Genomic DNA, 68,643 nt, shown 5'->3' with positions numbered 1-68,643 from the left:
CCGCGGCGGGGCGAAGCGCGCGGCCGGGCTCAGCGCCGCGACGCCCCCATGGGCTCCCGTCGCGGGCGGCCGATCACTCCCTGCCCGCCGCCGCCGCCATGTTCTTCTTCCTCCTCCTCCTCCTCCTCCTCCCGCTGCTGCCGGGGCTGTGGCGGCGGCTCGATCGCTCGCCCGCCCGCGGCGCGGCCGCGCTCCCGGTGCTGCTCTGCGCGCTCGGGCCGCCGCTCGGGCGCGGAGCCCTGGCGAGGGGGCGGGCGGGCGGCGCGGCCCGTCCAGCCCGGTCCCAGCGCCTCCGTCTCCGCCTCACTCACTGCGCGGCCGCCATCTTGCTCTCACCTCTCACTGGAGGCGCGGGGTCTCCCAGCCAGCGGGGCACGGGCCGCCGGGCTGCGCTTAAAGGGACAGCGGCCCCGCGTGGGGGGGACACAAGGCCACGCGTGGCGACCCCGCGTGTCTGTTCTGTTGTGCGCAACCGGCTCAGCCCATCCGCATTTTTCTTTTAATTGTGTGTTTTTTTTTTCCTTGGGCACACTGCAGAGTGACCCCAAAGTTAAACAGCGTTTGGGGGTGCCTCTCAGCTCCAGTAGTCCCAAAGAGGAGCTGCTGCGTGCCCGCCTGCGCCACTGCTGCCAGCACCTTAGCGCGTGTTTGACTCCTTTCCCTTGCGAGGGGCATCAAAATTAAAAACAAACAAACAAAAAACACACAAAGACAACAAAACCCACGCGGAAACAGACCCACACAGCAACATCAGTGTGTCTTGGACCCCACAGACATGTCACCACCCCGATGAGCCCGTGTCTGGGGGTGCCCCAGGCATGCTTGGTATGTGGGGGCTCGCTGCCGTTTATACACCTCGATCAATTCATTTATCAACGTGTTTGATATTTGTTTATCAAAGCGAGTTCTGCTGCGGCCGACTGGGCGAACACCACAAACTACGAAGTTCACCCCAGAGATAATGTCATGCCATGAGGAAGCGCCCAGCCTGCCCTCTTGCCTCTTACATATGGTTTTTATTCTTTTATACCATCTTCATATTGGACCTGTGCCGCTGGGAAGGCAGGGACCGCTGCACAGCCGCTTTGCAGATTGCTCAGCACCGGCCTCCCACCGGAGCCTCTGCTCTGCGGTCTGGCTGCCTGTCCCTCGGCTGGGGATTGCTACAAACACCTTCCATCGCGTTGGCCACGCGTGGACGGCGGAGCTGAACGGCCACCGCACGCCACTGTCCTCGGGGCGGTGTCCTTGGCCCGTGTCGTTAATGCCTTGGAAGGACATGGTTTCCTGGGAGCGCGGGCCTGGGTCTGTGACGGCCCTGAGGGGACAAGCGCCTGGTTCAGGGGCCCCTCTTGGTCCCGTCTGGAGGTGCCTTCTTGGCCAATGTCACCTAGAGGAACCTCAGCGGGACAGTTGTGCTCATTTACAGACTGTGGCCGTGGGAGTAACAATACAGTTCACTGTGGTTTTGGTTAGTTTTATCTCATTTTGTTTGTGAATTCAGAAAGAGTTTAACCAGATTTTAGTTCACATTGAAAGTTAGCTTCATGCACAGTTTGGCTGCAGCTTTTCTTAATGGCCTTTAAATTATTTTAATATCAGTCTGAAAAATGCTCGGTCTCACAGGAGCATCACAAAACTTGACCCTGTTTTATCCCAGTTCTCACAGTACCCACCCTGGTGAGGCCAGAAGCAGGGTTGGGCACTGAGGGCCTCCTCCTGTGATGGAAAGCGGATACCAAAGAAGATGACACTCCATTACATTTCTCAGAGCCATGGTTTGGAAGACAAAACTTGCCATTTCATTCCTTCTCTCCATTTCCAGAGGTATGAAGAGTGTGTCCCCAAGGAATTATCTTCAGAGATTCTCTCAGTTTGAGAGGTCCCCGTAACTGAGCAGAAAGGTTAGGCTCGCTTAGTTCCTGCAGGTAGCCCTGGCAGTGGTTTTGGCTCACCAGGAACTGAGTAATAAATAAGGAAGTGGAGTACTGAACATGGTTTAAAACTTGGTATGTCCATAATGAATAAGGATCAATATACTAATGAATAAAGCCTAGAAAAGCTTTGCTGACAAGGACCTCCTTCACAACTGTCCAAACTAATGAACAGGATGACTTTTCTTCAATATCTGCTCCCAACTTGAGGACAGAAAATTACACTGTTAGGAGGAACCCCAGTCATATATCTAGAAGCTACACACCAAAGCATAAGAGTTATTAGAGCTCCTAGGAACATAGGCAATGATTTTCCAGCCAAAAGAAAAGAAAAAAAAACATATTAGAGAAATTAACAATTTCAGACTTGATTATGACAAAGATGAAATAGTTACTAAAAGCCTGTGCTTGCCTAATTTTGATATGGCTATGTTCAGTATGTGAAAATAATGTTAAAATTCATATTCTACATATACGCACAGGGAACTGACTACATATAGAAGATTTATGTCCCCCCAAAGAAAGTTGTAGAAAAATCTACTTATCAAAGTAGGAGTGTCTGAAAAGAAATTAAGCAAGACATAAGTCAGGATTTTATCATTAAGAAAGATGGCAAATCTAGAAAAATGCATTTCTAGAAGTGAGAAGTGAATGCAGCAGTTAAATAAATACATGCAACAAGCAGAAAAAAAAGGCAAATAATAGCAATCAGTGCAAATAAAGCCACAAAGTATGGAAAAATGGTTGAGGACATCAGAATGTGCATGGTTGGTTGTTTCAGGAACAGCTCAGGTTTTCTAATTCTTACCAGTATCTCAGGCCTATTATATTGCTTTTTTGACATTGATAGAAAAAGTAGAACTGTTTTTTTTTTTTTTCTATCCTTGGAAAGAATGTGTGGTATGTTTATATCATGTGAAGATGACTAAGTGCCTTCCTGCTCATTACTAAAGGCTACTAAACAACTTATCTCAGAGATAAACATTTTAAAATACACGAGTCCTAAAAATCTTGAACTTGGGAGTCCTAGGGCAGTTTGCATATGTGATCTCAGGAGGTATGAAAACATGCTAAATTTTTTGCAGCTGAGTGTATTGTGGAAATTCTGCAAGACATGAAGAATAGCGCTTTGAAGGAATTAAAACAGGACAAGATAAGATTTAGCTGACAATAAATACCGACATACAATAAAGAATTAGAATAAGGCGATAGCAGTTGGTGTGGCTTTGTGGGGGAAGAAAGGACTTTCAAACTTTAGTATCTTGTTAGATAACAAAGTTGCAGGGATAATGGTGCAGATATAAAATACTTGGATAATTCCAGGTCTCTGTCTGGAAAGCTGGCACTGTGTGCTCTCCCCAAAGAGGCTGGGGTGCAGGGTGACCAAACTATCTCAAAGAAATTATTGTTCAGTGGAGGACACTCCAGATAATTGTGCAGAATTCAAGAGCAAGAACAGCATTGATGATGTTCAGGATTTATAGTGAGAGTTAGAAAGTCAGTATAAAGTCTCTGAATAAGAAATTGTATATGACGGAGAGAGATGGGCAGAGGTATAAATATTGCTGAGGACAGAGTGGTCAGGAGCAGCCTGGTTTGCTTACTGCAAGCTCTGACTGACGTGGGGGGCTGGCTTAGCCTGGGACATCTGCAAAGGTTACAGGCAGCTGCTTCTGTCTTACATTGGCTGTATAAAAGTCTGGGAGCTCATGAGGCACCTCCCATATTGTAACAGCATTTTTAAGGCAAACAATGACACTTTACCTTAGAACTCTGAGCTATAAACTCAGATTGAAGAGCTGGTGGTTGAGCAGCGCAGACATCCAGAGGGATTGGCAGGGAGGTCAGATAAGGCTCTCCTGGTTGTACTCTGACTTAAGACTTCTTAATTTGGGACTATTTGGATATAGCCCAATATAAGACAACACCTACGGGAAAAAAATTAAGGCACCTCTGAGAAAAGTTGGGCTGTGGAGTGAACAAGCAATTCTATACAGACTTACCTGATGCTTTGTCTAAAAGGCCGTATACCTTTTGGGTGTATTGTAAGCCAAAAAGCTGTGTGAGAATTTAACATCAGGACTAAATAAGTTTTAATGCAATGTTTTAGAATTCTGGTGTCATCATTGCTAAAAGATTTTGAGAAATTGAAATGAGGCAGAAAGCACCTCCCCCCTTAACTAACTGTACTTTTTTTGTAGACCAAGGGCTAGCTCACTTCATTATCTCAGATTCCTGCTGCATGCACCATTTTGCAGACATACCCTATGAATCATGTCTCCGATGCTGCTGTTCAGTTTTCACATCCTGCCACAGATCCCCCAGAAACAGTACCCCTGTTTTTGTACTTGAACCACAAACCTGAACCTCTATATGTCAGCAGTTAAAATTCTGTGACTCTTCCTCCTACGTAATGTGCGTATGGATCCCCTACACAGAAAGGGCATCTCTTTTCTTTCAATCCATTTGTTGCCTTATTCTCACAGTGCTGGAAAATCCCTGGCCTTCGTATTGAGAAATCTGTGCAGCTGCGTAGTCATGCAAAGGCTGCATTTGTTTTGAATTCCTGCATGCCTCCGAAAATACCTCATTTTATCCAAATATGTAGGCCTCATCATCATCCTCCTAGAGAAATCCAGGAAGGGTTTCAGTGCTGTGCTGAAGCTGTTGGGTGTAAAGGGCATATTGGGTCATTTATTAATTCAATACCAAAGTTCCCCTTTTTCTGAGAAGAGGAATCTTGTCTGAACTATGCTAGCTGCCCCTACAGAATGCATACTGGTATGTGTTACATTTATTACTGTGCATGTCTGCTGTGTTTCTGTAATTGGTTAGTAAGATCTCATTGCATACTTTATTCCTTTCCTTGTGACAGATACATATTGCTAGCTTTTGCTCTCATGAATCTTTTTGTCTGTCCTTGTACAAGGTTTCCAGTACTTGAGCTGTAAATCAGACTGCAACAGGCATCTCTTTGACCCATGCAGCTGGTTTTCCTTGAGAAAGTAGAAGATAGAGAGGCAGGAGGTAAGAGATTCTCCTTTCTAAAAGCTTTGAAAGTCCACCAGATGTAAAGCAGGGAAGATCCTGTCACTTATTCCCCATTAGGTATCTACCCCATTACTTAAAACCCCACATTAATAACTGGGGCCATAGTCTCTTATTTACAATAACTCCCTTATTACCTCAGGCTTATCCTGGGAAAAGAGTGGAAACTCTAGAAGCTGTTTCCATGTTGTGCTAATGTGAAATGTATAGTTGTGTTTGGATGAAAAGGAGGAAAGACCCAAATGGGAGGAGAAGGGGCATTGTCAGAGTCAGAGCAAGACAGAGGTACACAGATGCAGACAGAGAAGCACTCGCTCTCCCCTGCATCCATATACACACAAGCTGTTAGTAGTCGACACCTATTAGAGCAGTCCCTTGGGACTGAACTGGATCTGGGAAAACTTGTGTGAACTTCTGTGTTGAGGCCCAGTCAAAAGCTTAAGGTAGAAATGCCCAAGTTCCTGGATGAAAGCAGGTAAACCCAACAGTACTTTTGTAAGCAAAAGTGATAAAATCAAAAAACCTTAAAAATGTTCTGGAAAAAGAAAATTTAGATGAGCTTTCTGAAGAAGCATTTTAAGATCAGTCATTGTACTGACAGCAACTCAAATGTGGGCTTATTTCTTTCTGTTTTAAAACTTATGAGTCACTTTAGTGTTCGTGACAATTGTGGCCTTAAAAATGCAAGTAATTTAAGACTTGCACAGAGCAGGAGCAACTGTGATATAAGTTATGACTAGGTAACGTGAATAGCAGGAACACCCAAGCAATTCAAGAGATCACTTTAGTGCTTATCTAAGTCTGCTCTGCTCTCTTACATTTTGCACACCTAGTCCCAAACAGAGGTGAGAACTTGACATGGAGGCTCTGCAGGTCGGCTCCGCAGTGACAGGGTAGGCAGCCGGGGAGGGCAGGGCCTTCCCTCCTCCCATGGCTTCTCTGCTCTGGCCAAGGACAAGCTGGAGCAGACAAAATGCGAAATCAAGGACTGTTCTTCTGTCGTCATTTGTACCTGGAAATACCATGCCAAATCATGTTGGAATGGGTGTGCCTAAAGAGTCACACTGAAATGCTCCTGACTGTACATTCCCACTCTGATTTTCCATACTGCTCATTTCCTAAGAGCACCTTTAAACTGAGAGATCATATTTAGCTGCGCTGAGAGTGCAGTATTTGTTCAGTTCAAGAAGAACAGAGTAAAACTGGAAGAGATTCATAAAATGTTAACTCGGATGATTAAAAGCCAGGAAATGACTTCCACACAATGGATGACCAAGAAGTAAGATGGGATTCTTGAGCCTGAAGTAGAGGTGACTAAGACAGAATATAGTAGGCATTTATAACATCTTGAATGGCATGAAGAAAGTCAGCAAGAATTAGTTGTTTACTGTATTTTCCAGTATAAGAACTGAGGAGCCAGAGGTCCAGCTAATGGGTGGCACGGTCAAAACAAACATAGGTCTTTCTTGTCCTTTGTTGAAGGAAGGGACAGCACACAGTGCTGCAAGGTGACATGGATCCTGAAGTCCATCCTGGTGGTTAGGATATGCCGTCCTGCAGTCACCAGAAAGGTTTTAACACCTGAAGCACATCCATGTGGCCTTTGCTTCAGAGGGGACAGTAACATGCTTTGTTCTGCCATGGGTATGTAGGAGCAGTTACAGCATAAGCAGGTGCCACAAATACTTCTCTCTGGTGGCCTAAAAAGGGCGCTGGATTGTACTAGCTGCCCTTCTGAGTAGAGCTTGTTCCATTCTCCCCTAAAGCCTGTGCAGACTTTCAGTTGGCCAATCTCCACTCAAGGAAAGTGGACTTTCAAACATAGATGCAGCAGATACTTGGCGCACCTAGTTGCGGTACCCATGAAGCAGCTTCTGTGGTTGTTGAGAAGTTGCCAAATAAGAGATGTTTCTTGCTGGTGAAACGGTCATGGGGCTCTGCCCAAGCCTGCTTTATAGACAGGAAGCCAGATGATGCAGGGTTTACTGGGCCTGGCAATGGCCCATCCATAACCACGGGAAAAAAATAGGCTTTAGGCAGCCTGCCATGTGGGTTAGCTACAAGTTCCCTGATGTTAAGGAGTAAAAATGCCCTCACGTGCGAGCAGAGCCCTGTGTAGGGCATGAAGGTGGCCTCTGAGCAGCTCTCCTCGTGGGAGATCTCCTGTGCATAAGTGGCCAGGGCAGGGAGGTACGGGGCGTTCCCAGGAGCCGCAGCAGGAGGAAGCGGGGCACGGTGTGGATGGCAAGGCCCGCGCAGCTGAGGTTCCACAGGGTGCACAGCTGCCGCGTGGCCCCAGAGCCACCGCAGGACCCCAGAGCCAGCGCACGGCCTCAGAGCCAGCGCACGGCCCCAGAGCCGCCGCATGGTCCCGAGAGCCACCACATGGCCCCAGAGCCGCTGCATGGCCCTAGAGCCACCACACGGCCCTAGAGCCACCGCACAGCCCCAGAGCCACCGCACGGCCTCAGAGCCACCACACAGCCCCAGAGCCACCACATGGCCTCAGAGCCACCGCACGGCCCTAGAGCCACTGCACAGCCTCAGAGCCACCACATGGCCTCAGAGCCACCGCACGGCCCCAGAGCCACCGCACAGCCCCAGAGCCACCACATGGCCTCAGAGCCACCACATGGCCTCAGAGCCACCGCATGGCCTCAGAGCCACCGCATGGCCTCAGAGCCAGCGCACGGCCCCAGAGCCGCCGCATGGCCCTAGAGCCACCACATGGCCCCAGAGCCGCTGCATGGCCCTAGAGCCACCACACGGCCCTAGAGCCACCGCACAGCCTCAGAGCCACCGCATGGCCTCAGAGCCACCGCACGGCCCCAGAGCCACCGCACAGCCCCAGAGCCACCACATGGCCTCAGAGCCACCGCACAGCCCCAGAGCCACCACACGGCCCCAGAGCCACCGCACAGCCCCAGAGCCACCACATGGCCTCAGAGCCACCGCACGGCCCCAGAGCCACCACATGGCCTCAGAGCCACCGCACAGCCCCAGAGCCACCACAAGGGTATTGCCACCAGAACCTGAATGGATGTAGCCAGTGCCACTGCCAGGGCACATGACTTCAGTAATCACCCCTGCAGTTCATCCCTTCTAATTTCATAGAAATTAGCAGTTATTAAATATGCACTGACAATTGTCTAAATTAGCACAAATAAATAAATACAATTAAATAAATGAATAAAAATCACAATTGTTTAAATTAAGTATCATGAAGGCTTTATTTTGCACTTTAACAGTTTCATAGGCAATTGTCTGAGAAAATACTCATAAAAGAATCCATAAGACTAGCAGTATACCTTAGTTCTAGCTGTTTAATTGTGCTTAATATTGACTACAAATAATGTGAGAAAAGAAATCTTCGTATTTTCTAAAATCTTTTTAACAAAGAATCCTAACTAAGCTAATTAAGACTGCTCCCCCACAGAGGCCGAAGTGGCAGCAGCAGTACTGGAACTTTCTGATGGTGACACTTTGTTGAATCGTCCACATTTACGTTTCACTTCCTCCCATATGTTTACTTGATACAGTTGTACAAGAAACGCCACAAAGATAATGCTTCCTATGAATAAAGCTGTTAATGCACTTATGAGAAACGATCCTGGAAAGGCCAGCGGAGCCTCATCTACATAAATCTGAAATAGAAAAAGTTTAAAATATCTGTTATTGATTATTCAGTTTTCTTACTACAATTCTATAACAAAGTTGTAATTCTTCCAATTTATTATTTTAATACAAAATAAACTGTTCTCAGCACAGAGGTAGAAGAAAATGGTCTTTTTCTGTTGGAGCAAACAGTCCTTGGGCTCAGCAGAAATTCTGTCATTGCTTAAACCATGGCTAGAAATTGCAAGGTAGGAGCTGGATGGGCACCACAGGAAAGCAATTTCAGTGATGGAATATCAAGAAAGGTGCTTTTAGGTAGTAGATATTAATTGTGTTATGGCAACATGGGAGCTATATTTTGTAAATAAAAAGTTTATCTAGAATTATATATATTTCAACCTGACTCTGCCTTTTATGTATTTTCCTTGACTACAGGTATTTTGGGCTAAGGGCTATTTTTTCAATAAAAAGCAGAAGCCTGAAACCCTAAATTCCAGTCAAGGTCTTTGTGTGTTATCAATTTCCAACTGAAAAAAGAAAGATAAGATAATGACAGTAACCTTTCTAAAGCACATTCTGGATAGAAAGTACTGCATATTCCGTGTTCTATTTTATCAATAAATACCACCTTAATGAATTAGATGTGCTGCTGAGGAGCCCAGGCCTGTGAATCTCTGCAGGATCACAAGGCTGCACCTTTCACCAGTAACTTCTTTGCAGGCAGGCAAAGGGCTGGAGACCAACTGGAAGTTAATGTGCACACTGGCAGCTGGGATAAGCGCAGTATGACTGGCTGACTCCTGTTGACTGAGTTTGAATTTGGTCAAAAAGGCTTCCACCTACTGTGTTTAGAAAAATATAATGCAATATTTGGGAAAAAAAATGATGCTACAGGTGGCCAAATATGTGACTAAGTACCTGTTCAATAAAAGAGTCCAAGCTGGACTTGGGCAAGTGAAGTTTTTGATACAGTTCATTTGTTTTTCATATGAAAGGCTATGATTAAATGTTAAATTATTAAGTATTAGATCATTATAAGTAAGGACTATTTATGGTACCTGAAATTCATCAGATAAGTTACAGTGGGAAACTCCAGGAACAGTTGATACCTTGAAATGGAAAAGCTCAGATCCCTATTAAAAGAAATCATCATCATTATCATCAACTTTTTGGGTTTCCAGGAAAAAAAAAAAAAACATTTAAACAAAATGTTGGTTTTGCTGAGCAGAAGCACTTTGACATTTTTCTCAACTGCTGCCATGAGAATCAGTACCTAATTTTTAAGACAAAATCAAGCAAAAGTAAAGCTGGAAGGAACCTAACTCTACTGTTCTTAAAAGCAATCAAGCAAGATTTAAATGGTCTCTACCAGCTCACTAACAATTTTGTGTGGTAGTTGCCCCTTTTTTTGCATTCTTTGTTCCCTTAGCTCTTGACAGCCTGGCAAGGCTATCAATAAAAGCCAAAAGGTAGATCACTATTTTATCTACATATTTGATTTCTCCTTGAATGATAAGAAAGGTTTCCTTTTGAGTGCATTTTCCTAGATCTGGTAGCGGGTCAGCATTAGGTTGCCCTAAATACAGTTCCCTCTCTAGCCTGGCTAGAAACAGATAAAAAAGAAGCTGAGTCCAATGATGTATGGCCTATACTATAACTATAAGGCAGTGCATTTGGAAAAGGCAGTTTCCTGGCAGGCCTTTTAAGGGTTTCAAAATAACAGTATTGGTCAAGGCATTCAGTTAAGGTGTACTTATCCTTCCCCAAATCTGAATGTCAGACATAGTCACACTCAGTCACATTTCTAAGGGGGAACATCTAGATTACCATGTATAAAATAGACTGGTTAGTCAGAAAAGGTAAGATTTTTATTAAGATGTAAAAAATAACTAATTCAAAAGCTTTGTGTATGGAAAAACTCTGCAAGTTATCTTCATTATCTTAGACCAGTACCTTTAAAGATTACATGAAGCATGTGTACAACATAAAGACTCCAATCTACTCCAGCTAGAAATAGGCCCAAATTATAAATGTGTGGGTGCACATATCTTTTACACAGAAAAGATGTTTACATTAATATCAAAACTGCCTCAAAAGTATATGGTGTTCAGTTCTAGAACTGTAGCTTCTACCCATTTCTGTTCATAATGTTTTAATTTGAAATGCTAACTTACATATAGGCTTAAGATCAGAGAATCTGGACTATACACGGTAGTCTTCAGTTTTTTAGTTAAATGGAATCTTATTTTTAATATGCCTGATGTTTCATTGATACCTGTAAAATAAAAAAAAAAAAAATTCAATAATATTTCCATGTTTTTTCTCTTTTCCCAGATGTATTCCCAAATCCACCTAGTATAACTTCTGGCTCTCGACAGACAGAGAGGGAATGAGAATTAGTTCATTCCTTTTCTTCTAACTCATTTCCATGAGATACTGAGCACCCCTGAGCTGCCTGAACACGTTCACCACTGCCAGAGTTGTTTGGGGTTGCTTGGAATCCTGTCTCCAACACAGTGATCAGTTGCTCATGCTTGAGTGTTACAGAGGAAAGGATAACAGGGATTTTTTTTATACATTTTTTTTATGAGGTTCTATTTCCATGAATGTTTTCTATGCCCACAAGATTAAAGAGCATATTATTTCAAAAGAACAAAATGGCGTGTCTGTACTGGATTGCTGAGGTGTGTGAAGGAGGCTATTTTGGAGCTGATGTATTATGAGCACTATGTCCCCTGAAAGACAGCACAAGAGCTAGCCAAAGACTGTCCAAATACATGAAATAAATCTTCACAAGATCTGATAGGCCAGGCCAGGTCCAGACCTCAGTCATCATGAGGTTAAACTCACATCTGGTCTGCCATCACGAGTGCTGAACAGACTGAGACCTGCTACACAACAAGTCCAAATTCCTTGCAGGCAGCTATATGTCCTGCCCTTGCTGAATGAGACCTCTCTGTAGCCCTGGGCATTTCTTTAGAGCAGAAGCTGGCTTGGGATGCCAAGAAAGCGGTGTGGGGTCATGCTGTAGGGAGCCCAGGACTGGAGGGTGAGCTGGATAAACAAACTAAACCCTCTCCCCTGTGGCAAATGGAATGTGTAAACAGCACAGGAGGTGCTAGACACAGTCTTCATATTTTTGCAGCAGCACATGGAAAATTTGTGGGCTTGATTTTATCTGTACTTCTATTTGTTGCAAATGGGGATTTCAGATTTTCATTATGCTCAGTAAATGTTTGAGGCTTACTGATTTCAAGACATTCTCTAGCATTTCAAATATGTTTTACCACAGTCTTTCAGATTAACGCATGTGTACGGGGCCAGGAGAATTGCCTGCTGAATTGCAAATGGGCATTTGTTGGGACCCACTGAAGCTGGAGACACTGCTGTCCTAGAGCCTGATCACCCAAGGATCCCTGAAGGCTTCAGAGGCCTCGAGGGCACTCAGAGATAAAGGGAAACGGGCCTAATTCCAGTCTGTACAGCTGCTGTCTCGATCTCTTCCTGCTTTCCCCTGCGCCTCTCACCTCTCATAATCCCTGTGAGTTGGGATGATAAATTATGCTTTCCTGTTATGTTTTATACGTCACATGGAATAGGATTATCGCCCTTGCAATCTTCTCTCCTAGGATACTATGGATCCTGTCCTGGTCATTGCCCTCCTTCACTCATGGAAGCTCCTGCTTTCTAACTTCTGTCTTTTTACTTTCAGCACAGCCAAATGACTTGTGCATTGATTATGCCATCACCCGCCATTCTGCTTGTACCCATCACTTATTTTGAATCCCTGCTTTACCATCAAACCTGCCTGTTTTAGGACTCATCTCCACATTTGTTAGGCCCTACGCAACTTGATTCTCACTTCTATTGCCTTTTCTGAAGAGCCAGACGCAGAGGTCTTGCTGCCCAGGGAGGCTGTGGAGTCTCCTTCTCTGGAGATCTTCCAAACCTGCCTGGATGCCGCCCTGTGCCCCGTGCTCTGCGTGTCCCTGCTGGAGCAGGGGGTTGGACTAGATGATCTCTGGAGGTCCCTTCCAGCCTCAACCATTCTGTGGTTCTGTGGGCCAAGATCATGCTATTCATGCTTGCCTAAGTGCTGGGTGTTTTCTGTCTCATATCTGTGGCCTGCCATGCAGATATATATAAATACATACATAAAATATCTACACTTACATAGTTTGTGTATCTATCAGGATTACATGCTCAGCCTCGATGCTGGCTAGACCTGGGGATATGAGGTGCAGCCACCTTGTCTCTGTCTCTCTAGTTTCGAGAACTCCTAGCAGTACCTAGATATTCTATTAGAATATATGTCCCTAAATAAATAATATTTTTATTGTTTTATTAATATTAATTATTTTAGAATCATTAAGTGTCAGCACAGTGGTATTTTTTCATGATATTCTGGTTCCCAGCATTGATAATATTTTCTGAGGTTGCAATTATTTTATACTAAGATTATTGCAGCATCCAGTAGAGATTAGGACTCCTTGAGCCTAGCACAAAGCAGATGCATATGAAATCAGGGTTCTGGCCGTGAACATATGAACGATATTTAAGGCTTATGATTATATTCCTGGTTTCACTGAAATCACTGAGTTTTTCCATGGACCCAGGGGAGAGAGAATTGTTCTATAATTTCAATGTGAACATTATTCTTACCTCTCACTTCCCAGTTTTCCCTTTGGTTGACTTCCTTAATTGTGACAAAATAAGGAAAGGTCAGATTTTTAATGGAATTTGAATACTTAAGTTTGAAATGGATTGGAAGCTTCGTAACTGGATACCTCATTCTTAAAACCTGAAATGTAAGCAAGTCATTTGTTGGTACATGGCTTTATTCAAAGGAAAAACTGTTCTGCTTCTTTTAGACATCCATTAAGCCTGCAAGTCTTGTAAAGGCAATTTGGAGGGTCTCCCTTATTGTAGCAAATTTTCTTCGAGCAATTTTAACTCAAATACTGTTTGGCATCTAGCTTTGTCCCTGAATCTAGCTTAAAGAGAATAATTTCCCTGCTTCTATTTTATTTCTTACCTTCTCTGTACAGTCTGAGAAAATTTCAAGTGAAGACATTTTCTCTGCCAAGGTACAGTTGCATTCAGCTCTAGATGACTTGTTAGCACACTTCTTATAAAATCCAGAAACCTGTGGAGAGGCCACAAAATAAGATTTGGGCTCAGCTTCTTTCCTGAATTCTAAAAACAAGACTTTATATAAGAAGATACAAATAAATAAATTCAACTATCTGTGTTTGGAGTAGAAGAATTCAAAATATAAATATGCTATTTGCTAAGTATAAATACGCTATTTGCTACAAGCCAAATGCTGAACATTTGGCCAAAATCTTGACATTTCTGTTCCACAAGAAATTTCAAGGTGCTTTAATTGGGCTTCATTTCTAATCAAGAAAAATACTGATACCTTGGGATTCTTCAAAGAAGCTGATATTCCAAAAACGCTTTTCAACCTGCAAACCTTAACTTTATCAAGATTTAAGAATTTCATCTGTGCTATATCATTTCCACTTATCTGACAACCCCCCAAAATTCTGACTTTTTAAAATTTCAGTAATTTTCTTTCAAACTGTTGACAATATTTTTTGCTTTGACAAAAACCCTTGTCGGTGGAAAACTGTTCCATTAGGCAACGAAGTGAACTGCATTTGTTGCTGTTCTTAGAAGGCTCTTTTGGAAATCAGAAAGACCATCACTGCACTGATGCAACTCCTCTTGCTCAAACTAAAGCACCGTTATAATTCAGGGAAAAAAGAAATGCAAGGGGAAATACGAACCTCTGTTGCCAGCTTCCCACTTTTCACCGCTAAGGAGAGAAGCTCTGCCTTTCCCTTCAGCAGCACAGAGGCAGGAATAAAGGCAGATGCGACCAAAGGCCAAGGCAGAAGCACCAGGGCCAGAGTCAGGCAGGGCAGTTATCTGGGGTGGGTGGTTCTTTGGGAAGCTGCAAGGCTGTCCCCAAGAGTCTCTGCCTTACAAGACCGCTCTCTAGACTTGCACCTAAGGCCAGGCCTGCCTGGATCACCCAGCTGCCCACCTGACATTCCCTGTGCTTGGCTCTGCTTATTTAATTGTCAAAGGTCCTATTTCTTTTGACTCAAAATATGGTGACAAGCTATCAAATTGTCCTTTCCATTTTCTGGGGCAAGCAGAAAGTGGAGCTGTGCTTAGTTGCTAGGAAGTGTTTGTAAGGAGGATATCTTTGAAGTTGAAAAACCTTTGATGGTGTAGGAAAAAGCCTGGAACATGGAGAAGTAGGTATTGTTTCAAAAGAAAAAGAAAAGTATCTTCTCAGGGTAGAGAGATAAAGACAAAACTTCTATCACTACTTTTTGGTGTAGCTATAGTGTCATCTCTCTGTTAATTTCTTGTGATTATCAATTTAGAAAGCAGTAATCTCTTTAGAAGTCCTGACCTGAAAATCTGGATGAAAAAGCTATTTTTCTCTGTATGTATTACAATCTCTGAATGCCCATGACTAGCACACTGTGCCACCTATTTTACCAACAGTCTTTTCAGGGGGGAAGTGCTAGGTTGAAAGATATCCTCTCTTGCCTTTCTATTTTAACTCATGACATCGTATCAGTAATTCTGGCAGTGGTGATGAGAATAGATTTAGAGTGGAAACTCTGGCACGGGTCCTTTCCTCATTAATGACTAGGATTTAAAAGTTTACACTGAAGTTACCTGGGTTTATGTTTCAGTTGCTATTCTTTCCCATTATCTGTCCTCTGTTAATATAGTATTCACAAGCTTATACCATCCCAGCAGAAACCCTTATAGCATCCTTCACAGCCTGCTATAAAGATATATGTATATCTGTATCTATCTATCTATCTATCTATCTATCTATATCTCCATCCCCTGGTAGTATGTAACCAGAAAGGTCTACATTGAAAGGAAATAGGCTACAGCGAAAACACTGAAATATCCTGTCTGTACAGTCTGCTTTTCAAAATACTGATTATTTAAAGCAAGTGGTAGAAAACTGAAACACTAATGTGTGTAAAATATATGATTGTAAAAAAAAATCATAGCTGCAAGATATGTTTGGCAGTAGTGAAATGATTACAGAAGACTTACTTTGGAATCTGTAAAATAGTTTCTCATTCTTGGCTTGCTGGGGTCTGCATTATAGAAGTTATCACTGATTGGAATACCTATTCCATATACAGATGGAGGTCTGTAGTTTACCTGCATATAAAGGCACCAAAAGAGAGAGGGACATAGATTAAATACACATTCACTGAGTAGAACAGAGAGTAAGAAGCTATGCTTAATGTTAGGATAATAAAAGGATTCTTCTTAATGTTAATGTTTCATAATTCATTCTTAATGTTAGGATAATAAAGCAGAATTAATGTGGATGAAAAAAAAAAAAGAACACAAAACAAAGCAATGAATATACCTATATTTAATATTTTTGTTCCCAGGGATCCTTCAGCGAAAACACATTATTGTTTTGAATAGATTTTTTTTCACTTTTAAACATCGTCTCAGCAGCAACAAGAGAGCTCACATATGTCTTATTACTCATATGAATTATGTGATTCAGTATTTGGCCATGATTTTTTGACTGAGTCCTTAAGACTGAGGACTTTCACATGATCTCCCGTCTCTATTCCCTTGTCTGCTCAGAAACTATGTGAGAAGAAGATTAAATGCTTTCTGTCCCCTATAACAGAAAGCTCAGGAAGCTCAGTGCATCTGTTACACAAATAAAGACTTTTATAGGCTTGGCTTAAGTTTAACTCAGAGATATAAACACAACATGAAGGTTCATATTGCAACACGTATGAACACCTGTTTGATATTCCTTTGCATGATCCAAACACAGAATGAAGTTATTTTATTTAGGCAACCAAATCGAAAATGCAAGTTTAATAGGAGATACAAATTCTGTTAATCATTTGCGTTTTAAACACAGCATATATTATGCTGTTTTAAAATAGCTTAAACTCAAGACTATGCATTTCACATAAGTAAAAATACTTGGTAGCAAATGAAACGTTCAGCTATTTAAAGAGGAGATGTTTAGAGAATGACAATTAAATGGTTCTTTTCTAATAGCAGCGTAGCGAATGGTATCGTAATTGGGAACTGGGCCGTCTCTTGCCTCCAGCTATCTCCGTTCAGATCTTTCATAGCAAAAGAACCTAGGGGTCCCAAGAGAAATTTCTTCTTTTTCAAAACACTCTGCTAAAAAATAAAAGCCTTCAATATTCATGGTGTTACATGGAAAGTAGTACTGTAATTTATTCAACCTAAATAGCTACAGGCATGTTTTAACACACTTCAAAAAAATCAAATCATTTCATGCCTTTTTTTTTTTTTTTCCCCCCCTCCTCAAATCTAGTGGCCGATTTTGCACATGGACTTATTCCTACACAATGCCTTCCCACTAGACAAACAGGCTGTTGTTGACATTCACTTCTTCACTTTGAAGAAGTATAAACATCCTGTGTGAAGTAGGAAGCCCTTCCTTTGGCAGACCAATGCCTTGACATTCACCTAACAGTGGCTCAACTTTCTTACCGGCAGTTCCTTTAGGATAGGAAAACCATTGTCATCCTTTGGTGCTTTCTGCAGCCAAAGTTCAGGAGTCACTGGAACTGGAGAAATGTAATGAATTGATTTCCCATGCAAGCAGCCAGTCTTCAGTGTTATAATAAATGCTGATGTTTGACAAATACAGGATGCTTCCGGGATAACCACAGCTATTGAAGATTTACCCTGTAGATATTTACAGTGTGAAAATAAATTAGCACTCCCAAAGCAAACATCACCATGTAGAGGAGTGCTGTAAAGAGCTCATTTTCACATAGATATATCATAGATATATTTCCAAACATAGAAAGTTTGCTAACCCAATTCAAGGAGAGAAAGGGGCTGGCTTTAATCAGTATATCACTTCAAAGCTGCCTTTATTATATTATGCTCCTACAGTAACAATCAGGAAGTCATTTAAATTGATCCTCGTTTGGTTAGGAAGGGATTTATGGCACAAGTTGTTTAGTGAGATGTTCTGAAGAAGTCACAGCTTTAATCTGATGAAGCCTCATTTTGCACGTTTTCAGTGCATGTGGCAATGCCACCTTGTACCAGAGCACCTGGGGATTAGGAGCTGGTAAAACTGATCAAGGGAAATGATGTGGACAAGTATGGCACAGGCAGATCCCTGTGACACATAACTGGCACTGATGTTATTTATGGGCTTGTATTTTTAGCTACTGGCAGTGCCTATCGCAGCAGTGAGGGATGGTAGATACAAATGGAAAGAATACTTTGAAAAGGGTGTTATTTTTACACTGAACTTCTCATATTGCTCAACCGATGTTGCCTCAGCATGACACTAACACACTCAAAGAAAAGTGCCTGTCACAAGACCATAGGAACTGCCCCTCTGGTCAGACTAAAGTCCATTTAGTCCAGCGATCTGTACAGTGACCAGTTGTGAGTAAAAGAATATAAACAAGATAATACAGAGTGGTCCTTATTTTTGATGGTTAGTTGTTAAAGTGTTTGGGCCACTGTCTTCAATGGCAAGAATGGGCATATCCTGCATATATTTGTCTAATCCACTTTTAATCCTGCCTATAATTTTTGTTTTCTAAAGCATCCTGAGACAATGAGTTTGGCCCTTCAAGTAGGTGGCATGTAACAAAACTGTTTCCTTTGGTCTGTCTCAAATTATTACACAGCTGCTGCATTTCTGGGAAGCAATGAACTGCCTTCTTCGTTGCACTGATCCTACAGACATCTGCCATGTCTGCCTTCCGCATGTCTTTCCCAGCAGGAACACACAGTTTCACTTGCTTGGAGCCTGTTGTGTGTTTCTCATCGTAACTGTTCACTCCTTTTGTTTCATCTAGTGCTACTACAGCTTTCCTATTTTTTTTTCTCTATTCATTTCATAAGAAGAATAATGGTAATACTCAGTTCAGGTTCTCTTGCCATGGAGCTGCCAACCCAAACTCTCTCTGTGAGTAGTAACAGCTAAGTTAGAGCTCCTTACTTTGCAGTTTTCTTCCAAAAATCTTTGTTGATCATATTTTTTTTACCAGACATTTTACTGCCTCATTGCCTTGCACTGATTAAATCTTTCTGCAACTTTTTGCTGCCATTAGTTGTGACTTTGTTGCATAATTCTGCCTTCTCCAAATTCCCCCAGTTCTGTAGTCATTTCCTTTTCCCTGTCATTTGTGACAAGCTTGTACAGAAGGTACAGAGATCCTGTGACACACACTAGCCATCTCCTTTGTTATTTGTAAAATAATGACCATTTGCTTTTATCTCTTGGTCCCATCTAGCTGCTACTTGAGGGACAGCCTTCCATCCTGTTCCATGATAGCTTAGGTTCCTTGAGAGGATTTGAAGAGGACCTGGCTTAAGGCTTTTTAAACTCCAAATCTCCTACAATCACTAGCTCAACCTCCTCTCATTGCTACATATGCCAGACATGATTTCCTTTAAAGTTCACATTGATTCTTGCCTCATATTTTGTTCTGTGCTAGTGTCTACTCTATTTTACAATAATTTCAATGAGTTTCCCACCCTGCAAGTCAGATTTTGGGCACTGCCATTCCTCAGATTACCCCCTGGAGTCCTTTCTGAAAATGGGTAGCACATTTGCCACCTTTTGTGCTTTTGACTGAGTGAAATGATAGTACATTTCAGTCAGTGAGGTGACTGTGAGGAACTGAGGAAATAAGGAATTTCCTATTTAAAATTCTTGGAAGAAAACTCCCTGTCCCGACAGTCATTTATTATTTAACTAATTTGTTTTACAGCCTTTTCTAATGACTAGTCGGAGTGGGACAGTTCTCAGCTTATTGCACAGTTACAATTGTAAATCTCAAATGCATATCTATATATAAACTAAATAACTCCAAAATGAGAAAGCTCCAAAAGAAACTTTCTGTTTACAGGATGCTATAAAAGAACTAAAAGTAGTAATAAAAAAAGGAATCAAAATGAAAAATTAAGAATATTGTTGCTTGAAGTTTCATATCATATCATAATATATTCTTGAACAATATTCGTTATTGAATGTTCTATCCAAGGACTGGTCAAAGATAAACTGGAAATTTCAATTTAAAAAAAAAACCACTTTTTTTTTTTTACACTATATAAATTAATCTGTAGCTTTTCAGATTCTCTGAGTCTAAAAATAACCTTCCTACTACTACAGCTAGTCTGAATGAAAGCAAGCTCCCTAACTCCATTGTGAAAGCCAGGATGACCTGTCTTGCCTTACTTGCTGATTAAATTTGTTGTGAACAGAGAACTGCAGGATGTAGCCATCAATTTCATCCCAGTACTCTTTCGTAGTCACTTCCAGCAGCGACGGATTGCCAATGAAGAGGCTTATCAGGCGCTTTTGAAACATTGGGTAGGCTGTGAAATCAAGCAAATTAAAAATACATACATTCACTCTTCCATGCTCTAAAAGTTAAAGAAAATTCAAAAGAAAACAAAAATAAATTTGAACTCCAGAACTTATTTTCAAAGAGCCAGTCAAAGGATCACTTGGTATGTGAAAGGAATAGGAGAAAATCTTCCTCATAATTCTTCCTGTTTTCCGTCTACAAGACTGGTAACTGTTTCTTTGCCAGTTCTTTGGCTCACCAACTAACCTATCCTTTACTGTACTGTAGCTGGAGACAGTAAGTTTTTGTCTTTAGTCTTTCCATCTGCACTTACCTCATGCTTTAAAATCTGTACAAAATGTTGCTGTTAACATCTTCTCTCCGCAGAACTGCTTTGAGCTCTCTAGTTCTCGGGCTTAGTTATTTTCTTAGAGGCAACTTCTTCCCACCTGCAGTGCTCCACACAGCACATGCCAGATCTCAGCGGCCAGTTTCTGCCCTAGCAATATCCTTACCCTTGCCAGTGCAACTTTGGGACACTTCCAACTTTACATCCAGGTCAGCTGCTCCCAGCAAAATCAACTATAAATCCCAGAATTGCTCCTTGGTATTAGCTGATTTGGTGCCTCTATTATTTATATTATATTTATAGGTGATAGGAGAGGGCACCACTGTGTTAAGGAGCTTGTCCATCGAGCTCCTTCCTCCCTGCCTCCTGTTGCTCAGGTCCTACCAGACGCACAAGTTAGGGGCTGGCCTCTTTTCTGTACATGAGTTGCTGTTTTCACACATGTCTTAGAGTTTAGGAGCACAAAGGTCTTTAATTTCCCAGATGGACCTGAATTCATAAATGCTGCAGTCTTTAGAAAATGTGTCGTTACAGTGTTTTGTCCTCCTAGTTTGGAATGGTAAATCTAGGAGCTGTTTTTTCTCTGTGATTTGAACAGCACAAATATACTTGTATTTTCAGTGAATTTTCCACCAGGGCAAGCTCCAACTTCAACTAGACAACAACAACTACTGCAGAATTACCCCTCTCAAGTTTGGGTGACAGATGTTTGTATTGACAGATGTGATTCTGGTGATCTCATTTTAAAAAGCTGCCCAAAGCAAACTTTTACTAATAGAAATAATTTACAAGACAAATGTTACTATAATCCACAGTATTTTTCACATAATTAAAATTCTAATTAAAATCATTTCCTATGCAAGCAGGCACAGCATCAAGAACCGTAATAAATCACAGAATGTTCTAAAACTGTGTATTGATAATATTTTTCTTTGATAATACATTTTTTAACATACATCGCTGTCAAACCACTCACTTTTAATGTTATATTAAGTTTCTTTTAAAGCAGTTTCATTGTTATGCACACTCTCTTTGTTTCTATTCTATTAATCTGATTTATTCAATGATCTATTAAGGCCAGCTACTTAAAAAGTTTGGTCTGAGAGTAAAGGGCATATAGGTATTTGTTCATATATACAACAGAAAATGAATACTTCTTTTTTTTGAAAAAAAAAAAAAACATTTTACTTGAAATGTCATCAGCCATATTTATGTACATGTTTTTCTTTTGAGAATTGTCAAAAGCCATTCTTCTTCAATGAAAACAAGAGGGTAATATGTGCAGCTCATTTAAATCAATGGAAAAGTGCTGCTTCCCAAATTAACTTTGAGAGACTGAATCAAAATTACAGATGCACTTAAAGCGTTTATAAGTTTCAGCAAGTTTCAGCTTTTAAATTATCCTGCTGCTAAGTTATAAGAATAAAGACAGTGTGTGTGTGTGTGTGCACACTACCAAATTCAAAGAGTCTTAAAAGACTTCATAATAGGCAAAGCAAAGCAAATTTACTTCTGAGCAGGAAAGAAGAGAAAAAAACCTATAAAATTTCCTTTTGGCTGAAAACTAGCATTTAGAATAAAATTTCAACAAAATAGGGTTTGAAAATAAGGACAGAGATTATAGTAGAAACTCCAGGTTACACTGCATACAAATTACACACTTACCAAAGCACTAAATGCCAAGTCTCTTACCTGAATATTGAGGAATTACTCTAAATGTGAAATTGTAGGTTGTGTCCAGATCCAAGTATTTAATGACATTCCTTGCTGTATGAGTGTTCTGTTGTACTGAATATCTGCATGTGTCTACCTTCAGCTCCCATTTTTTTCCATTTGTAGTACCAAAGTTGTGCATGAACCATTGGCTGGATGGAATGCCTACATCGAAGGGCACCTTCTCAGGCATGGTGGGCTCTGCTTTCGCTGTCTCATTGTCCACAATGGCCGTGATCAGGAAGCTGCTGCTCCCGGGAATCACCACTGTCTTCTCCACATCAGTGATTCTAAATCCATCGTTACCTAACAAAAACAAAGCTAAGCATTAAACTTCTTGAAAAATTCACTTGAAACTCTGCTTTGTGCACTGCAGCAGAAGCCACATCTGTGTCTCTCAATTTTATGTTTCAACAGCTACACCAACCAACCAAATCAGTGTAGCATAGAAGAACTTGCTGCTAGTGACAGAGTTGCTTTTTGTTTTGGAAATTTACAACAGGTTAATCTTTCAAAACAAACTATTTTAAATTGTGGTACCAAAAAAAGAAACCCATTTTTTTTTTTTTTTTTAAATTGAGCAATCCTTAAGAGTTCAAGGACTGGGGATACACACTCCATGAAGGAAGAACAGTGCAGGCTTAGAGCAAGCTGGCTTTTCAAAGGTATGGATGTTGCTTATAGCATCCTTTTCTCTTCAGTCAAGAGAAGCAGGAAGTATGCAAACAGCTCAGGTGTCAAGAAGTTTTTGCTGACCGTCCTCTTGGTCACATTCAAATTATTTTTCTTACTACTTCATAACCCGCCTCACTTTACATGTGTTTTTCTGCTTACATTTGTCCCTTCTCTGGATGCTTTCAAAGCATGACAGTAAATACTAATCTTCTCAGTAAAAATTTACATTTATCAGGAAGTGCAAACCTTTTTAAAATGTTAAAATACTGTTTAGATAGAGAGTCTTTTTGAAACTGGTGGATATAACAGCTTCATAAGCTATTAAAGGGATGACTGGGGTCCTTTTAGCATTAGAGACCTGAAACAACACACCCCCTGCCCAGAAGCTTCCACAAAACACAAGGTGGGCACGTGTGGGTGGGGACATTTATGGAGGGACCACCTGTGCAAGTGTGCCTGCCTTCACTGTGAGGAAAGTGTCCTCATATTGCCTCACATTTATGGCAGGATAAGACGCTGCACCTGAGCAACAGCTGCCCTGAAGCAGCTTTATCAGGATTTTGCTATAAATAGACATGAAACAGTCTCAGGAAGAGGATCTTGACAACTCAGGCTGCGGGCGCCTTAGGGAGATTAACTACTTTATAGTGGAAATGCTCTTCTTGACAGGGCAGAAACCCTGAGAGTGATTCCCTGAAGTGGTATCTTTTGATTTAAATTGAAAAAGAGATTAGTCAAATCTAGTGGTTTTTTTTTTTTTTTTTTTTTTTNGTTTTTTTTTTTTTTTTTTTTTTTTTTTTTTTTAATATTTCTGAGAAGTTTTAGCTTTAGGCTTTCCTGATGCTCAAAACCCAAACAGATCCCAGTCAGCAAACTGTACCATGTCTGAGAACAGAAGGTCTGAGTTTGTGTCGCTATTTTAAAACTGCTGATTAGACTTTTTAAACCTCATCAAGACCATATATTTAAAGTGGAGTTTTACAAGTCTTGTGGCACTGCTGGGTATAACAACCAGCTCTGATTAAAAGAAATGCAGAGTCTGAGCTCCTCTAGGAAACGGATGAAATCTGAGGGGTGTCTGCCTCTAACAAAACCACGTGGAAAACTGAAGCACAAGGACTGGCTGAAAGGGAGTGTTACTGCAGTAAGGGTGATGTGGAAGGAGTGGGGAACCAACACAGGAAGCAACAGAAGGAGCAGAAGGCCAAGGAAGAGCAGAATAAATACTAGCAAAAACTAATGACAAAAAACTTCTTGGCCTGAGCAGTGGCAGGAGGTGGCTTTTCCACACACATACACCCAAAAAATAGTACACTTCATGCCTCCTGTGTACAAAGAATGTATGTTTGTAATCAAATGTTTGACTCCAATCACTATTTTATGCTTAGTTGAACTAATACACATATTAAATTCAGTATAAATAAAAGAGAAATAACAGAGTTTTGCCTGCATTTTTGCCTGATTACTGCCTGATCTAAAGTCATCACAGAACTGATTTGCGGTCTATTGGGTGATCAGTACTAGAGGCAGGTCAGCTGGAGAGATGGAGCAGATGGATGGTGAAAAGATCTTCCTCCTCCTACCACACCAGCACGTGTAAAGCATTCTGCAACACTGCTGAAGGTGGTCAGAGCACCAGCAGTTGATGGCACTATAGTGAAATTTGCCCCCAAAAGCCCTTGATGTGACTTAGTTGTGAGAGGAGAAAATCAATCTTGGAGTGCTAGCAGTCAGCTAGTAAAGGACAGCATCTTTATAAACTACAGCAATTTCTAAAATGATTGCATAACTATGTTTCTAGCATACCACAACTGAAATGAAAACAATATTTAAGAACCTTATTTAAGTACAGGCACAAACTGAAGCACTGAAAGTTCCACAGGAACTTAAGGACAAAATTCTTAACAGTGAGGGTGACAGAGCCCTGGAACGGGCTGCCCAGAAAGGCTGTGGAGTCTCCTTCTCCGGAGATCTTCCACTTGGATGCCACCCTGTGCCATGTGCTCTAGGTGACCCTGTGTGTGCAGGGGGGTCGGACTGCATGATCTCTATAGGTCCCTTCCAACCTTACGGATTCTATAACCTAGTTAAAGATACAGGCAAGGAAACCTACGTGTATATACAGTGCTTGAAATAAGCAGAAAATGCTTAGGTTATGAGGTTAAAACCTTCAACTATGAATCAAGAGAAGTGAAAGTGAGGAGCTACGGCTCAGAGAAGTTAACAGCTCCTGGCATTCCTTGCTGCTCACAAGAGGATCAGGCTGCTCATAGCGTGCTGGGACTTGTGGTGCCAGGATGCAGCTAGGACTTCTGCAAGCCAACTACTACTGCTGCTCTGGAGGAAAGAAACGGCCTTTCCTCCCCGAGTCCAATGGCCACCAACCCTCACAAACATCTGCATTCCGCATACCCATTGGCACTTCGGCTGCCAAGAAGAAAAATTTGCCTCCACGGTCCTTATAGAGGATCTTTTGACTCCTGAAAGTTGTGATCTGGGAGCTACTCCTAGTTGTCACAAAGGTAAAATACCTCTTGTTCAGTAGTATTTAATTCCCTGCCAAAGGCAATGGCCTTTGAGCTAAGCTGTTCCTGGCATTTGTATGGCAAGTGGAGCCTTTTGCCCTCAGAAAAGGTGGTGTGCTTATTTAAAATAGAGTACAGTGGTGTTTCAACACAAGACTGCAGTTCAGGACTTGAAATAAGAGGGAATGTACACCAAGTAAAGAATTATGATACTTGACCAGCTACATCTGCAACTTACCAGGACGTGAAAGGCGAAGTGTTACGTTATAGTCACCTGAGCCATTGGTAACAGTCAATGTGTGCTTTATGCAGGGACTGCTTTCTTCAGATTCAATGGGGAATTTCTCAAGAACATTTACGATGACAGCGGACAAATAATATGGAGAATATCCCAGAGGGAATTCGTCAACTATCAGACCTGCTCCAACTGGCCTGTAATGACAAGAAGTATAACTTTCCTTATTGTGTTGGGTAATTCACCAGGTAAACAGCACATACATTTCATGCTATTTCTACAGATTCTGAAAAGAAACTGTTCTCCAAAGTCAAAGTGAACTGCTCAATATCAGATGTGGAAATCAAGTGACTGGGACAGAAGAAAGTATACTTGAAAGAAAATCCTTCAAAGAAAATGGAAAGGTTTGGATTCTTCGGTTGTAGAGCCCTTTGCCTGTCTGCTGGAAAAAAAACAACAACAACAACAACAAACAAAGAGCAATTACTTACCTCTCCCTCAGTAAACAGAGTTCACACAACCGTGTCCATATGCACTCTCCTGCTGTTGACATAAATTAGTTACTAGAAAAAGGTGCTCTGAGCCAAGTTATTCAGTGACTGAAACAGAGCTTTACCAGATTCACACTGAGATACTACACCAAAATTACTGAGAGCCTTCAGAGCAGCTAAGCCACAGATATATACACCCATACATACATGCACACACAGACAGCACAGCTTCCATAAATTCAATGTTATGGGAATATACCTAACAAGCATAAGAATTTACTGTGCATTTTTGCAGAGAAATCAAAATGCCTTGTGGGTTCTAAATGAGCCATCTTGGAGCAGATCTTTCTACAAGCTGGCAATTAAGTTGAAATTCTCTGATCCTTAGATAAGTCAGTAGATACAGAGAAGAGTGCAAGAAATTTCCTGTATTGTAACATCTAAAATTAGCAGAGCAATTCTTTCTTCAGAATTTTGTGGTTTGGGGCAGACAATAGAGATGGGAATTTGCTACTTTAATATGGCACAAAATCTTTAAAAAAATATTAAGAATTCAAAAAATATAAAGAAGAGGTTAATAATAGGTTATGGTGCACATGTAAACTTTATGAAATATCAAATATTGTGGGGAGGAGGTGTTGAGACACATAAAGCTTTTAGCCTGCAGATTTACACATACATGAAGGATTGCATTAAATGCAGTATGGGATTGCATCCTCCTCATTCTCTTTGGCTATCCTCTGAAAGGTTCTGTTAAGTAATAGTAAGAAAAGAAATGTTTAAGTTTGATAACAGAAACTTTTTCACCTTGGACCAAGTTGTGTCAATACTCAAAATTGTCAAAAATTTGACTCAAATCTTTGAGGTAGGTAACATCTGTTAGTTTTGAGATCACCAAGGGAAGGATTGTCTAACTCTTCCAGGCTTCTGGGAAATGAAAGGACTCAGGAATCTATGAGTCTTTGGTATCAGAAATTGCAATATTGATGGCACCAGTTTTGCAGACCCAGTAAGTTGTGCAGAATATATCGTGTCCTCACTTTCAGAGCTTGTCTAGTCAAAGCAGAGACTCCAAGCAGCTGTGCAGAATGCCTGCTTTGTACTGCAGACCACGTACGATGCAGATACAAGGAAGTAACTGGTGCTGCTGCTCTGAAGGACTCTTCTCTAGAGACACCAAAATAATCAAGCATAGACTTCACATAGACTTCAGCTTCCTATAACAGGACATCCTTTATTGGGGTCATTAGAGAAGTCATCCAAGGATCTTGTCCTCTCACTCTGAGCGCCGAGCAGAGAGCTGGCAGCCAAATAAGATGCTCCATAAACCTTGTGAACTAGCAAGTATTTTCAGTGGAGGGCTGTTCACAGCTTGCTGCATTCTCTTACCGGTGTATGAGATAGACCCCAGAATCAGGAAATTACTTCTAACAACTTGAGCCTTTCAGTAGTTTTAGAAAAAGAACAGAAACAATTTTCTGTTTTTTTGTGCCTCTGAAGAAGAAGAAACACTCTACAAACCTGTTGCTGAGGAGTACAGCATCTCATGGAAAGCAAGGCCTGAAATAGGAGGTATTTTTAACAGGCTCTAAGGGCACCTCTTTGTATTGTGTAAATAAACATGAAGAATTCACCACAATTCACATCTACTCTACTAAACTGAGCTCAGTTATCCTACCTCAATTTAAGGGGCATCCCTTCTGCCTACCATCATTTACAATAAAACAAACCGAAAACAAGAACAGAGAGATGCATCCTGACAGCTCTGTCATGCCTGTGAACAATAAATAAATAAATAAAGCAATTTGATGGCCATTCTGTTTCCCTTAAGGATAGAGGCCCAGGGGGGCTCTCAAGGGCACAGGGAGTTCAGGAGCACATCAGTAAGCACTAGTGATTGCAACAGTCTGCTCTGCAGCCCACGGGAATGGGCTTGTGCACTGCGTTATTGGTCTGTAACAGAAGGGCATCTTTTACTAGAAAGAGCCATTTGAATGTAGAATATGGCCTTAAAGCAGCGCCCTGCGCTGGGGCCCTGATTGTTTTACCCTACCTATTTACTATTTGCTCCTTTCAGCAGCAAATCAACTAGCTCTCTCTGACATAAATGTAACCCATCATATTAGCGTGCAGTTTTAACGAGCTTTAAACATTCATTTGCACAATTTGAATACTGATATAACACAAACACTTAAGGGTCAGCTGAAAATGAAGCTTGGGCCATTGCTGGTCCTTATGAGAGTCTATTGAAGAGTGTTTCAGTGTTTCACCAGTGAAGTGCTCATTCAACACATAAAATTAGTACATAGGAACGAAGAAAAAAGTATGAAGTCACAAGAAAACCGGATTTTATAAATACTACACTGTTGTATTCGAAAATCAGATACAGCTGGATCTTACACGCGGGACTCAGCAGGACTCTAATACATATTAACTGTGATTCTCTCAAATGGAGGTTCCTTTAACTAGATTATTTGCTTCTTGTATCATTCCAGCAACCCATTAAAAGACAAAAGAAGTAATATTTTTAAACTTTACTTTTAAGTACCTGACAAACCAAAACTTTTTAGCAGTCTCTGAGAATTCATTCGTTTCAGCAAAGCTTTGCTTGAACCAAAACTACAAGAGTGAATCTACTTTTGAAGAGTGAAAAAAATAGTAATTGGTCAAAAGCTGCCACCTCTACTTCCGCAACTAAACTATGAAACCTGACATTTAGTAAAACATTTTGCAATTTATTTCTAGATTTCTAAAACAGTATATCAGAACTATAATATATTCTGCTAATGCCCTTTTTCTAGCTTGCATGTGAAGGAATGAAATGCACTGATGTATTAAGTCTTAATATTTTATGATTATCTTACCGGTATTGTATAACTTGACCTTTATGCAGGAAACGAACAGGTGACCTCTTGGGCCGCCTCTTCTTTTTTTTGGTTGGTTTATACTCAAAAAATATAATTTTCTGTTCTGTGATATATTGTGGGGCCAGTATATTGTCAAATGATTTGTTTAACTCCTAAAATACCAGAGAAAAGAACATGGTCATCTTCTTAGTTCCACTTTATCTAATACGATATAATACAAGCTTACTGTGATGCCCCATAATCCAGTTTAAAAGCTATTGTGAAATGGAATCAACAAAGATTATTAGGCTGTTTATTTTCTTTGTGATAGACATCTTATCCTTATTTAATTATGATTTTGAAATGATTTTATTTGATCTCAAAACAGAAGCATCTGTAATACTACAATTATTTCTAGAGCAAAGGAAAACCTACATGAGCTGAACAGTGTGATTGTCGCCAAAAATTCTCTGAGCAGCAATCAACATATTCTTTTAGACTACTCTGTACTGATTTATATTACCCTGAAAAAGGAATAGTAGGATAGTAGGATTATATGATTGGATGATGATTGGCAGTACTTACATTGGTGTAGCAGGTATAATATTCTGATTATGTTATTATCAGTAGAACAGTAACAGGTACCAAGTATGAAGGGAGAAGCAAGCTGTGCCAGCACAGTTAGGGGCACTATTTTAGAGTCAAATCCAATTATTAAGCTGTCTCTGTCAACCAGTAACATCAGAAACTCCAGAATCTAGAGACTGTATAGGAAAAATGCAGTAGAAGGATTGTGTTACTCACTGTCAGACCATCACAGTAAGAGCACCTGGGACATGCTGGGAGTGATCAAGCAGACTGTGAATGTAAGGAATATAGTAATGATGGGCAACTTGTTAGCCCATTAATTGGCATTGACTGTTGGTCAAATGTCTCGCCAAGATGTGAAACCAAAACCAAATGTTTAGATTCTGTCACTGACTGCCTCATGAAATAGCTGTTTAGGGAATCTCCAGCAACTCTTTACTTGCTCCTGACCATCACATAAATCCATGGTCTCCTTAAACACTGTGTGTGAGAAATGCTTATAGAAGAAAAAGGTGTCCTTCAAAAACTGCAGATGATACTAAATGATGCCCTAACTTTTGGCTGGTTGAGTGCATAAACACATAAGATAATCCAGAAGAAGTCTGAGGAAAAGCAAAAATAGTACAAAATTATTTTTCAAACACATCAAGAACAGGAAACTTGTCAGATAGCTTGTAGGACCAATTAAATTACAGAAATGCTCAGAGGAAAAACAGGGCCACAGCAGAATTAAATGAATTGGTGGTAGCTATGTCAGCTGTGGAAAAGTTGGGGTAATTCCCACTGTGAAACCTTCTGGGAGGCAGCTTCTTCAAATAGGAGCAATGTGGCTGAGACTGAAGGGCAGGCACAGGCTTACTGGCTGGCTGGCTTCACCCTGGAATTCATGGAGATTCAAGAGAGAAACAGATGATTTACTAATTGTGATACATAACATGTCACTTAAAAGTGCCTTAGCAGCAGACTATGGAGGCTGACTAACTGCCAATAGTTTGTAAAAACAGTATCAGGGTAACTTCAGGGAACTACTGAGCAGTAAAACGGAGGCTAACTCTGAACAAACTAGTGGAAGGGGAGGCGGAGGAAGGGGAGGCGGAGAGAAAGAAAAAAAACCCACAATTCTTGCACATACTGGCAAGTAAGAAATGCTGAGGAAGAGCCGACACAATTGATTGACTCAATTTCTGGACTTCTGTAACAGGGGAGGTTCCGTTGATGCAGGCTACTTGGATTTCCAAAAGGCTTTCAAGAAGCTCACTATAAATGCTTTGGAGAAAAGAAGTAGTCATAGTAGTAGAGAAAAGTAGAATGGATGAATAAGCAATTGAAAAATTGATAGTCCTTCAGAGAAGAGACCCTTCTTACAAGGGGTAAATGGTCAGAGGGAGCTTACTGGTAGAGTTCCACATACTCTTTGCATTCAGCATATTCATGTTTCATTTGTTCAAAACTGAACCAGCAAAATGATGAATGTCACCAAGGATACTAAGGGAAGTACAGATAAGGTCTGACTCTGAAGAGCTGTACCATGGTCTTATGAGACTGACTGGAAAAGTTCTGGTGGATATCGGTGTGGATAAATAAAAGTATAGATATCAGAAAAGACAATCCTTATTTTTCATACACAGTATGGATGCCACTGCAGTGGCTCTAGGGGCCCTGCTTTGCTCCAGGAGCAAAGGACAAGGCGCAACCTTAGCAGGGCAACCGCAGCCAGGTCAGGCACGCTCCACCGGGACGGAGCCGACAGAGCGGCTCTAAATATAGAGCTCCCTTCACTCTGTCTGTGGCAGAGTGCAAACTGCCACTAAGGGATTCAGAGTTCTCTATTGCCCTGAACACTTAAACAGCTCCAACATAGTTCAGATTATATACTTAAAATAAATGTTTAGCTATACATGTGCTACAGCCTGGCATTCTCTGTACCGCATAAACATATTTTAATCTGTTTCTTGCACAAACTCTATCTTCTTGCTGTTGTGCACAGTGAGAAACAAACTACTCCTTAAGATTTTACAGGTATTTTGCAACACTTATTTAAATCTTTTGACAGCTGACCTCTGCTGATGTTAAAACGTCTATCTTTCTTATGCTCAGTCTATCCATATTTGAGCTATTAAAATTAATTAGATGCAGATCTCCCAGGTGGTCACAGTATAAACTGAAAACATTTTTTGTTGAAGTCACAGACCTGGCATATGTTTCCAAGCCTGAAAAAAATAAAAATACAAGCAAAAAGTTAAAATAAGATAATGTATGTGAGGAAAAGGCAGAAATCATACTGTTTAAGCTGATCAAGTGATCATTACAAGTTTCAGCAGTTCCAATCTGATCTCTTGCTTTGAGATATATATATAGACATATATATAAAGAAACATTCTCACAGTATCTTAATGGGGGAAATATATCTTTAAAATAAATTGACAAGCAAGTAGAATGGAACTTTCTATCCTAAAATACTCAAAAATATCATGTACATTATCCTGCACTGGTCAATGGAGGTGGATACTCTACAAGGAAAGAGGCCTTCATGTGCATGCAGCATATTATAGGATTAGGAATCCTAGGGCTGAACCTGAACCGTGATGGTGAGGGGAAGAAGCACAATTCCTAGTGATTTTCCTTTTTCATACATGGTTTACATATTCATAAATATTATAATATCTGTATAATGTTACATATCTGTAAACATTATAAAGCATTCATGGGTGAAATCTACTCATAACCACCTTAACAGGTTGCTTCCTATACTAGAGGAACAATGAATAAACTGCATTTGGATTCCAGTAGGCAAAAACAACGTCACATTTTCTCCTCCTCCAGGGCAAAGTCCAGTATAAAAACATTCAAGTAAAAACAGCAGTCGTTAGATTACTGAATCACGGTTATGTTACACAAAGTGACATGGGAAAAGGTATCTCCTTACAGGGGCTATCATTTTCAAGTGAGAAAGCAGCTAAATTATATCTTTATTTTATCTTACTATGTTATATATAGCATACTACTACAATTGGAAAAGTAGAAATGACAAGTCTGCCTATTAAGATGCGGTCTGTATGATAACAGCAGAGGAGCTATTCAATTACAGCCATCTGCATCCTGCAGGAAATGAGCAAGGAAAATATGGTATATGACTGACCAGCTCACTGTGTCCTTCAATAGCCTCTCAGCACTTGGTGGAGCACGATTCCTCCTGCTTAACACAATCACATACTCCACCTCCCTGGTTTGACTTTGTATGTTATGTGTATTATCAGTGTAATACTTTGCCCTAAGCCTGCTGCTTTTCACTCTAAGACGACTGTGTGCTTTCAAGGTTCACTCTTCCAACTATACAACTAAAGCAACATTACCTCTTTGTACAAATGTTGTCTGTGCTTTAACTGCTCTAAGCTAGCAATGCGCTCAGAACTCACTAACATTAACATTACTAAGTATTAATATCACTAGAGTTTAAGAGGCTTTCTGTGACCCTTCGAGGTTTTTACTGTGGAATAACATTAGCAAGGAGTGCCTGATGAGTTGTTAACAAAGAAGCCTTGCCATGTAGTTGTCATGCCTCATTTTATTGCAGAAGTTTAAATTCCTTACCTGCCTTACTAAAGAAAATGCTTCCTTTGTCACTCACAAATGCAACTGTATGAGTGTACACACAGGTGTTTGTTTTAACAATATGTTCTTTTTCAAGACTGAATAATAAGTGGAAAGAGTTGCCTCCATCACTGGATAACCACACCTAAGAAAGAAATAACAGTCACTGCTGAGTTATCATCCACTTTTAACTAGAGGCAGATCCTCTACAAAGATTGCTCATTACGTAATATTTTCTGAAAAAAATACAGGTCTATTCCAACAAATGTAAAAATGCAATCTATTCAATATATACATGCATATAAGTACTGTGAACAGACCAAACTCAACAGAATACAGAATTTTGTTTATAATAAATGTTCATTGATTATGTTGACCCACCATTTCCCCATAATCAAAAGCTGTTTATGGATTAGCTTCTTCAGTACTCACCAGAAAACTAAAATGAAGTCTATCCTTACTTAAAAAAAAAAATCCAAAACTGTTATAATGCTCAATAACAAATAAGTCATTTCAAAAAGTCTCACAGCAATTTAAATCTGACAGACATAAGTCAAACCCTACAACACAAGTGAGTCCACTAATTGGAAAATGTATGAAAATCTAATGATTTTGAGCCTGATTATACAGAAATTGGAAAGAACTTTGCAGAAGTAGTCCTAAAAACAGGTTTGGACAATTTAATCCAATCGAAATTAGTAATTTATGTTAGACTAAACTTCAATATTACTTTCTTTGTATACATACCTCATTTCCATAAACATAGAGAAAATGAGTCTCTGGGTGGAAGAACATTCCATATGGCATAAAACCACTGTTTGGAAATTGAAACATTGGAAATTTTACTTTCTTACTCAGTCTGCGTCTTGTTAGCTTATGAACAGCAACCAATGCCCTTTTCTGGAGAGAAGTAACATGGTAAGTACTGATAACCAAGATAATTTCATAATACTCTAATTTAGGCTACTAAAAAAGGAATGCTAGACAGTGCACTTAAGCTGGTAATGAATTTTAAGTCAGGAGAGAGCAAGTAGTATAATGCTGGTGAAAGAAAGCAGTAAATATTAATCTGATTTCAAATGTGTATTTCTTAACTGGTCAAAACCAAACCATTCAAAGTCACTTGTAATAAACAAGAATGGATTTTTTTTCCCTATATTTGGAGAATGAAAAGTTTCTAAAGTGAAGGGAAAGGAGTTGTAGCTAAACCAAATGAGCTCTAGCTGAATCTGTGGGAAGCTTGGAGAAGTTACTTGTATTTCCAGATAAATATAAGAACCTATTAATCAAAATAATTGTGCCCACTTAAAAATTTTTGATACGGTAGACTAGAAGAAAGATCTAGCACAGAAATGAAAGAGAAAAATACGTCATTCCTTTTTTTTTTTTGTGCAATTTCAGTGCATCTGAAACAGAGTTACCAAAATGTGTGAAATTTTACAAAAAAAATTTTGGTCAGGCAGAAATACAAGATGAGCTCAGGAATCACCTACATTCTGTAAACCTCCCCTCATCTCTTCAGAGTGCATTTCACACAGCGAATAAATCCTCAGGTCCTGTAAACTGCCATAGTTCATGGGTAGGAAAAGTGATGTACAAAGAAACAATGTGATTTGCTTGGGGAATAGTGAAGGAGTAGAGAACAGCATCAAAATCTCTTGGGCTGAAGTGTCTTGCCTAAACTACTAACCAACACCATGAAGCCTTCTTTGTTCAGATAGGGTAAAGTGACAAGAAAGAATAATGAATTTAATCTAACTTAAAAATATAACATGCATAAGCAAAGCAAGAGAAACTGTCACTGGTTCCATAACATACCTGAGTCTTGTAAATACTGACTCCTGTATTCTGCTGGTAATCCATGAGGAATGCTATCGGTCTTTTGGAAAATTTCTTTTTGCCAAAGGACCTTAGAGGAAGGCAATTTGACCAAAAAACGAAAGGTGAATAACTGTAAAAGCAGGTTGACAACTGAAAGAAAGAAAATGTGCAGTTATTAAATTTTGCATTTTGGCATTATAGAGGGGGAGTTTGTTTGCATTTACTCTGATTCCTTTTGCTAAAGTTAAAATCAGATTCTCAGCATAAACTACCTCTCATTATTAGGGAATAGTATGAACTAGAAGTTATTGGACTAAAAAGAAAAAAATCAAATAACAATTTTAAAAAGAAATTCTAAATTTCCAATGCTGGGATAGAATACTAGCATTTACAGAATAGTGATATTAAAGTTCAGAACACTCAGAGAAATGGTTACAAAACAGGAATCTTGAAATTATTAAACCATCAGACAAAACTTGTGCCATAAAACATACTGTTGAAGCTATTGCAAATTTCCTATTGTCTTACCAGGCTCCATGACTTCTCTTTGTTGAATGTGACGCTAATAACATCCTCTAGAATAAACAAAATCTTCATTAATCTATCTCTTAAAAAAATACAGATTGTTTGGCAAGTAATTTTAAAACAGAGTCTATATCAGTTTAATTGATTGATCTTATACATTTTTATAGAAATATTAAATCTACAGACGCTGCACTGCATAAAGAAAATAGATGTGCCTGCTGGTATATTTCTGGGCAGCTTAGGACAAACATTATTGCCTGTGCAGTATTTTCCTCAATTTAGTGAAATATTTAAAAGAATTTTAAAGACATAAAACGTGTATTTTGGTATCCAAGATAATAGTCATTTAAAGCAGGGATTGGTTCATCTAGTCTAGTATTTGGGCACAGGGAAAAGCAATCAGAGCTAGGATATGTAGAGAATAATCTCCTATATAATCTATAAAATCCTATAGAATCTTTACATGTTTGTGGTTGAGGGACTTCTCTAGATCATCCCGTTCAACAGGAATTTATAAATTTGTTTTCCTTAATTTTGAAAGATTTGAAATATTTGAAAACTGAAAAATCTGAAATATTTCCCTTCATTTGTTTTACATCTCCTGTCTATTAACTGTCTGGTGAACTTCCTTCTTGTACCGTAAGAAATTCCTTAGACCCTTTTCTACACTGGTTATGAATTGAGTCCTTTCCCAGTCTACCCTTTTATAAAACAAGAAATGGTAGTGTATTCAAAAAGACTAATTCTGGGACAAGAATACTTTCCTTCAACTAGCTCTATACTGCAGGAACACACCAACCTCTGGATATGCTATATCTCCATACACATCATAACACCTTTTCAGATTTGCAATCTGGGTTTTTCAAATGTTGTTTCCAACTTGTATAGCCAAAAGAGTTGCTTTGCATTCAAATAAATATGCAAAGCAATATTAAGAACCAAAGAATGCACACATGGGTTTCAAATTTTATTCCCTCACTACTGTAAAATCTTATATATATATATATGTGTGTGTGTGTGTGTGTGTGTGTGTGTGTGTGTGTGTGTGTGTGTGTATATACACACATACTCTTTAAAGCTGTATTCAGTTGTCCATAGACTAATCTCTTCCAAGACCTGAGTAACTTCATTTTACATGAATGTACATGAAAGAATCCTCTTCTCAATATCACAGTGGTCACTTAGCAGGGTTGATTGTACCAGTAGGTGCTCTTTGCATTCTGTGCATTAGGTGGTGGTCTTACCAACAAACTGCCTAACAGGTAACTGCTTCAGGACAAGATCTAAAGCAACCTCGTTGCTTTAAAGAGCTGGGTTAAAGGCACTGAGGCGGCCCAAGGTTTTGTCCATACAGCCTTTCCACAAGCTGCACCGACATGTCACAGTCATAGGCTACTGTTCCTCTTGCCTGACATAATGAGTTCCGGAAGAATATTAGAAAAAGGACAAAATTATAAAGATATTTGAGAGCTCTAAATTAAAAAAAAATGGCAATTAAGAATATATTCACATGAACTATGGAGACTGCTCCCCAAATTCCATGCAAGCTTAGTGGAATATGTATTCGTTCACAAATCTGAGGCTAGTTAGTTGAACTCAATTCACTTTGCAAAGCATTCTATAATTTTCATGATTTTTCCCCCTCTTTTTCTCGCAAATTTAAAATGTTGATATTTTACCTTCATAGGTTTCTCTGTTGGCTAGACACTGAGTATTATACCATAAATTTGCGCTGAAATAATCATGCTATAGGAAATAAAAAGATAGAAATAAGTCAAACGTCCTTTGACATGTAAATAAATCTGCAAATAACACTACAATTTACTTTCAACAATAAGCATGGAAAATCATTTATTGTATTTGGATGTTGCCAGGCCACCTAGAACTTGACTCATTTCATGATAAGCCAGACTGAGCCTGGTCAGTACTGTGAAAGTCCTCCAAGAAAGTAACATTATGAATTATTCTGCTAATCAAGATAGAGAAATGTTTGGACATAAAAAAAGAACCACAGAGATACCACCCACTGGAGACTAAACTACTTTAATTACCCAGAAAATCAAAACTCTGCTTGATCAAACTGCTTAAACACACCCCAATGCATACCTGATAAGAGTATCATCTGGCTACATGCCAGCCAAATTCAGCAGCTGCCACTAACAGTTTTTAATCCAGCACTGCATTTTTTTTAACATTTTATCCCCAAATGACTCTATGTTAAGATGTTAAATGTGATCTATTTTATCCCAAAGAGTTAAAATACTTTCAAATAAATATTTACTGTTCTAAAGAGATTTGCAAATACAAATGTTGAAAATAGACTGTATTTCCAGATTTCTTACCATTTCAAAGCCACAAAAGGTCACATTATAGAACTAGGGAAAAAAAGAATGAAGAATAAAAATAGCACAGACAGCACACAATTGTAATGCTAGTAAAAGATATCTGCCAGTGTATTTATAAGTTTTCTTGTCCTTTTTCTTTTATCTTTCTAAAATTCTTTTATCATTGGATCATATGGCAATATTGGCATTAGCTACAGCAATAGAATGTGATCCTTTAATGAGGTCTTATTTTGTGGGCATGGTCTTGCTCCTCTAATTCGTTAAAATGAATTAAATATTTTGAGAGAAATATTTGTGCACAAAACTTGTGATTATACATCTGATATCTGTACATCATATAAAACTGCACATACATAATTTAGAGAAATGGGAACATTCAGATACTTCACACAGAGTCTTTTAATTCCAGAAAGATGCCTTCCTGGAAGTCACAGTAAAGGCAGATCTAGCAGTATTGTTCGTCATTAAGATAGCTCAATATGGAGTCTTTCAACAGGACAATTCATAATTTTGCTAAACCAACTACCTGGGAGTAAAATTCTCCTTGCAGGCTTTATGTCTCAGGCTGACATTTTGAAAATTTGGGAAAAAAAATAGAAATAGATGGCCATTTTAGCTAAGTAAAGGATCAGGAAAAAAACAGTTTTTTTCAACTTCTGTACAAAATAAAATAAAATCTAGTGGCTTTCTATGAAGAGAGTCTTCTGGCACCGCACTTTCAGAAAAGGTAGAACTTCGGCAGCAAGATGACATTTGTGTGAAGGCCGAACCTTTTGCAACACCACGACAATCCAAAAAAGAAAAGTTAGACTTCCTAAAATTACAAATTTTCTGATACACTGCAAAGACTTCCTCAACAATGCGGCAGTGAAATCCAGAAACAGAAATGCAATACACCTTTCTGCATGGCTGAGGTTTTTCTGGACTCTCTCCTCAGCTGCTTTCGCCAGGTGCAGCCACGTGGAAGTCAAACCGTGAGTTTAAGTGGCAGGCGCAGCGGCTGTGACCAGGCCACTAAAGCACAGGGCTGCATGTGTTACCCTGTGGTGCCAAATAACTCTTAATTTTTTTTGTTGCAGCTACTGAACCTGGAAGAGGGCAAGACCGTAAGCAGGCTTTCCTGAAGGAAAATCTATGTTTTATTAGTGCAAATAATTTAACTCCTCTACAGGTGACCTCATTAACTCTGCTCCAAATCCTGCCTCAGTCACCATGAGCAGTCCCCATAAACACCCACTGGGAGGATCTGCAACGTCCTGTGTCCCAACTCACAAAACCAATTGTCCTTTCTGTGCATAGAAAAATCAGTTCTGAGCACAGATTGATCTGTCATGGAAATAAAAAGTCAAGACAGGGCTATTTGAATGGACACACGTACCATATAAAAGGAAACATACATTAATAATTGAAAGGAAATCTTAATTAATAATAATTGAAAGGAAAGATCTTCAAAATGAAGAACTAATCAGCCTAGCTAGCTGGATTTCAAGCAGTTCAGATTAACAAAACTCTTTGAAAATTTGACTGTTGGAACAGCTTTAAATTAACAAAAAGATACATCATTTCCATTGTAAGATATACCTCCTTAAAAGAAACAAAATAAATATGTAATAACAAATAAATGATTGCTGGTTTCGCTCTTCAAAATACTTCAATGATATGATTATTTCATGTACAGAATTTATGTCACAAGAGAATAACTTTTTTTAAAAAATGAGCAATTTGTTCCTTGACCTTATTCACTACTTTGATTTTCATAGTCTCTTAGCTGTGACTTCAAAATGTAACCTTTCACAGGAAGAAAGCAGAAAACTGACTATGTATTTCAGAATATTTCAGAATATTTCAGAATATTTAAGGTTGGAAGGGACCTCTACAGATCATCTAGTCCAACCTTCCTGCTCAAGCAGGCACACCTAGAGCATGTGGCACAGGGTGGCATCCAGGCGGGTTTTGAAGACCTCCAGAGTAGGAGACTCCACAATCTCCCTGGGCAGCCTGTTCCACTGCTCTGTCACCCTAACAGTAAAGAAGTTGCTCCTCACCTGGAGACGGAACTTCTTGTGCTTCAGCTTGTGGCCATTACCCCTCGTCCTATCGCTGGCCACCAGTGAGAACAGCCTGTCCCCTTCCTCCCTGCATTCTCCCTTCCTGAACTTATACATATTAATCATATCCCCTCTGAGCCGTCTCTTCTCCAGAGAAAAAAGGCCCAGCTCACTCAGCCTCTCAATATGTACAGAGTCATATTTTCAGAATACCTCTCTAGAAAATAGCTTTAATTTCTCACTTGCTATTTGGCTAAATTTTCACAAAACTGACTTAAAAAGCTGCTTGAAGTTTAAACTCACATACCGTTAGGATTTTTCCAGTAGGATAGCATAGATCTTCACTGATGTATAAGCCCACTGTGGTAAGCAGCACTAAATGGTGATTCGTTAAGACTATCTTCAGAAGTGAGAGGCCATCACACACTTGGGAGGGAAAAAAACCAAACACTGTGAAGAACTGTCCATAATTTGACATTGCTCGAGTCTACCCCAGAGTTTTCACAACTCCCCAGGGTGTTTCCCCCCAAAACACAAGGCAAAGTTCATGCAGAGAGCCAGCCTGAAGGGTAACCCACAGTCAAGGCCACCTACGTGGGGTCACCTAGGCAGAGTTTGGATCACACTGCCATGTAAGAGCTGCAAGTGCTTGACACAAAATGGTAAGATCCATGTCTGAAATAGTGCTTGCTACAGTTGTTAAGCTTTGAGAGTGAATTGTTCCACCTAGATTATGTCAAAAAATCCCCTTCTTGCTCAGTTTTTACATGCACATAGTCCTTAAATAGCATCCTAGCCTCAAAAGAGAAGCAAATTTCTTTTAGATCAACAATCCCTATCAAAACAAAAAGACTGTACTGAGCAATATATGTAAAATTTCATGACAGGTACAACCATAGCATCAAAGTCTGGGTGTATATGCACAGAATACAATATTCTTCATGCAATGACTCAGATGCTATCATGCAAGCAATGTAGATGTAATCAAACAACCACCACAGACTACAGCCAGATGATAAAAACATGAATATTCAGTTAACATTGAATATAATCCCTTACTTGCTGATCTTTAGTCCTGATTCTCAAAGGAGACGTACAAAATACATTTAGAAGCAGCATCTGGGAGCTAATACTCATAACTCTACTTAACATTGTAAATTATGGCTATTGTTTTGATTATGTGTGACAGATTTCCCCACAGCTCACTTTTGCTGCCTCTTTGCTTTCACAGACAAAACTTTTTTTTTTTTTTTTTTTTTTTTTGGTGGATTCTCATAGTCATTAAATAAAATTTATAAGAGCTAGAACAACTGTTCTCAGGCTATACTTGACTTGAAAAATCTGTTACTTTCGTTTCACAAGCGGAGAAGGTCTATATATTCCCAAATCTCTCTCCCTACGTGTACATATATATATAAGTAATTCCCCCTCCCAATACTGTAAGTTTAGTATATTAAATGTCATCTTTCTCCCTGTGAGATTTGCATTGCTAAACCATTGAAAAGTCAAATTCACCATCATCATTGCTCTGACACAGGCTCCTCGTCATGTTGAACCATGTTGTATTGTCAAATGCGAATCCAGCGTAGGTAACACCGACATACACACCTGAAAAGCGAAGGAAAAAAAATATTCACAAAGAAACAAAAGGGAGATGTATTTTAAAATTTGACCTCTAATATTAGATCTTTCTAAGAAATATATTTTCTGACACAGAAAGTACATTCTCTATTCAGATAAAAATATTATTAACATCAAAAGAATATATTAGAAGTGAAGTCTGGAAATTCTATGACTTCTATTGCTTCCTTCATAGAATTGTTGCCTATGTGAGAGCCAAATGAAAGCTGGTTTGGACAGCATGAATACAAAATGAAGCTCATTTTAAACTCCTGTGTCATAGCTGTTGTCATATTGGGTTTAACATCTACAAACAAATCTGCAGGCTGATTTTTGTTACCCAAATAGATCAACATCAATCGTTCTGACCCGAAACTATCAGCAGTTCCAGAATTATTTTGCAACTAGAATAGCAATTGATGTCAAGCCCCAGTCTTTCTTTAGGAATTTCACTGAGAAAACTCCTCCTATCCTTCTTTAGGAACTTCTGATTATTACCTAGTGCAAACTGCCCACGCTTAACACTGTACAAGAAAAAAGAAAAGATAGTTCTCATTTCAAATACAATTCACAGTAGCATCCTGAGCAATACACTGTTTCAAAAGCTGTGAGCATCTCGCTCTGGGGACTTGTTTTAGAGGGCTTGACTCCAGACTTACTTTTTCAGAAAGATTGGAAAGGGACCTTTAAAGCAAAGAAATTGCAATGAATATTAGCACAGAAACAGAAGAGGGAAAAACAAAGGAGATGTAGATAGATATCTAAAAACTAAAGTTTGAAAGTGTTAAGTATAGAGACATTTTTAGCTGGCCCTAAGTTTCTTGAGTTTAACGAATAAATACTGGACCCTCACAAGCCAGCGTTGCCTTTCATACTTATACTGGTTTTCCATTAAATTTGTCAGATTTTGTACTGAAATTGTAATGAAGTGAAGAATTCCTACCAACTGCTTTCGCCCTAGTTTCTATACCCAATGGTTTTCATTTCAATTAGGGTATAAGAAATTGCAAAAAATAATTCTGAAAAACACGGCATAAATTTTAATAGAACATATGGCAGCTTGAATACATTATCTGTGCCTGGTCTAGCAATATTAAGTGATATTTGCCTTATGAATTCAACTTTTTGTAGGTAAAAGGCAACATGGAGACAACTAAAGGAAGACTGAAAAAGTAAATTTGGAAAAAGTTTTGAGGCTCCATGAGGTGGAATGTCTCCTTTTCTATCACTGAGCTGACCACCGTCAGCTGTCACAGAATGGAGCAGGTCACAGAATGGTTGAGGTTGGAAGGGACCTCTAGAGACCATCTAGCTTCCATATCTGAATATACTGCTGTTTCCATATCTTGATATGAGTTCTGCTCAAAGGCAACTGGAATAAAAACTGGATCTATAGTTCAATTAATATTTAAAGTTGTACTGTGATCATGTTATAAAGCATGTATTTTAAAAGATTCGGTAGCTTTATCTTCATACTACCTTTCCTCTTAGTGGCCTATTTTGAACTCTCTGGATCAGAGAACATACCTTCTTATATGTCTACAGTTACTGCTGCAAGTAAAAAGCAGACATCACATTCACTTTTATTTTTCTGCTATTCTTCTTCTAGCCATTAGATGGGAGCAGTCACTTTTATTGGCCTTGCAGATCCTCCAGCCTGCGTATCATTGTGAAGTTCATTTCAGCAGACCTCGTTATGGTATGTTAACACGAGTTTGCTAAATATTGAAATTGTTCAAGGTAGTAAGACATGTAGAAGATTTATTTCTAAACAACATACTGTGTTAGAGCAAACAAATAGTTCCATGATATAGAAAACTTATGGAGTGGGTGTCTTGGGTGGTGCCTATTAAAGGGCGAGCGCACATTGCTACTTTTCCTGGGAACAGCTTGTCCCATCCACTTTCACAGGATGTTTTAAGGCCTTGATAATGCAGGCAATTGCCTAACACTTCTACAGTATTCACTTGTACAGTGCGACTTTTTTCCTGGATCTGGACGTCGATCAACACAAAATCTTAGACAGGGACTGCTTGTTAGATACAGGAATAAAATACTGAATTACTGCCGCCAGGTCTATCACTGCTCAGTGCCTCAGGTATCCATCTGGAAAGTGAGGAAGAGAGTAGCAGTCTAAGTGAGGAAGAGAGTAGCAGTCTAAGTAGACCACAAATTTTGGAGTTGTTGGTGTAGCAGACTGCTTTGAGGATAGATCTGAGCAACGAGGAACAATAAGACAGTTCTGAAAGCGTCTGCAAATTCTAAGGAGTGAGTGACACCACCAGAAAAACAATATGCAGTAGAAAACTCAACAACTGTGTGGGAGACCTAAGTCTTACATATCATAAACACTTAATGAGTACAGTGAGGCTATTGTGAGAACATTTATACTAAAGAAAAACAGTGCAAGTGGCAAGGAAACAAGGACATTTGTGGCAGCACTCTGAATACAGGTGAAGATGTGAGATTCCCCTAGCTTTTCCTAACACTGAAGATGGAACCAAGAGAAAGTGATGAGGCTTTTTATGCTGTGAAAGGTTGGAAAAGCTGAATCTTGTGATATTTGCAGGGGGGAAAAAAATGCAGGATTTGGGCATAGCCAGCAGGATATAAGGTAAAACATGATGTACAGGCCAGTGGCAGGTGTCCAAATGAGAAGGGAAGCTGCAAGCAAATCTACAGAGAAGTACATGAGAAGTTTAGAAGAATCTTCTTCTTAATCATTTTAGGTTGGAGATGTTGAGAGACTAGTTAACATTTCATTCAGACATGAAATGAGGTAGAATTGATCTCATCTAACCATAAATATCTACCACGTAAGAATTTTCACCTGAACAAATGACCTAATTTTCCTTTGAGAGAAGCAATGTCAGCATGTGAATTATCTGCCATTCACCAACAGTTAAGTGCAATGAACTGTGCTACCTAAAAATGCTTATTTCTCTTGCTCGATTATAAAATAAGTTTATGCAACAAAGCCATAAACGATGCCCAGTTGTACATAACTAAATTCAGAGAGAGGAATCCCACCTGAGGATATAAGAACAACAGAGATCACATCTCTGCAAAGCCACACAGCCCTCTTGAAAACAAGATTATTCTTTTTCCCAACACATAATGAGATAATGATGTCTATGTATTTATAGCCTGCCTTAAAACAAAAGGAGAAGCTGAGAGTCCTCATTCTGAAAGCATATTCTCAAGAGGCCTTTCATCTACAATTTTGATGTTTTATAGAAATATACCTTTTTCTCCTTTATTGATTTCTAAATTAAACACTCCTGGACCTTTGAATGTCCTTTCTTGGCTCAGAACATTTCATCTAGCCTTTTTAGATTTTTTTTTTTTTTTTTTTTTAAATACTCGGCCTTTTTTAGACAAAGGAATAAAACTCAATAGGTAGAGTTAGAATATATTTACAAAATATATAAAAATACAGAGAATAATATAATTTTACTTTCTTTCTGGTTATGCCTAAATCTTATTTAAATCATTATACCAGACTGCTTCATTGGTTAAATTCATTTGAGAGGAACACAGATGACTACAGAAGGTAAATTGAGAAGTTATAACTAATTCAGAAAGTATCAGGCCTTTTACATGTTCACTACTTTTCTCCTGTCAAAGTCACTGTGCATTTGTGAAAGCCCAACAATCTACACTTACCAGGAGCTGTAGCATTACAGATGAGACCAATAACTGCCACATCATTAGCACAAGGAGATGCCGACAACGTGATATTTATTACATGAGGCAGCACAGCATCCAGGTGCTCAGCGGGTATTCTTTCACCAAGTTGCCATTGAAGAATTGGTTCTGGGGAAGAGAAAAGTCCAGCTGCTTAGCACAGGTAAAGCACAAATAAGCTGTACACACAGGAAACGGTCGTCAGGCTTTACAGATCTGGGGACTAGGACAAAAAATATAGTAGACAGGAGGTTAAGCATAGTAAACACGTAAGCAAATAAATTGTTTAGACAGCTTTTCCTCTAGTGAAAAAGGAAGAATACATTCAGAAACATATACATATTAAGGAAAAAAAACCACTGAAAATAAGGCCATGCTTTTAACATGAAACAATTATACTAAGGTGTTTAGTATACATACTATGACAAAAATCCTTTGTGTGAAGTTTAAAGACTTTTTTTTTAAAAAAAATATTTCTTAAATAAAACTTTCCATGCCTCTGTATTAAAAAGAATACCATGGAGACTGAAAATTAGGCTTAACAGCTGCAGAATCTGAAACCCAACTTGAAGCCTCCTGTAGCACAGATTGAGTTTCAATGGAAAGATGTCTGGGATAATGTTCTGAATTCCATGAAATGGAGCTTCTCTTATTCTCACCTCTGAGAATATCCAGTAACGTTCCTTCAGTGGGAAACATATTTAATCCATGATGCATCCTGAATTTTAGGAACCATTCCTCTATTGGAGCAATGTCTGTTTGAACATGAAATGAGTATTAGTAAAATCTTTCCGGGTCAACAAAGGAATGATACTCACAGAAGGGACTTTCTTCACCGAACCTTTTTTTAGTAACCACTGTTTACTGTGCAAGGACGTCAGTACATATCTAGAAAAAAAATACACAACTACACAGTTCATAATAAGTCAGCTAAATATGACAAATACAAGAAGTCGCATACCTGGATGTTTTACTTGTTAAAGACAGTGTTCACTTACTCTCAATATTCACTGAAAATGTCTTTGGCTGCATCAAGTGAAAGTTAAATGAAAGAATAACAAATAAAGAAGGTATCAAGCTAGAGTGTTTGGAATATCAGCTGGTTTGAGTTACAAATGCCCAGTTTTATTCAAAATGATTTCTGTCACACTGCTAAAGATTATTTCAGCAGAAGCCTGGTATCAAGATTTCGAAATCAACTGCTCATTTGCACAACTGCAGAGTTACAATACTTTTCACAAACTTGTCTGCATCTTAGTTCCTCTCATGCCCACCCTAATGGCAGGGTACTACCACTAGGGCAGCCACAGAGTTGCAGAAAAGCACTTCTGCAGAGTAAGCTGATAGTAGCTTAGGCTGTGGGGACATTTAATTCAGTATCAGTGATCAGTGCTGTGCAGATTTCCTTAATACCTGCAATAATGATAGGGAAGCAGAACTTGGAAAGTGTTGAAGTGACCAGACACTAAATTAGGAGAGATCGCAGGCTTAAAGGCACGCTAAGAGATCACCTGAAGGACTTTATTGAGGATTGAATCTAGGAAAGCTAAAGCCAATCTGCACAGAAAATAAGAATATCAGGTATATTAGGAAAGACAAATATAAAGAGCAACAATACCGAAAGAAACAGGGTGTTACTGAACAAAACTCCAGGAGCTTGACACTAAATATACCCCTGTGACCGTGGATATGACTCTCAAGTGGGGAAGAGCTGTTATCAAAAGAGACTTTCTTTAAGACTCAACTCCAGTTATTTCTTCTACAATGAGCAATGAATACTTCCATCCATTAACAAATAATCTCATTCCTACCAGCAAAACCTTGGAAAATAATGAAAAAAAAACCAAAGCAACAAAAGTAAATACACTGATACAATTACATTTTAAGAGGTTTAGCAAATCCAACCACCTATAGAACAGCTACAATATCAGAGGACAAAAATGTGCAAAAGTAAAACAGTATTTAAGTATTTAACACAGTAGTACAAACAGGAAAGATAATCAATTTGGGGACAACATTAAAGAGCCAGAAACAGCTCAACAGAATCCAAAGAAAATGTGCTGATATAAAGTATTATTTTAAAATTCTTACCAGTATTATATGTAATGTTTACTCTGGGAATATCGATGCTCCAAGTACTTTCAAGGTCTTCATCTTGCTTTAGAAATAAAAAAAAACCAGCATTGAGATTTTAAAACTTTCTTGCAAAGATCATATTTAAAAACTCTCCCTTTTCCAGATTATGTGCCTACATCCTATGAAACACTGCACTATTACAGTTGGAGGAAAAAGTCCTTGCAGCAAATTTCTTCAAATCACCTGTGCCTGAAGCCAATAAGGCTCAGCTGATTCTTGGGAGTCATTTATGCTTTTGTTTCTGTCCCATTAAACTCTGACTACATATCAACCCTTTGTTTGGCTGATCAGAGAAATACCTACCTTTGGATATACCATTATAAGCATTTGGACAAAAAAGGTTCCTTTTTTTTCATTCTTTTTCTCTTTTCCTTTCCTCTTTTTTTTTTTTTTTTTTCTTTTTTAAACGGCTCATGTTCATAGATCTGACATGATACTAAATTCACCAGCCCTTGAACATATACAGAAATTTTGGGCTAACCTTCAGGTTTAGTTAATGTAAGCATACCAGTTGGAAAAACAATTAGATCAGTTCAATACTAATGTGGGTACAATTGTGCTACTGAAAAGGCGATCCATGTCAGAGTAACTTCTCTCTGTGTAAGAACAGCTATAGCAGTATAAAGTGCCTTTGAAGAACAAATTTCATCACCTGTAATGATATCAGTGTCAATAAAGCAGCGAGGCATCCTGCTATGGACAGGCTGTAGTTACAACACCTGATGTGTCTTGAAGATATGTCACAGCTAAGACTAAATTTCAGATTCTTCTGTAATTTTGTGATGATGTGGAATAAGTTTCTTAAAATTCATATATATTACACTCAACTGTAAACTCCTTCGATCTGTCTGAAGCTTAAAGAAAGCCTGCAGAGCTACTTGAACAACTCAAACTTAAATTCCATGTTTGTTCTGTATTTAATTCCTCCATTCAGTTAAAAGGATGTATGCAGAGGATCATGAAAACTTCAGTGCTCATAGCATTACATCTTTTCTGGGCAAAGTAGATTCAATATTCCCAAATGGAAGTTCTAGCTTTGAATTTGCCACTCCCTGTTTCTTCAACCTTTACAGTTCATCCCTCTTTTGTAAGAGCCACCACCTGCCACTACTTACCTTACCTTTCAGTAAGCATTGTTTCCTATTTCAACCCTGAACTTCATAATACTGTATCAGTGATGAATGAATCAGAGCGGAGTAAGCCTTACTTAAACATGTTTCTCTTGTTCTCTTGTCTCTAATTATGCAAAGCTAGACCATGCAAAGAATTACAAAGCTAACCTAGCTGCCTAGTAGAGAAAAATAAAGGGTAGGATATCTACTGTAATCATCAATGTGAATGCTACAGGTTCTGCAGCAACACAAAGAATTAATGAAACAATTGTGTTCGTATGGTCATTGACACTACTTTACAACTCATGTTAATTCAGCATGTACTGGGAAAAAGGAAATGTTACCATTATCAGTTTGAAGTAGAAGATCTGAGAATAGGTGCTGTTGAAGATCTCAACGGTGGGAGCAAGCCCTGCAGAATTATACCTCAGTAGAAGCTTCCTTCTTGTTTCCAAACTATCTTCCCCCTCTATATTATATAAATAACAGTTGATCATCTTTGAAAAGGAAAGAAAAATACATGGTTTAGCTTACAAAATCTTATGCTATACCTTTCATTGAAATTAATAAATCAGCCAAACACTTAACAGGCTACTAAAGCCAAAAAGTCATTGTTACTGTTTGTCTTTGAAAGCAGATTTGGAGTTATCATTATAAAGCATATTGCATCCCTGCCAGCTTTGAAGAGTACGAGCTTCTTGTTTTGTAAATATTGATCTTGCTATTTGCAGTGACTGCAAATACTAACAGCAGGATAATGTCAGCTGATATTTACAATTATTTCATTCAAAGCCTGCCTTTGTGCAACATTATGGCATTAAAAAAAATGAAAAGAACATTGCATGCATCATAACTTGCATACAAGCTCAAAGCAATGTACTTTCTGCATGAAAGGACATTTATGTATGTAGAATATTTAGGATCATCCACTTGTATCAGAAAACAATCAAATTTGAAGTGCCAGGCTGCAATTAACTGAAGGTGTCAAATGTGCATTTACAAAGTAGAGATCTAAGTTTTAGAATCAACATCTGGCTGCAAGATTATGATAGCTTCTGTACCTGCTCCCCGTACAGAAAAGAAACTGAAATGCAGACTTCTTGGTAAGAAGCTGAGAGTAGCTTCAAAATGTGCCCAAAGACTGGCTGTCAGCAACAAGTACACATTTCCACGGGTTCCCAGCTTTATTTTTCAAAGAAATACCATTTGTGAAATGCATTACTGTATGCAAATTTCAAGGTCACTTGTTAACAATGGCTGACATCTAATTCCGTGATTCTGCATCCTTCAGTTCTAACACCATGTAAACAACAGAACACAAACTGGTTTTTAGGTAACTGCTCTTGATAAACAAAATGAATCTTTACTAATAATATTATGCCAATAAAGAACGAACATATAAAGGAGATCCAAATTATCATCATTTACATGCTAGGTTACATTCAGGTTAATCCATTATTCCATCTCTAGAAAAATCCTCCTAATACAAATATAAGATAAAAAAACACAGTAAGTGTTTCTGTGTCCATGAAATGAACAAATTGTGACTACTACATGCCAATCCATAGAAAGGAACTTACCAGATTTTGTGAATTTAGGTACAATTTGATTGCTTTAAACCTTGCTTTCTCTTCATCCACTTTGTTAGAAAAGCATGAGAAGCTTAAATTACCTTTAATTGGGAGAGGCAACAAATACATTTTAGTTACTGAAATAGCTTTTTCAAAAATATCTGTAAGACAAATAGCAATTTTGTGGCAGGAGATGTAATGCATTCACTTAGCACCTAAGACATTAAATAGCATCTTAAAAAAAAATAAAAACACCTTTGTGCATCAGGAAAATTTCTGTGATTATTAAAGAAATTTCTGATGCTCTAGTTCTATAATATGAATGTAAACTTCCTGCTTTCTCATTCATGTTAGAGTGCTTTTTATAGCTGCTTTTATCCTTCAATCCATCCATCCCATCATCCATCCACGCAGATGACTGATGTGTTTAAACTAGATCTGTTTGTATCACACATTTAGATTAGATCCTACTCTTTATCTCCCTAGAAAATCTACCTACTTGGTTTGAATAGATCCTAGCAGTGTAGAACTCCAGATAAGTGCCCTTGATGATACTGAATGAGCCAAAGCTCAAATTCAGAACTTGAAAGGTCAAAAAAACCTCACTGTATCATTTTCAAAATAGCTTTCATTAGCAGATTATATTTGTAATCTTATCTGCTTCCCCAAAGAATAAAACAGATAATTTCCAAATGTTCCAGTGAAGAAAAAATCAGGAAAAGCTCTCCAAAAAAGCAGGTCTGGAACTGATGTCACACAATCAGCATTAAAGGACATACATTTGATTCTCTTCATTTTGCTGGAAAGTCTACATAATACCATTACAGGACTGGAAATGCATCGGAATAGCAGGCACTTGCATTTTGATCAGATGATGAAGCACCTCTAGTGCCTGCCATGAGGCAGGGAGGTTGCATGAGCCCTGGGAAAAAACAAGGACCTAGGGAGCAGTATAAGAAAGGTAAATCAAACTGGAGCGAGGAAGAGAAAGAACTGTCCTCAAGTATATAAAAATCGTAAGTTGCCCACCCCACCATTTTATTCTAAAAATAGTTTGTAAGTCACGTCTTAATTGCAGTATTCCAATGCCTTTTTATAATGAAATGCTTGCAGGATAAATTTAAGAACCATGTCTCCAAAGTGATTCTGTAACTACCACCTGTGCCGCTAAACAACAACAGAACTGGTCACTCAGTAATAGGGTCAACTTGCCTTTCACGAAATACGAGTCTCCTGAAAACACAGGACATGTCTTTAAAATTGTTGTAGCTGTGATACACAAGATCAGCGAGCCTATCTGTTAAAACAAAAGAAATCTTCCAGAGTTTCTTGTCTAACAACCTATTATGAAAGCATTTCTATCAGCTATACAAGAAATAAGGATATCTAACAACACCTTTTTCTGAAATGGAGGATGTCGGGATTCTGATAAGGTTTCTTACTGTGGGAATTCAGTCAGCTTCTATACTTAAAGTCTTTCTGACCCTGCCTCATAACGCCACGTAACAGTGGTGAGATGAGGAGAAGGGAGGAAGGGGTAAGGACAGAGCAGAGGAGTGAGGGCTCAGCCTGTGTCTGACTGACTGTGCATCTGTTGGCAACTTAATTCCTTATCTGTGCATTGGATGCTCCACATCCACCTCAGGGGACATCAGGAAGGCTTCTACTTATAAAGTGCTCTGCGATCTAGGTGAGAAGGCACTGCACTAAGGTGAAGTCTGAGGCACTCTCTTCTTTGATGACTCCTCCTTTACATAAGTATTTTTCTTCTCTGTCTCACTTCCCTAGCTTTACTCCCGCATTTCCCCTGACTCTGCACTTGCTGCTCATGCTGTTGTAACACACACAGCAGCAGGGAAATCATTCCCTTTTCGCCACCTACCTGGGCAGGCCTCTCCATGGGCATCTTCCCAGACTGGCAGCGAGCAGCCGCAGCTCCTCGGCCTGAGGCACCCGGAGGCTTCTAGAGGCGACTGTTGGCTGTTGGGGTTCCCAACTGCCTCCTCCCATGGGCGCTGGTGTTTCCATCCCACCTCTTAGCCTGTACAGACCAGGGGCAGCTGCTTGTGTTTTCCCTTTAGCAGTTTAAAAAGGTTGACAGCCAGAGGGGCAAACGTGAAAGAAAATTCTGGTTACACAAGGCTGGGTGTGTTTCACTTCATGTGGCAAAGGCTACCGCACGTGCAGTAAGGGCGGACACACGGCCAGTTACCACGGTTGTGGCGGCGATGGGGAGCACCCGGCGCAGCCTCGCGCCCGCCTGCCATGGCCTCCTCACACCCCGAGCTGGGCCCATGTGGCTAAGCGCAAGAGCTAAAGAGAAGCGCTCTTAATGTCCCTGTTTTATAAAGATGTCGTTCCTCTCACAAGTACCCATATTTATCCTTCTATGGACAGTGCAGAAAGGTCACAGCACCAATGCAAGCGGTAAGTTTATTAGATATTCCCCCGTTCTCTGAATGCTTCTCCTTTTTTCCCCTCTTAAGGAGTACACACAAGGAAATGAGCTCAGATTCATATAGCTGCTGTGCTATAAGTATCTGTGCAGCAATATCATGAAGACATGACTGTAGGCAGTTTTCCTTGCTGGCCAAAGGCAAAACCATGGTAGGTTTTTTAGAGGAAGTTGAACAGGTGGAAGCACAACATAACTGAAGAACTAAAACCAATACAGCCTTTGTTCAGTGCCACTACTGCCCTACATAGCCTCTAGATATGCCTTAGGCATGTTAATATATACACGTAGATACAAACAAATATATTATATATGAACCATCTGAACAGTTGCTTAAATCAGAAGGACTGTGAAGATGGCTTCACATAGCAGCAACAAACCGTCTACAGTTTAACTTATAATGTGATATAAACATTACAACAAAACATCTAGATAATACAATCCTCAGCTCATAGAATTATAAATAAAGTTTTTGCACTTGCAAAGATGTTAAAGTATTTTATAAATGCCAGCAAGCTGATTTCCAGCTGGTCTGAGATTGCTGGCACAATCACACAGCAGATGGTGAAAAGTGTTGTCCCCAAGTCATCTAAAAAGCCTCTGAGAATAGCCAGGACAAGACTCTTGATGTCAATATGTTAGCTTTGATATCCAAAAGATATCAAGAATTCAATGTATAAGATCTTAAAAATATTCTACTGTTAGCACAGCAGCAAGTTATCAGTGTAGGAGAGCAATAGTTGTCAAACATTGTGGGGACAAAGCAATGTTGAGCCAGTGAGGCAAGAAGATTAAAACAAGCAGTGAAAACCAGTATTTATTAATTGCAAGTAGTGTTTAAAATAACAGAAAAGCATTTTTGAAAAGATGGATAAAATCAAAAATGAAGGCCCATATTGAAGAAGAGATTTTTAATCTACATGAAAGAAATCACTAGATATAATAATATTCTACTAAATTCAATTCTCAGGAGAAAGTCAATCACAAAGAAAACAACAATCACTGGGAAGGATGAAAAGGCCACAGTGCAGTCCACACTGCCAAGCTCATTCTTCTTAGTCTCAAAGAAGCTGTGAGAGCTTTCCAAATACTTACCGTAACTAGCGCACTCCCTTTCCATCACAAAATATCTAAAGGTCAATGGTGTCTCTGTCTCTGTTCTCCCTGTGCTTCCACAAACTACTTTTGGTTCACTTTCCTTTTTATTTTCTAAATTTTTCTCTTACTGCTATGTGCTAAACTAAGGCCTAAACTCCTCAGCAACATAAGAGATGCAGTGAAAGAAAAAACAACTCATGCTTCCCTCCCAATCTCAAATTAAAGGATCTGATGCCGTAAAAAGCGGAGTTCTTAGTGGTTGGTATATGTGATAAAACCATGAGTTCTCCAGTTGTTGCAGGTTTTTAAGAACTGCACATTTGTTCATTGTGACCTATTTAAAATAAGCAGATGCAAACAAGTAATTAGTAATTCTCTGTGTCTACTTGTTTGGATTGGAGATTGAACAGTGAACGGTTCCCTCATCATCAATTCTATTCAGCCCCCTATCCTATTTGCTAAACAAAACATGGAAGACATCTGTAATATTTAAGACATCTGTGTTTAAACAAGGCTTTGGCTCTCTCTCAACATACTTTTTCATCATACTTGACCCTGCAGTAAAGCTGTAGCAGCAAATCTCATTTTGCAGACATAGAACATAGGATCACTGCAGAATCGGCCAACTGATTAAACAAAGGTTAAGGAGACACATTTCTATTCAAACATACTTAGCTCCAGAATTAGCAGAGGCAATACAGAAAGTGCTTGGCTGAGTTCATTGATTTTAAAATATTTTTTTTTTCAGAAGTTCATTCTGGTGCTAATATGCCTCTCAACTAACTTAGGAACATCAGTCATCAGATGGAGGAAAGAAAACTTTTGGAATGTCCTAGGCAAACTATACTAAGACAGTTATGTTAAACATCCAGAAGTGTCTGAAATTTCTGAACATTCAAATTGTTCGCTTGGAACAGGAAACGACGGCAGACTACCACTACCTGCTATGCCCTATTTAGATTGCAAGTTCTCTGGGAGAGGTACTGCCTTTTTTTATGTCTTGAATTGAAACTTAGCGGAGATGCCAGCTCCCTGCTGGCACTCGTCTGTGACCAGCGAGTCACTCAAAGGAAAATATGCCGTTGGCTCCAGTGGACAGTGAATCAGACCTTGTAGAAATATATATAAGTAATAATGCTCAGATAGTAGCACCTGGAGGCAGAGTCCTACAGGTTATGCATCCTGACTGGAAGGCTGAAAATTATGAAGATTTTCTCCTGTCAGCCAACCCCCAAACCAGCTGTTTCACATGTGTGCAAGCAGCAGTTGTGTTGTGTGGAAAGCTGCACAGGGCCATCATTTTTCCATTCCAAGTAATGTGGAAACTCATTTTTTTTTTCAGCAAAAGAAATAGCATGACAGAGCCATATTTTCAAACCAAGCTCTGCTTGATGATTGTAAATATAAAGTAATGCTATCTAACTGTACATTTTGCAACCTTAAATGCTGCAGTCCTTTTCAAGGAAGATAAGGAACTTGGCCAAGTGTTACCAGCACTTGGTCTGAGACACAACCCTGGTTTGAATCCTGACTGCTTAGGGGAAGATTTGATGTTATCTGACACCATTTGTGGGTCAGAGCTGTGGCAAAATCCGTGTTTCCCGCTCACCATGAAAATGCATCAGGAGGCACCTTATTGCACTGTGCTCCTGACCAACGTCCCTATGGATGCCATAAATCTGGGTCTGTTAATTATGGCCCAAAAGGGGCTTGAGGCCAGCAGCTTCTCTGCCCCCTCTGCCGTGAGGAGAGCAGCATTCCTCCCTGCCTGAAGGCAGGATGTGCTACTGAAAAGGCCAAGTGAATTTGAGAAGATCCATTTCTTTTTTTTCCATGGCAGGATATAGCACTGTGAACATACCTGCTTGTGCTAGTGTGATTTTCAAGTGATCTGTTTAGCACATAATAATGGGGGAAGAATTAACAAAAGCATTTACTGCTTTTTCCTCCTCAAGGAGAGGGGAGTTCGGGCAAGAGCAGAGGGCTCTGGAAGCCGAGGATGCACCACCATGGGCGGGCTTGTCACACTTCAGGCTAACTGAAAAATAAATCCCCCTCCAGCCCTCTTGTTTAGCAGCCTTGTCCTGTGGCTTTCCGGCTATTCTTCGTGGTAGCCACTGTGTGGCAGACGCGGCCAAGGTTAGCGGGCTCAGCGGAGAGCACAGCGCGGGCCGCCTGCCTGGGGCTGGCGCCATCTTGTCCGCGCGCAGCGGCGCGGCCGGTGCCCGTTAAGCGACGTGCGCCATGACCGAGTCCTCGCCGGGAGGGAAGCCGCGGCGGGCGGCTCGTGTCATGGAGCTGGCGTGGGCCCTGTGCCGCCCCTGCCCGGCGGCGTGTGCGCCTTGAGACGCCGCTGCCTCGTCTCGCTCGGCTCCTTCGGAGCGGAGGGAGCTGCCCGGCAGGGAATGCGCCGACCCGCCGCGCGACACAATCAAAATTGCTTAAAAATGCTCCCCTGCCCAGCAGACAGTGAGCAGAACTGCGGGGAGTTCCTGTGAGTGCACGGAGGAATATTAAAGAGCTGCTGCCCTCCTGGAGGCCGGCGTCCTTTCAAGAGCAACACAGAACTTGGTGCTCCCCGTGCACAGCTGAGGAGGGAGTCCTATTTTTAGCAAATGCAGGATTTGCTGAAAAACATTTCTTTCTGAATGGCCAAACTATTAGCAAATTCATGTCAAAGTCAATGATAAAAGTTTGCCGAAAAGCTGAAAATAGTTCAGAAAGCCCATTGTGTGTTGTTGCTGCAATCTGGACAAAACTTTTTGTTTTAAAATTGCATTTTTGTTTTAAATTTGTCTTTCCAGGGGATGCATAGGCGGCAATGCTTTTGTTTTGGCTTGCATAAAATGTTTTCAGTTGTACACAACCCAAAATGATTTTTCATTTGTTTAGTTTGGCCCCCAAACTGAAAAAGCCTGTACGCTGTTACCCACACATAACAGCAAAGGATACGTCCTAAGGACAAGGAGGATTTTAATAAGCTCAACTGGAGCGTTTCACAAAGCATCTCTCTTGATCAGGAGTTTAAATAATAGATGTATTATTATTTTTATCATGTTGGTTTTGCATTTGACACAGAAGGGTTCGGATGTGAGCCGGGACCTCCTTGACAGAGTCATGGTGCACATGCGGAGAGAAGATGGGCCCTGCTCAGGGTGCTTGCACACAGCAAAGCTGGGTGACACAAAGCAAGAGACAATGATGATTGTCAGGGAAATAATGCGTGTAACAAGCTGCAGCCACAGCGCATTATCTTAACCATGTAGAAGACACAAACAAAACCACCCAAACTTACTTCCCTTAACTAAACCCATTGTGTCAAAACATACCGCAGGCAAAATCAGGCCATGTTTAGAGGACCATGTTGAACATAACCATGGGAACAATTGCTATTGAAATCCAAGACTATGAAAAGAAGGCAAAGGCACAAACACTAGTATGGATTTGCAGAACTTTCAGGAAATGTCCCAATTCTAAGCAAATGTTTTTGGTGCAAATGCAGCAAAGTGACACGTTTAAATAAGGCAGATATGACTGTTCCCTTTTTCTTATTTGCTTATTCTGAGATTGCTCTTCTTAACCTGCGCCTTGTATCTTGTTTGGAGGATGAGCAATTCTGTTTTACTGACTTGTGCTGTATTTCAGTGGCCAAAATTTTGTTGTTTTCCATTTCTCAGGGTACTGTCTTATAGAACTGTGATCTTAGTTCTGAAAGGCATACCTGGACTCTCCAAGACACGCAGAATGTATTTCAAACATATAAATATGCACATTAGTCTCAGCGGGGCTACTTACCTTCAAAAGAAAAAAAGAAATGAAGAAACTGGCCCTGTACAGTGATTGTCCCTCACTTGTACAAGCAATAAATTTGCATCAGATATGAGTTATACAGGTAGCAACTAAACAGGAAAGAAAAACAGTGAGAAGGCTGAATTGATCAACTAAAGACGCTGCTGCTGTACCAAATGACTGTCACAAGACTGACACTCCTTCACTGGTTGCCTTACCGTCTTGCTAAGTAGTGAGAGAAGTTTGGGTATGCGTGGAATGAGGAACCATAATCAGGTTGTCACTGGCCAAAGAAGTCATAAACTTCCAAATGGAATAACAAACTTCCAATGAAATAAATGAAAAATCCTAGAGCAAGACAGAGGATGAGGAGAGGTTAAAAGAGTTATGAATTATAAGCTTACTGTGCTCAGAAAGACCTGTTCACTCATGTGACTTTTTTACATGATTCTCTAAATTGCTCGGCCTGGAGCTAGCCTTCATTGTTCACTGCAGAGTGAAAAGACTTGACACTCACCAACCTGTTCCCCAGCCAAACATGTAACTTCTGTTCATCTATTCAAATACATTGCAATTTTGCTGTTACAGGTTTTGCTACAGAATCTCTAAACTGCTGTAAAAATCTACTGGAAGAAAAAAAAACCCAAACCTTATGATTGCAAAGCAAATAATGATGAGATTAACCAAGTGTGTCAGCTTTCTCAGTCCACAGCCAGTGCAAAACAGTAATGCTAGGAGCGTAAACTTGTCCTCTTCATCTCAGTGGGCTGTTTACATTATTCTCTGTAGGTTTTAAAGTCTGTATTTAAAGCTGATCTTCATTATTGGTCATGATAACAGATGTGTCTGTCAGGAGTACGTATCGCAGGCCAGCTTGCTTCCTCAGGCCAAGAATTTGCTACTTAGGTTGCTCTTCAAGAGGCAGCATTGATGAAGCCTGATTGCCTGCAGGTTTTATTTGGTTGATGACTAAGTTGTTTCCTGGACCATATCCTTTAAGCAGGGTCAGTTTGGGAATGTTGCTTCCAGTTAGGGCTTGAGCAGGGGCTCCAGGTTGAGCGATTCCTGGTGAAGGAGCCAGGAGTTTCTCCCGGCAGCCACTTAAGCATAAACCGTTTTCTTCACCTCTCACTCTGTGCCTGTGATGGATAACTTTGTTGAGTCGGGAAAGGAAGAAAGAGGAAAAAAAACACTTGGAATCTCAGAAGCATGAATGGCATGTGTCACGTTGCACCTATGCTGGCGTACTGGCAAAATGCTTCATGTGGGCAGACCCAGGTCTCCATCTGGGACCTGGGGCACTAGGTTTTCAGAAACCTTCCCGTTCCTGTTGTGGAATCTGGTGATCCCACCACACTTGCATGTCAAAAATGTAAATTATGCTATTCAGAATATCTAATATACCAGACTGCAAGAGCATCAAACCTAGGGGGACCGAGGCAGAATAAAGATCCCATTTGCCTCAGGGTACAAAGGATCCTGAGCTCGATGCCTCTGTGCCCTCTCCAAACGTGAGCACCACCTTATAAGTAAAAACCTAAAATTTTTGCATGGATGGGTAAGAATCCTTATTTCTCTTCCCAAATACATTAGACAGGGTAGAAATTTATAAATAAAATTATTATTTTTGGAAGCTATTAGACGTTTACTGAGTATGGGAAATCTTCCTCAAGCAGTTGTACTGTTATGGCTTACAGCATGTGCAGTTATGATGCAGTTTACTGTAAGTCTGCACTTTCAAACTGAAACCATATGTTGCATGGGAAAGAAAGCCTCATGTAAATAGAGATAAGGCTGTACAGTGATGGGTATGGATGACCTATTTGCAATATTGTTAAGGGCTATATAAACGCTGATCAGTATAATCAAACGCTAGACACTGTAAAATGATTTAAATCAGCTGTCAGCTGCTAGTTCTGGAAGATACTGGAGGTGCCAAAGGCCCAGCACATCAAACCGGACGGTTCCTATGTTTAAATACATGAATAATTGTAGAGACTGCTTATAATCTCAGAAGTGACTGTATTTTCTAGGGAGTGAGGCAGAAGGTGGTTGTTTTCCACTGCTCTCGGAAATTCTACGTTACAGAAAGTTTTAAATCTTGGAACAAAACAGAGAGTCCCATTTCCAGCTCTTCCCTAAGACCGTCAGCCAAAATCCAGAAGTTTACAGAGACTGTCAGCCTGGTGCATCCCATGAGCTCCAGGCTCACTGGAGACACCAAGTCCTAACAGAGGGTAAGCTGGTTGACCTGCAACTCCCACAGGCAAAGATGGGAGTTTCCAGACTGAAACATTTCGTCTTTTGGCTAAGAAAAAATAGGTTCTGAGTATTTAATTAGTTAATTTAAGAGAAAAGAAGTTTTTCCCCAGAAAACAGGCTTTTTGTCAAAAAATGTGTGTTTAATAAAAATCTAATTTTACACCAAAACTGTTTAAACCAATGCTAGGAATTGTATTTCCTGACAAAATTACTTTAAAATGGATTTCATAATCATAATGTATTTTTCCAGATGATATTTGAGTGATATTTTTTCTTACTATTCTTAAACTAAACATGGTAAACCTAGGAAATTCAGGACTAAGGCTAATGAAAATCTAGCACATTAAATACAGGAAAACACATCATTCAAGCATTAAAATGACTTAAATCTCTGCCATTTGCCATCTCCTGCTGTAACTTAAATGAGAGATAACGATTATATTGGCTTTGATGCGCTCCGGAGCCTCTTACAGCAGCCACAGCAGACTGAAGAACCAAATAGTTACCACAAATAGTTACCAAAGATATTTGTCACTGCCAAAGCAGCACCCGTGGCCAGCTACAGTCAGCCTATGTGCCACCTTTCTGCCACCTTTTGTTCTTCTGTTCTTCTCTTCTTCTTTGTTCTTCTGTTTTTCACAACTGTCTTGCTGCTCTTCCTCTGTTTCTTGTACATACACACATCTCTACCTGCACATAAACCAAATACAGAGCCTTTCTCCCCATCAGCTCTATAGAAAGAAGCACATGGAGTCATCTGTGTGGTGATGTCTGGCTGGAAAATGCAGAGTTTTTTGCATTGAGATGTTACCTAAAGACCTAAGGCTTTCAAAACACACAGCAATGGAGCCAAATCTTAAAATCTTGTTTTGTCTATTCCACGAAGAAAACAGCTTCTGAGAGAACTTGACAGTAAACACACAACAAAGTCACTTTTAATTCTGTCCCATTTTTCATGCAATGCTTCACATGCTAAAACATTGAAGCAGTCATGGCTATTGACTTCTTTTAATCTAAATAAAGACTCATTCCAAGACAGAAAGTTTGAGGTAACTGGAGAATAAACTTCTGAACAAAATCCTCTACGTGCCCATTTTCATCTGCAAAACATCTGCACTCTTAATTTTGTTATGATTTTTTGGGTGGTTGTAACACAGCCTATATACTTTTAAAGCTTTTTTTCTGCTCAGAGGAAAATGCAAAATCAGCTGAGCAGAGATGAATCATGAGTGTTTAACAGAATGTAGCAACGCTGCGTAACAACTGGAGATGGGAAATGATGATAGTCACATTGCACAGTTTATGAAATGACTTCAAAGTTTACTAAAGCAAAAAAAGATTATCACACTTGGCCTTCATCCAGAGTATACAGTTTACAACAGTTTGGTACTCACTATCAACTAAAAATTCATTTTCTCTGCTCATAAAACAAGAACAAAACCCAAGTTAGTTACCAAAGGCAGAAAGGACGCGTGGTTTTATGGCAGATACTAAATGGACTTTCAGTTCTGCATCTGTGAGAGTATCCGGGGTTATTCACGAGGCAGGTGCTTGAACGACGTCACTGCTGGTGTTTAGCATCATTCTCTCATAGGCCAAATCCTTTCACACCCTTTTTAAACAAAAAGTTGGCGTTGGACCACACGATATTGCAAAAGAAGTGAAGATTATGTGCCATTCACACAATATTGCACTGCCAACAGGAAGCTCTGTGAAGGGAAAAAAAAAAAAGAAAAAGGATATATGTAAATTAAGTGTAATAAAATACAATCATCCGAAAATCAATAAATGTGAATGAACAAAGGCTGGTACAGAATGGGTTTGAAACTGAAAAGACACTTCATCTCTTCCATCCAGAAAGAGCCGTTATAAAGGTGAATTGTTCAGGACTCCAGTGTCGACTAACTCATTTCTGCCGTCCAGAGTGGTGCATCGAGGGTTCCTAGCTACCTGTTACAGTGACTTTTAAAAAGATGTTGTAAAAGCACCTTCTTAAACTTTATCCTATGCTTGTCTCTCATTAACACAGAGGGTTTTTTTTTTAAGATTAGGCTGTACATTTAGATTATCCAACACATATCCAGATTCAAAGTGACTGCCAGGTCGCCAAGCTAAAGCAAATACAGCTTAAACTGAGTGCAAAAAAACCACCCTTGTTGTTGCCGAAGTTTTATTCCATATTTTTAGTGCAGCCCTTCACCATGACCAAGTAGTTGCATCCACCGTAAGCAGAAATATCAGATTCAAGCTCCTAAGTCAAAAAGGAAGTGATAGTACCATGGAATGAGACTGACAATGGGGAAAAAATGGAATTAAAAGGCTGATTTCAGTATGGCTGTGCTTGTTTGCAGGAAAGAGAACTGGAAGCAACTCCATCCCAGTTGAGTAACACTGTGCTTTAATTGTAGGCTCCTTTATCCTGTGGAATTAAATGTCATTCAACTAAGCTGATTAAAGACGGGCAGAGCCTGTGAAAATCACCAAGGGAGCTTCCAAAACAAGATCAAAACAGCACCTGCTAAGCCTGCTCAAACCATGTCCCCTTTGTGAAGGCATTTTTGTGGCCAGGTGGCCCGAGCAGGAGCCCTGTGCACACTCGACACTCCCCTTGGAGGGAAGGGAGCCCAGGGGTGTGTGTGCCGAGGCCTGCGGCTGCCGAAGCCACGGAGCCTTTGTGGTAGCTTTTTAAACCTCGTGCTGTGTGCAGTGGAAAGCCGCCCCAAAGCAACGCCCGCGGGACAGAACAGTCCATAATTAATGCATTAAACACAGGAGAGAGCTCCTGTGATTGCCAAAACCTGTATTTTTTTGGTAATACCAGCATTCTGATTGCCAAATGGACCATTGCTGTGTCAGAATGATGTATCTGCCCAGCGAGTGGATTATATAAGGCTACTTCCTCATCCTCACTGAGGTGAGATCTTCACAGTCTCTTGGCAAAATGAACTTTTTGTAATTTTTTATTTTGAGAACTCTCAAATTTTGATGACAGAATTAGCCAAAGGGGAAAAAAATACATAACCTTAATTTCACTAAAACCTTTTTGCATACCATTTATGGATTGCTGATAAGAACAGCTTTCTTTAAAGCTGTTTCTGCATTCCAACCAACTAAGCAAGAAAATGAGGCCGTGCTTTCATTCCTCATCAGCAGCAATGAAACCTTCAAAGTACCCAGGTTACACACGAGCACATTCCCTTTGCTTCAGTATCTCATAGATATCTTAAGTGTTGTTGGGCAGTTTAAAAAACCAGAAGCAGATACTAGATAGAAAAATCCTTGTAAACTGTAATCAGATGATGATGCAGTTCTTTCCTAGTAGACATAGAGAATTTTCGTCTCTGCCCTCTTTTTATATTGAAATGTTACAATTTCGCGTCCACGCCTTCTCTTTTCCCTATTCAACATCCCATTGCCTTTACTGGGATGCTCAGACTCACAAGCTGACTTTTCTCATTCCTAACCTTGTTGTTTCCTTTCCATTCTCTTGGTTTTGTCTCCTTGTCTTTTGAAACATGGTGTCTGGAGTTGGACGTCATCCTTCAGCTGAGGCCACCGCAACACCAGGTGGAGCAATGTGAGCAACCTGTGAGTCTTCTACACAAAACCAGCTCATTTCTCAGCATGCAGTTTCCCTCTTTGGAAGCAGTTCTGTATCGCCAGTATCTTTTCCGGAGCAAGAAGTTTCACCCACTGAATGTGTGCCCGATGCCCCTTTCTGCTTTCAGTATGAGCCTCCAGCATTCACTGCTCTGTAGCTTTGCCTCTAGGACCGTCTGCCCATAAATTCCAACAGCAGACTAATGTGTTACAGACACTGGGAAAGGTTTCAGTGCTTTTCGAACTAAGTGTGGCTTGGGAGGCCTGAAATCAGCTTGGATAAACAACAATTAAGTCATTTACCCCAGCACCCTGGAAAATTGTCCCTGACATGGTTGTGAATACAAAAGTGACAGGAATACAAAGAATGGAGGCCATTATGTCACATCCTGGAGGCTGGGATAACAGCACAAAGACTCTCCTTTCTTGCAGTCTGGTAAGGACTAACAGCATCTACAGCGTCCCCATGGCCCTTGCAACATGTGAGACTGAGCTGTGCCCCCGTTACAGTTCGAGTTACCTTTTTCCTACATTTACAGGCAGAGGGAGCTGCCCCTGAAGAGCCAAAGAGCCTTTTCTGGATGTGCCAAGCAAGGGCTCGCAGGGACTGCATGCCTGGAGCTGCATGGTGGCTACCTTGGAGCTTCTGGAGAAAGATGCCAGCTCCATTGCGGGAGGTGATGGCAATTCCGACTCCATGGGCAGAATGGGCTGCCACCCACTTGGGACTAGCAGAAAATACCCCCTTCTTTGCGTTAGTTTATTTCCAGTCATGGCAACAAGCTCGCCCAACAGTGGGGCCACCTGCTGCCCTGTTGCTACCATTCAGACCGTTATCTCCTGATACGTGTGTGCTTATGCACTTGGCACGTAGACGGTGCCAAACAAGTGACAGGGCCCAGCACTCCAGAACACCGGGGTTTTTCCACTCGGCCACATCTGTCTCTAGCTGACATCCAGACAATTGGATGCCAGTTTCCAACATAAACACAGTCCCATTCGTTTTCCAGCTTTCACTGTGTGACTCATGTCCATGTTTAATGTGTTCTCATGAGGTCCGTGCACTTCGTTTGTCGCAACAGGGCCCGCTAGTCCTTTCCTCATAAAGCATTTCTCTATGCTGGGAATGCCACGGTCATCGTCTGTGCATGCAGCTTCCTAACTGGCAGTGGGAAGCTCTTGTACAGCTGCACAGTCTGTTGCAATCGCTGCATCTTTATCAAAACGCTGATTATTGACTTGGGTTGGTTGCTGCAGCATGGGAAACCACTGTGGGGTTTTCTTTCTGCAGCTTCTTCCCTGGTTTTGCCTGCCTTTATGCTTCAGCCTTCTTTTCTTTCTGTATTTTGGATTCTCCGTTATGTCCGTGGTGTCATAGCCTTGTTCCTTCAGCAGGAGCCTCTGCGAGCTGGGAGGCTGCTTCTGCTTCACGAAGACTTAGGGTGAAGTAGCTTCCTACTTGCAGGACACAGGCAGCTGGTACAAAGAAATGGTCTTGGGTGAGATTTTTCCTTTCTGGCTTTTGCTGGAGTTGCTGAGGGTGAATTCCCAGCCCTGGACATGCTCTCCTGAGCCCCTGGGCAGCCTGCTGAAGCCTTGCAGGCCATGAACAGCAACAGGCACATGTTTCTTCACAGTGGGGATTGTGGTTTCTGTAGCTTGAATATCCAGACTACCAGCTACAGGGAGCTGGCACAGATCTGCCAATCCGCAGCCTGGTTTACACAGCACCAGCAGAGCATTTGGGCCAAAACTTTTGATTCCTAACTTGTTCTGCCAAAATTCCAGCCGCAGCATTGATGCAGTCAGCCTGGCTCATACCCTTGCTGCTTTTGTTGACCAGCCTGGTGCTTTGATCTGTGCATACAGACAAACATTTGCAAACAGATTGGACATTTTCAAAAGCACGGGAGAAAGTTGTCACTCTGATGATCTTCTACTGGCAGGTTAGAGAAAGTAAAAAAGTAAAACAGCTGGAGGAGGTTGACTACACTTAGGTCTCTTAGGAAACTGAGAGAGGTGCAGGAAGGGAAAGAGAATGAAATACTGGTGAAATGAAGTAGCTGGGAATGAGTAGATGCCATAAATATCACTTAGCTGTCCTGAATATCAGCACCTGCTGTATTTTTCGGAAAGAGTAGTTAGTTGTAGGTTATTGCTGGGCAAGGAGCACTGCTGCTAGACAGAGAATATTGAATCCACACTGATGGTGATCAGCGGGCTTGCATTTGGTCTGCAAAATACCAAAATAGTGCACAGATAAGACAGCAAAGCCTAACAGATTGTGGCAGAGGACTGGGGCCTCAGAGATCTTCTTTTATTCCCAGATCTACTTCATCTTACTGTAAAAACTTGGTTTAAGTGCCCTAACATCATCAAGGTTTTACATGTCCGTGAAATTAAAGAAGTGCATTTATCCTGAGTTTTGCAGCATTTTGTAACAGCCTAAATCCTGCTTTCCCTACTTTTCTTTCATGGGAATTCTGACCTGCTCCTTTGCACACACTCTGTTGATCACAAAGCTCACACTTCCATCCAGAACTCCAGGACCTGTCTGTCCTGCTATAGACAAGAACTCCAAACCTTTTGGTTTTCAAGCTAAGTTTCATGGTGAACTTCCATCATCTAATTGTGTATGGGAATGTTTCTGAGGTCACTCTGGATCCACACACTCATAAGTCCCTCCCAGGTATATACTCTTAAGGACAAGGCAGACTGCCTTAAAACTTTTATTGATGTTCTGCCCAAGTCATAGTGCACAGATCTGGTTAAAAAGTTCAGATCCTGCTGCTACAGTTCCAGTCACTGCTGTAGGAATCAGTCCTTTGCCAGCACAATGTGGAGATTTTCAACCTCAGCACTGAGCTATATCTAGCAAGGCTACTGGTTTCAAAAGCACATTATCATTTGCCTGTGAACTTTTCTTAATTTGAAGAGAAGGAGATCTAATAACTGCTGCTTGTTGCTCTTTTACTACCTAAAAACAAAACTTTAAAATCATTCATACACGCTAACCTCAGCTGAATATCTGCTTCTGCTTTTAATCACAGGTAATTTTAAGGCACATCAAAATACTCTTCACCCAGGGGATTTTTAAAATTGCACTGCTGTGATACCCCAGTGAGCAGCCAGCTTCGTACCACACTGCACAGCAATATCCATATTTTGACAAACGTGTCTACAAAGAAACCAGTAGAGCTGCTTTGAGATCCAGTATGGCTGGAATGGTGAGTAGAAACATGAGGGATCAGCAATGGTCTGTGACAGAGCAGACATCTGAGCCCAGGTCCTGAAGAGCGCGGCTTGCTTGCTTGGTTTCTTTCCCTCTTCTCACCCTCCCTCAAGCCCACAATAATTTTTGAGCTCAAAACCTAAATTTCAGCCAAATTTCACAGATGGTAGAAATGATACAAATAATTCTGTTTCCACATCTTAAAAAAGGAGGAGGGGAGTAGAGGAGAGCACCTGAGTACATTCCCCGCTGAAGGAAGAGCTCTTCTGAGCTCACCTCTTGCTAGAGGTCAGGGAATCCACCCGGGAGAGAGACTGTAGCTACCAGAAGTGCAGGAAGAAGTTCAAGCAGAACTATCCTTATTTACACACCAAACTCACTCAACCAGGAGACGTAAATGCATAGGAGAATGGGCATAATCAGGTCTAGAGCTCAAAGGTCAATGAACACCTCAAAATGAAGCATTATTTAAATACAAAGAAGAAGAGGTCGGTCTCATACCAGGGGAGTATTAGAGTACCTAAGCAAACACCTAAATGCGTAATCATCTGTGTTAAATCAGTTCAAACACAAGCTGTGTCAATAGTTACAGGCACATTACGTTGTTTTCAAAAATGAAGCACTGCTTTTATTTCTGCTCCTTCGGTGCCTCCCCTTAGCAGTCCTGCACCTGACCTGTCCCTACTGCAGGAAGAGGAGCAGGGTGAGCCAGCTGGGCACGTAGAGTCCCCCTGCCTGTTTGAAGGGCTGGTGTAATGTGTTATTTTCTTCTTTGCTGCATAGCACAACTGAGAGTTGGCTCCTCTCCTGTGATCAGCGACAAAGCTTCACTAACAAGGACATTCCTGTAAGTTATTTTTCAAAGGCTCCGAAAGTGTGTCAATCATTGCCCTGCTGCATAGACATCTGTGAGCCATAGCACTGCTCCTATGGAATATTTGCACACCGAGCTGCCTTACAGCTCCAGAAAGTTTCTGCAGATAAGAAGTACAATATAACTGCACCTCTCTTTGGACATCTGGGAAGGGTCTGCAGTCTCCAGGCTAATAAACGTGTCCCAGATCATGTACACAGAAGACAAGTCCCCCTCCACCTGTGGCTACAGATTCTGCAGCGCAGCACCTCTTGGAATGAACCTACAAATAACGGCAGGCCAAGTAACCCTACATTGTCCTCTGTGGAGTAGGAGGAAGGAGACAGTTTGCTCCTTCCTCATCTTCCCCATGCACAACCATTTCCAAGGTAATACACAGAGTAGCAGCAAGGCAGTAAAGATGCCCAGATGCACAAGAAGTTACAGTCGATTTATCCCATCGTTGCTCAGTGGTGGGAAAGAACACAGAAGTTCAGGGAGCTCCCAAAGAACCAAAGTTGTAGCTCAGCAATGCACAACATCAGACATGCTCTGAAGCCCAGGGGCCCTCTGCTTTATGTTAGTTCTTTAATCTCTATCAGTTGGGGGACATATAAAGCAAAACCCAGTAATAGATGAAGTGAAACATTACTGGGAAAGCAGAAAGGTAGTTGCAATAACCAGACGTTGTTTTAAGGCCTGTTTATGCTTAAGGAGCAAGAAGAACAAGCTACAGGCAAATAAAAGGAAAAAATTGCACTGTTTTAGAAATACGGAAAAAGTTGCAAGTAGGATTTGTTTCAAAGCCGCTGCAGATCCATTTTCACTGAAATTAAGTTTCTACAAAAACCGTGCTAAGGATGGATTTCCAGATGTGTATTTTAAAAATATATTTAAAAAAATAAAAAAAGAAAGCTTTGTGCAACTTCCTTTTGTGAGAGATACCAATAACAACGCCAAAATAACCAACGCAGCTTTGCAGACTGGTTGCTCCTGCTGAATGGAGCTTCGCCATAGACTGCGAGAGAAGATGGACAATCCTTCGGTGCAAGCGAGGGAAAAGAATGTAAATCAGCTGGAACAGTGTTTGTGGAGCAGGGTGCTGATTTTAGAGATGGCTTTTTCCATGCACCAGGCATGAGATCATGTACAGGGCTGTATTTACATGGTGATGTAATTTTACAGCAGAAGCTGGAAAAACAAGGCCGGGATATTGTGTCCAGCCTGATTTACGCCAAGCTTTCCACAACTATGCAGCCTCCCTCCCATGTCATACGTCTCTTGGCAGGATGAAGGTAGCAAGTGGGACACCCCTGCCCCCAGCTTCTAGACAACCTTACACTTTGGCTGCAAAATCAACTCATAACTCAACTTCATAACTCCAAAGCCAGAGCAGCCTCCACCAGGCAGGCAGTTTTTCAAGCCGTACGGCATATGTGCTTAATTGAATGCTTACAGATTACCTTTTGTTCTAAGTAAATGTCCTGCCAACAAA

General features: G+C 40.3%; 1 protein-coding gene across 1 annotated transcript; it reads right to left on the bottom strand.

Annotated features, from left to right (window-relative positions):
- Nucleotides 1-8,381: 8,381 nt before the first annotated feature.
- On the bottom strand, nucleotides 8,382-54,197 carry CATSPERB (cation channel sperm associated auxiliary subunit beta). Its single transcript, XM_026046914.1, has 26 exons — nucleotides 53,949-54,197; nucleotides 49,869-49,960; nucleotides 48,633-48,785; nucleotides 47,132-47,198; nucleotides 45,700-45,795; nucleotides 45,020-45,169; nucleotides 41,249-41,341; nucleotides 40,041-40,159; nucleotides 37,683-37,715; nucleotides 37,020-37,086; nucleotides 35,344-35,390; nucleotides 34,813-34,965; nucleotides 33,742-33,894; nucleotides 32,995-33,139; nucleotides 31,462-31,613; nucleotides 28,834-28,988; nucleotides 25,482-25,675; nucleotides 22,023-22,349; nucleotides 19,870-20,009; nucleotides 17,148-17,345; nucleotides 15,696-15,806; nucleotides 13,633-13,743; nucleotides 13,260-13,398; nucleotides 10,772-10,872; nucleotides 9,656-9,730; nucleotides 8,382-8,626 (listed from the first exon to the last, which is right to left on the bottom strand). The coding sequence occupies exons 3-26, from the start codon at nucleotides 48,783-48,785 to the stop codon at nucleotides 8,399-8,401; spliced, it is 3,207 nt and encodes a 1,068-aa protein (XP_025902699.1). The 5' UTR covers nucleotides 49,869-49,960; nucleotides 53,949-54,197; the 3' UTR covers nucleotides 8,382-8,398.
- Nucleotides 54,198-68,643: the final 14,446 nt, after the last annotated feature.

The sequence above is a fragment of the Nothoprocta perdicaria genome, unplaced genomic scaffold, assembly GCF_003342845.1.
Source record: "Nothoprocta perdicaria isolate Ctin4 unplaced genomic scaffold, notPer1 scaffold_108, whole genome shotgun sequence".
Taxonomy (NCBI): domain Eukaryota; kingdom Metazoa; phylum Chordata; class Aves; order Tinamiformes; family Tinamidae; genus Nothoprocta; species Nothoprocta perdicaria.
The sequence above is the reverse complement of the archived record's forward strand: the minus strand, read 5'-3'. Positions and strand labels throughout refer to the sequence as shown.

What these genes read in the sequence shown, in the direction of transcription:
- CATSPERB (XM_026046914.1), bottom strand. Translation starts at nt 48,785, where the DNA reads ATGATCAACTGTTATTTATATAATATAGAGGGGGAAGATAGTTTGGAA. An exon ending in GTGTCAGAGCAATGATGATG is followed by an intron (nt 40,160 to 41,248) that starts GTGAATTTGACT and finishes TTCCCTCCCAAG; the next exon opens with TGTGTGATGGCCTCTCACTT. An exon ending in AGTAATTCCTCAATATTCAG is followed by an intron (nt 20,010 to 22,022) that starts GTAAGAGACTTG and finishes TTGATTTCACAG; the next exon opens with CCTACCCAATGTTTCAAAAG.